The following is a 60,292-nucleotide window of genomic DNA, read 5'->3' as shown; positions in this document are numbered from 1 at the left end:
AATATGTTGGTACCCTATACTTTTCCGTTAAATATTATTATGGTCATCTACAAAACGTCAGTAACGTTTTGTATTTCTTCAATTAAAATAATATTTTTTTAACAAAACGTCAACGACGTTTTGTATTTTAGTAATTAAAATAATATTTTTAATTATAAAACGTTAGTGAAGTTTTGTTCTTTCATAATTAAAATTTTTTTTTATTACGACGTTTTGTACTATTACCACAACCATGTAGAATACTAAAATGATCAAATATTTTAGTATTTCACATTCAAATTATTCATATATACAAATTTTAGCCAAATTTGACTTTTTAAGTTTTTGATAAATATATTTATGACGAATTTTAAATACAAAATTTTTTTTATTTTTATAAATGGAGAACAATTTTATTCTTTTATCCATTTGTCTCTCACAAATAAAATGAAATTGATTGACATTATTTAAATGGTATTCAAGTGTTCGTCACGCTAAAATTTGTAAGATAAAAAAGTTTCCAAATGACGTCATTGTAAATGTTAGCCCTAATAAAATTACAACATACGTTTGCTTCAGAAAACTCAATTTAAATTTCATTAGAGCTAACATTCACAACGAAATCATTTTTGTGTTTGAACTTTTTTTGTCATACAAACTTTAGCCTCTTTTTAGCATAGTACCATAATGGACATTTGAACACTGTTACAACTCTGTCAACTAGTTCCGTTTGATTTGTGAGAGGCAAATGAATAGAAAGATGAAATTGTCTTCCGTTTATAAAAGTCTTAAATCTTTTTGTATTTAAATTTTGTCAGAGATGTATTTGTCAAAAATTTAAAATGTTAGAGATCTATCTATTTTTTCTTTTATTTAAATTAAAAATATATATTCTCTAACTTAATTCCGCTTATAGATGACAGCAGATCTCTATGGTTGCATTTGTTTCTATGGACATGATACAAAGACATGAACAATACATATGTAAAACATGTCTGGACAGAGAGACATAGACACTGGGGTCCAGTGTCTATGGGACACTTTTTTTTTTATTTTTGTGTCTACTTCTAAACAAAGGACACTGATGGATACGAAATTTTTAATAAAATTTTTTCTCTTTTTTGTCCATGGTTATTTTTCATTATTCCACTACTACCCCTTATATTATCTTGTGAAAAATCCTAACCTTAACTTTTTCTTCATCATCGTTTCCTGGTACTCTCTCTTTTTCTTGCCCTCTCTTTTCATTCTTCATCTTCTTCTTGCTATTTCTGTTGTCGTCTTCTACTTCGATCTATTCTTCCTCTTCTTTCACTTCTTTCACAGTAATATCTTCTTCTTGCTCTCTGTTTTTGTCTCTCTTTCTCCTTCTTTTTTTTCCTGATTATTAATCTTCTTTTTTCTTTTTGATTCTTTTCTTGATTTTTTTTAGGGTTCTTTTCCCTTCTAATTTTGTATCTTCTTATCTTCTTTTGATTTGTTATTAGCTTTTTTTTGTGTAGCCAATTACTGCTTGTTCTTGTTACAATTTTTGAAAATTTGTTCTTCTCTTTATCAGTCACATAATTAGGTATTACTTTGCCTATCCTTTTATTGTTTCTTATTTTTGTTTTTATTTTTTTATTCAAAAGAATTTCGTTCTGCTTTGTCTTTATTTTTTTCATTTTAAATTTTTTATGATTTTTTAATCTAAAAATCATATAAGAAGAAGAGTTACATTCTTTTCTTCGACAAAATGTTAAATGTTTACAATGATAGTATGAATGAATGAATAAAAAAATAATTTTAAATTTTAATATGTTGATGTATTTGTTCATAATGAAAGAATGAATGAAAAATTTGTATTGGATTTATCTCTTGTTATTAGTTTGACTAAAAATTAAAATAATTAGTGAGTTATGTTGTTGTTGCTCTTATGGCTGCTGTGCTTATTGTTGCTGATAATTTTTAGTATGTGTTAATTATATAAGTTGTTTTTTATGTGTTGATTAGGAAAGAATGGAACCATGAGACCGCTCTAAGCAATTTAGGCGATTTTTTTAATGATTCAGGCTGAACTTGAAACTGTTACGATATTAGTTTTGATGTTTGCATTTTTGTATTTGAGAAATAGGAGAAGAGGATATTTGTTAATTAGGAATAGAAAAATTAATACTAATCCCTTAAGACGAAATGTATTAAACCGCATAATAGGAGGGGGCGATAGAAATTGCATTTGGGAATTAAGGATGAGCATAGATTGTGTGAGTTACTAAAAGTTCAAGGGGGATTAAGAGATGAATATCATGTAAGTATACCTGAGCAAGTGATTACGTTTTTAATAATACTAGCTCATCATAAGAAGAATCGCACACTTCAAGTTAGATTTTATAGGTCAGGAGAAACAATAAGTAGGTATTTCAACAATGTGTTATCCTCGGTCATACGTGTCCAAAGTCTATTATTTGCAAAAGTTGTTCCTGTTCCAGATGACTGCATAAATTCCAGATGGAAATGGTTCAAGATAAATGTAGTAAATAATTGAGGTAGTGGTTTTGTATAATCTATAATTTTGTATAGAATTAGTCTTGACATTTAATTTCTTTGATTTAGGGTTGTCTAGGACCATTAGATAGAATATATATAGATGTGATTGTCCCTGAAAAAGATAAATCAAGACACTGAACAAGAAAAGGTAAGATATCAACTAATGTCCTAGGTGTATGCAATCGAGATATGAATTTTGTGTACGTACTTAGCGGATGGAAAGGATCCGCTTCGGATTCAAGAATCCTTAGAAATGCCATTTCACGTCATAATAACCTCAAGATATCAATTGTTATGTAATTCTTAATTTTTAGGTAACAAAAACATTTCAATGTTTTTAGTTGATTCAAATTCCTTAGTCCTAGTAATGTATCTCTTTCGATTTATAGGGAATTATTATTTAGTAGATATGGGTTATACTAATTGCAAGGGATTTCTAGCACCATATATGCATACTCAATACCACGTACAAGAATAGGCTCATGGTAGAAATGCTTCTAGGAATTTTTTAGAATATTTTAACAAGAAGCACTCTTCGACTAGGAACATTATTGAGCACTGTTTTGGTTTATTGAATAAGAGATGGACAATTTTGAGGAGTCCTTGTTTTTACAAAATTAAGACACAAAATAGAATAATTATTGCTTGTTGTCTACTACAAAATTTTATTCGGCTTAATATGGAATTCGACCCTGAAGATGACACACTACTTGATGAGGAGCATGTGCTTATTGGAGAGGATCATGGTGGTAACGAAGATGGCGATGATGACATGATTGAGAGTGTAGAGGACAGTAATGACATGAGTGAGTTTATAATGCAGAATTTTGATGCAGAAATTAGTTTGTTAGTGCAGAAATCTAATTTTATGTTAAGGCAAAATTTGGGATAAAAAATTGGTTTAGTTAGAGCATAAATCTAATTATATGTTAGTGCAAAATTTTGACATATATTAATGCAGACTTGATGTAGAATTTGGCTTAAGAACAAGTTATTCATGTTATCTCCAAGTAGCCATTGGCAGCTGCTGCATAGTTCTCTAGCGCCATGTCTAAATTTACTTTTCAAACAAAAATGTACATATGTGGTTAGATGTGCCAAGAAGAGTGTCAAATCGCATATTAAAAAATCCGAATCAAAGAATTTCGACAGAATAAAAAAAGATGGTGTTTTAGGTTGAAACAGGTTCAAGCTGAATAAGAGAAGTACATAATTCACAAACGATGGCAACTAAATCCCATGAAAGAAAGTGTGAATGCAAGACATGAAACAAAAGAACCAATCACATTTCAAGAAAAGGCAGGGAAACAAGAAATTTCAAAACGAAGAATAGAAGAATAAACGATTCATAAGATCACGCGGCACGAACTAAGTGCATTCGTCAATTGAAACCAATCGAAGAAGAATATCTAATGTTTTCAAACCCTGTAATTCGCATAACCTATCACTCATAAGGCTAACAGAATACCATGAAATATGCACGGTAGACTAATAGAATTAAATCAGTAGACAGTCATGTGCATAAGGCTATAACTCTTGTCATTTAGCCAAGACCTACAACATGATAGATGCTCAGAGTATGCAATTGAAGTATAGTAGTTAACTAATTCTTCATGCTCTACAGAAAAGACTGTTTTGATGCCATAATGTAATACCCTCATCACCAGAATGTCACGCTTCTGACTGCGCCACTCTAATAACGATGATATCACGATGAATTCTATATACAATATTAAGTAGGAGCCTTTACCAGAATATCCTTATTGACTTTCCTTAAAAAAATCGGATATATTTTTTTTATACGTACAAACACACACACACACACACATATATACACACACACAAATACATCTCATCATACTTTACATTCACAAGAACAGGTAAGATACAAATATTACATACATATATAATTACAACTCTATCCCTCTTTACAAGATATAGCAAAAATAACGAGAAAAAATATCTAAGATATTAAAATAGATAAAGTAAAACCAGATACTCAGTAAAAATTTTATAAGCTTCCTTGTTCATTTTTTGAAAAAGATAATGTTGTAGCCTGTAGGGAATGATAACCTAACAACACGGTCTCAATTGAAGGGTTTCAAAATTATTATAAAAGTATATAATAAAAGCAAATTCGTTTAACAGCATTAATAATTGCTCATCCTATGAATCCTTTCTTTGACCATTTGTCTCATTCTTTACTCCATCTAGTTCTTTAATCATTAATTCACTAAACATCAATCTTTTTTCCAATAATATGTAACATACTAATCAAACATACGAACTAACAATATGCCACTTAATTATTATAAAAATTATGAGTTCTACTTAATTTTAAATTCAAAATCTCATAACTTTGATTTAATTTTTTTTAGTAAATAATTTTTTAAAAATAAAATCATAATTAAGTATAATAATTCACAAATAACTCAGAATTTTTTTCTAAAAATTCGGTGCCTTACAAAAACTAAACTAGATTGCCCAGTTCAACCAAAAAATTAGTGAATCGAATTCCAAACCTGTTTGGTTTGACTCTATAATCGTTCCCACTTGAAAATCGGTGAAAATTGATCGTATTCAATCTGCTCGAGTTATGCACTACGTGTTTCTGAAAAAATGGCAAAACTACTTAGATTTGCAGGTACTTATTCCATCCTTATTCGTTATCCTCTTTAGTGCAGGTTGAATTTTTAGTGGGATGGATATATAGTGTCCACTTCGATATATATAAAATATATATAAATATATAATTTTAATATTTAATATATATAATATATGTAAAATAATTAATAAAATTATTTTTTTTTTCATGAAGAATGAGAAGAAGGGAAAGTGTCAAGTTATATCGTGTTTTTGTGTCTTAACCCGGAAAATGGTTAGACACATTCTAACTACAAACGTGTAAAGGACTATGTATAATTTTTAATATAAATATAAATTTTATTAAATATATACAAATAAAAAAATCTAATATTTTATTAATTATAACATAATTCTTTTTAGAATATTTATTAATATTTTTTTAATAAATATATATGGTATATGATATGACTAGTACACGTCGGTTATATGATTATAGCTCGGTAATGTAATCGAAGATTTAAACACAGTATCATAATCAATCTTTGTTCCATAACGCCGGATAAATCATTAACTCCTCTTACAGACGTTATTATTCGGCTATTCCCATTCTCCAGACTATAAAGAACAGACCAGAAAGGTCTACGAGATATGTGTACTTTTTCTTAAAACTTAACCTCACTAGAATACTCATTGACTTGGACGTTGGAATGTCTTTTGCAGGTCCCCAGTCCGCCGTTCTGCTTATCACCGACGTATATCACATTCCAGCTAAGAAGCTCGACGACGCTCATCAGGAGACGAGTTATACATTAGAACATCCAGACAAGAACATTTGACACCCACCATGGGGCCTGAGGATTTTTTGAACAGAGGACAATTTCTTTTCAAATTCGGACAGAGCTGTCTCCTTTCTTTCTAGTTGTCCCTTTAGGCCAATCTCTTTGTCGTTTTTAATAATAGTTTTTTGTGCCTTTTTTCTTGACAACGGCCTATGCTAGCAAGACGAAAACCTAAAACCTACAATTGCATTTTCATATAAACAATAAGTAATTTTGATCAATTATATTGTATGTATGGAAATAAAATGTGTCAAAACTAACCTGTAAAAACTGATCAATTCCTACATTCCCAACTTCTTCAATTCATGATATGTCCGACGCAGCTTGGACAACCTCGTCAGCAACGACATTGAATGGAAATTTTTTGTCCCAAATTGACGACCCATCTCCATCATCATCAAAACTGTGCAATCTCTCCTGCTTACTAGTGAAACTCACTAGCTCCCCAAGCTGAATACCCTTTTCTTCTTCGTCCAAGTTAATCATATCTGATTTCTTCTTTTTGAAAACAATTCCCTTCTTCCTAGGTGGTGGTTGGTTAACCTCATCCCCACCCTCCATCTTGTCAGGCAATGTAACCGAAGATTTAAACACAATATCATAACCGACATTTGTTCTATAACGCCGGATAAGCCATTAACTCCTGTTGCAGACATTATTATTCGGCTATTCCCATTCTCCAGACTATAAAGAACATACCAGAAAGGTCTACGAGGTATGTGTAATTTTCTTAAAACTTAACCTCACTAGAATATTCACCGACTTAGGCGTTGGAGTGCTTTTTGCATGTTCCCACTCCGCTATTTTGCTTATCATCAACGACTCTCATCAGGAGACGAGTTATACATCGAAACATCCAGACAAAAACAGTATATAATAATATAATAAATATAAATTAGTTAATTAGTTATTAATTTAAAATTTTATTATAAAAAATAAAATTTTATGTAATTATTTAATAATAATTAGATTAATCGATTTAATTAATGATTTAACAGTTAAACTAATAATTTAGTAACACAATATTTTAACCGGATCAACTACCACTTCGATTTTGATAAGTATGACTATTACTATGGAAAATTTTGCATGCTTTTAGAAAATATTATTATTATTTGTGTAGACAACCATTATTTTAAAAATAAATTAATGATATATTTTAAACACGTTTTAAGTTTATAGTTTTCCTTTCCCTTAAATGAGGTCGGAAGTACCCTTCTTTTGTCAATCTGACTTTATGTTATGTCAGAGCACAGGACACGGAAAATCGGGGCTAATAGATTTAGTGGATCATGAAATCTTTGGTGAGCCATCATTGCCATTTGCCAATTATTTCCATTTCATAATGGACCTCAAGTTGGAAATAATTTCATTTTAAATAGGTTGCCAAAATAATTGGGGTTAATTCTAGTTTTCTATCAATTCTAAATCAACCTAAATTTCAACTCATATATGAAATAAAATAGTCAATTTAATCTTTAAAAATTGACTTGTAACTTAATTTGGTATGTTGAAATTTTATCTGACCTAATTTAGTTTTTATTTAATTTTTCTATTATTAACGAACTTTTCATTTAGATTGACGAGTGTTATACTAGATTCATAAAAATGATATTGTTTTCGTTTTCGTTTTGGTAGTGAATAATGCTAAAAATGACATATGAGACAACCTATTTATACACAATATTAAATTTAAAAAATTAAATTGGATAAAAAGTAACTGAATAGTAAAAATGAAATCTTTGCTCCATACATTCTTGCTTTAAATGCATTATCTGTTCCCTTATTGAAAGGGCATTCATAAATCCTCTATAAATAATATTCAATGAAACCTCAATACTTATTGTTTAGAATTCTAAGAATTAATAATGGGTTAATAGTTAAATTAGTCCCTGAAAGATAAAACATTTTTAAATTCAACTCTCAAAGATTTTTTTAATCAAATTGGTCCTTCAAAGATTGCGAATTAATCATATTTGTCCTCTAGTCACTCCATTAACAATTTTCTTCAAAGATTGATGTTGTAAATTATTAATTGATAACATATATAATACTTGATCTGTCTAATTGGATATTGACGAAATATATTTATGAAAATTTATTAATATAGTCATTTTTTTCCATTACAAAAAGCTTATTCCTAATATAACCTAATGACTAATTTGAAAAATGCTTTATCTTTCAGAGACTAATTTGACTATTAACCCAATTAATAGGATAATTTTGATTTATCCTCTGATCAATTACAGTAGGTAAATCCCTTCTTGGTTAAAAAAATTAAATTACTTGTCTTAAACTTAAATATTTTTTTTGTTCTTAGAAGAAATTTTCAAAAAACAAAAAATATTCCGAAATTTTTAGTTGATAAGAAGAAAAAGAATATAAAGTGTATATATATTGCCTAAGTTTAGCATTGAACATTCTCGCATAATAATTAGGTAAGATAATCATTAGCAATTCAATATCCAAATAATAAGCGAAAGTCACATGAAAATTAAAATTATAGCAATTGCATGTAATCTAAAGTTATATTAAGAGTCAAATTTATTAAAAAAAATAAACAAGAGGTAAAGGAAGAGGCGAACAACATTGATGAATGGATTAAAGATTTCCTCAGAGCATATTGGTCTTGTCTCTTGGACCAAACCTTATTCAAATTAATTTAAAATTTTATTGAAAAATTAATCTTGAATCATAATATCTTTTTGTAACCATTTTACTAAGTCAGGTCACAAACCAAATTCATTGAACTTTTTTCACTTAATAGAATACCTAACTTTGAAGAAGTCACAAACTCAATCAACAACTACTTGGATGTCTTCATCTTCTCAACTTGCTAGTTTCTCTGCTAAAGTCTTGTTTTCTTCCTTCTCCTTAGAAGTTTAAAAGTTAAAAATTCATTCAAAATTTAACTGAAATTAAATTGAATATAATAAAATAATAAGCAAAGGCTCAGCACCACAAAACACCATGAAATAAAATTTCCAAACTAGGATCATTAAAGTGCATCCTAGCTAATTGATAATAATAATAATATATAGAGGAAACCCTGTCAAAAATAATAATAACAATGATAATATATAGAGAGAAGAGGGGAAGAACATGTAACATTCTTCATAACAGAAAAAAATAATTTACATTTTACAATCATGATGATGAAAGCTAAGTTACTATACTACCAGTAGTAGTGGTCGTAGTGGTGGTGGTCTCGGTCGTGATGGCGGCAGAAGCTAATTGACTCTTATGGTTTGATGAGGCAAAAGTGACACCAAGAGGAAGCATCAATATTGCATAATGCAAATTTGATATGTCAAACTCGGATCCGTTTGACATCGCTTTCCGGAACACTCATGTCGAGCCTATCCCCCCTGACTAAGCCAGAGGTTTGTCCCGAGACCTGCCAAATCATATAAGCCAACAAAACTAATCAGCATTTGCAATCTTTACATGAAATGCATACCTCTTATATCCTCAACCCTAAAGTTGCGTTTGTTTACAGGACACGACACTGAGACAGAGACACAGAGATACAAAATCGTATTTGACAAAAGAGACATAGACATTGTGTAAGAGGCATTGAATTAGTGTATTTTGTAACCATCCTGACAGGAAGAACATAGAAACACTAACAAAGGACAACTTATTTTTTATTTTTTCTTTTATTATTCTTCTTATTTTTTATAATTATATTTTTTATTATTATATTTTTCTTCTCAAATTTTTTGAATGAAAAAAAATAAGAATAAATTGGATTTTCATAATTTGTTCTAATTTTTCACCAAACAAGAATACAAGAACACAATATTGTATCTCTGGCCATTATGTCTTGTTTTCCATGTCTTGTCTTGTTCTTAGAAACAAACGCAGCCTAAGGGTCTATTTCGTTTTAAAAAATCTCTGTTTTCATTTTCAACCTTTTCTATTTTCAAATTTTCATGAAGAAAAGTGAAACAGTAAACACTATACCAAACAGAAAATAAAAGCATAAACCAAACAGACCCTAAACTTCTTAGAACACAGACAGTTCTCACATGACGAAACATTTTTTCTATATTTTCATTTAATAATTTCTAGATTCCTTAGTCTATAAAGAAAAGATTTGAAGTATTTCCAAACATATTTTGCGTCAACCTTTAGTCCTTCAATGAAGTATTAACAAATCATGTGGTTATTGCCATAGCAAATATACTTACATTTTCATCGGGAACAACCGCATATCTCTCGGATAGCGATGCAAAATGTTTCCCTGTTTATGGGAAACACGAAAACATAAACCATCAGCCATGATGCCAAAAGTATAAACAAAATAGCAAAAGAATAAAACTTAAATATACGACTCTAAGTTACTCTATTGAATTGCATAATATCAACACCAGCTCGAAAACAAAGGAGAATATCACTGATACACAGAATAAAGCACCTGATAGTGGATCGGTATTCGAGGATGCAATATTCTGCCCAGAAGATCCCTCAACACTCAATGCCTCAATAATCTTCGGAGAATTCCTGCATGTACCAAAAATTGAATGATGAACCAAAGACTAATAACTAGATTCAACCATTACTTAAAGAGATAAATCAATAACATAAAAGTGAATGTCTCCTAAACAGTCTGAACGAAATTTATTCAGGATGAAACATGCAATTACCGGTCAACGGTTTCCCCGTGACCAAGTTGGCCATTTGTGCCTCGTCCCCAAGAATATACGTTTTGTCTTTCAGTAACAGCAATTGTGTGTCTCCACCCACATGAGATCTGAATTACTTTCTGTCAAATCAAATAAACACATGCAGAACGAAGAGTAAATTAACAACATTGGTCATCCTTTGAAGAATACTTGGATATAGTCGAAAAGTTCCACACGCACACAAAAAGTCATTGTGTTGCACTTCAAATTACCTGATCTTCGGGGAACTTCACTTGCACAGGAGAGCAGCGATCAGCGTTATCCCCAACTCCAACTTGTCCAAACTGCCATTGATAGAGAAATAGGTAAAAGTTTTCCAAACAAGCGGCATACAATTGAACAACTTGTAATGGTATCGATAATGAATAGAAGTCTTGCATTAAATCATTTCTTTGAAAACTAATGCATAGTTAGTTCTCGGCACAAGTTCATGTGCATTCTTTATCGATCAGATTGTTATCATCTGTTGTTCACAAGTCAACATGTATTTCATGTTGATATTATACAAACCTTATTCCAGCCCCATCCGTAAAGTATTCCACTACAGGTGAGTGCCATGCTATGCCTCCAACCACCTGAAACCTGAAAGAAGTCAAAGCAAAGTTCAGGGAGACATTCAACCATAGTCAAAATGCCACTCTTTGCTGACCTAAATTGGCATTGAGTCATAGATGCAGCACCCCAATCGGTGTTGGTTTGCTTAGTGTTGTTGGCATGCATCGTGTTAAAATTAAAAGTCAACAGAAGCAGACAGATGAGAATCTTCACAAAGATGCAAACTTAAATGGTCCCCAGATCAGAAAGATCCAAACTTGTAACTTCAATTTGCATTTGGATAGGCGAAAAAGCTGAAAATCTGATGCATAGACCTTATCATAGAGATATAAACTTAGCATAAAATTGAAGGACCACCTGACAAATTGTCATGTCACTCATGGATTGAAGCTTGTGAGGCACAAGATGATCCTCGTTGTCTCCATGTCCAAGCTGGCCATATTTGCTCCACCCGTATGTGTATAATCCACCAGAGGATGCAACACATATAGTATGCCGCCAGCCGCAAGCAACCATGATCATCTTTTCGGATTGCAACTTTAAACAAGCAAGCATCCGGCAACAGAGGCCATGATAGAGAAAATATCTCATCATTAGTATGGATGCACAACAATGACTTAAAATATCTTAATGAAGTGTATGGATGTTGACAGTTATGACACACAGAAATCAGAAGTTAATAATACCTTGAAATGGCTTCCATTAAAGTAAGTGTTTTGCTTACGGGGCAAGTTAAAGATACCAAAAGGAGTAAACTTTCAAGCTTATACTTTATTCAATGCATTAAAAGTTCAAATATTTTGAATCTCCAAGATAACCCTTCTTTTAAATCCTTAACCAATGCCCAAGGGGCACTGGATAGTTAAAGACTTAATGTAACAAGAAAATCAAACTTTCTAGTAAATCAGGCAACAAAGAGGTTGCATGTCTTTCAAATTCAATTGATATAGTCACTGTCTAATCTGTAAAAGTAAGAAGAAAACAGTTTGAGACTTACATCAGCATCAGAAACTTTTTCAGGGATCAGGCGATCATTTCTGTCCCCCAATCCCAAATTTCCATATCGGCCCCAACCCCAACCATATAGTTCTCCATCTTCAGTAATGGCTACACTATGTTCTGCCCCAGCAGCAACCATTTTGATAGGTACTCCCTACAACAATAAAATATTACGAGTGCATGAATAATTAATGTAATAATTATTTTGATACATACTATGAATTTATGTTCAGTGTCCAATTAATGGAATAATATATTTACCAGTTATGTGATGGTCAATACCAATGAGGATTGATCAATGAAATCTATCTTCTTTTCTTTCATAGCAAATTGAAAGTAAATGAAATTGAAAGAGCTCAACTACCAAGCTAAATTATTGAATCCATCATATGCTATTGCAAAACTCTGCATTTTATTTTAGACAAAACCCACCTCTTTTTTCTTCTAAATCTACATGGACACACCATACTAGGTAATTTTGTAATTTTTTTATCAGTGTTAAAATAAGAGAGAATATTACACAGGTGAGAGAGAATTTCAAATATAACATTTAATGTAGATCAAATAAGGTATGTAATATTCTCACTTTCTTTCGCTACTAAATAAAAACAAGGACGGAGGAGAGGGGAATGGATTTTTGTCCTAAAAATTGTTGAGATTGATAATGTAAATGGTAAAAGTAACTTTCATCCTGTATTCAGATTCAATCAAGTATTATTTATCATAGAAAACTTCGATGAATGCTAAAAGAATACCTGAAATGTTTGAATCTTTTGTGGCACAAGAGAGTCTTCTGTGGTGCCAAGTCCAAGTTGACCATTTTGATTCCGTCCCCAACTTCAATGAGAAGAAATAGAGGAGAAAATGTACAAAGGACAAATTCAGATAAATTTCAAATGAAACAACTAACATACAGGAGTAACACTTCCATCAAGGAGTATGTTAACAAACAATAAATGAAGGGCCCCTTGACCCTTACAGTAAAAAAAGGAGGCAGCCCGATGCAATGCATCCAGCATTATGCAAGGTCCGGAGAAGGGCCGTGCTCAAAGAATATAATGCAAATAGCCTAACCTGTTACATGCATCAGTGGCTGATTCTACGATTTGAATCTATAACCTTGAAGTCACACAGAACAATCCAACCGTTTCTCCAAGGCTCTCCTTCTCTTCCATTATTTATTTTTTGAGTAAAGCGTCAAAATTCGTCCTTGAAAGATCACCCATTCTTCAAATTGATCATCAAAAAAAATTAATAAAATTTGTCCTTGAAATATTTTAAGTTGGTCACATTAGTCCTTCCATCACTTCCGCAGCTCATGGCGACAAAGTTTGCTGATATAATACATTAAGTGACACCATAATACACACCTAACAGTTCTAATTGGCTGCTAAATTTATGAAACTAAATCAAATCAATCCAAATTGAGAGATTTCAATGCCTTAAAGTCCCCCTCAACTTGGGGTTGATTTAATCTAATTGCATAAACTTATCATGTTAGCCGCCAATTAGGACTGCCAAGTGTGTGCTGTGGTCAGTGTGGTGCCACTTAACGTGCCACATCCGCAAATTTTGACGCTGTTAGCAATGGAATGACTAATGTGACTAACTTAAAATCTTTGAAAGACGAATTTGATTAAAAAAAATCTTTCGGGGACCAATTTAGAGAAGTAGTGATCTTTCAGGGACGAATTTGACCATTTACTCTTTATTTTTTTAATAATAATAAAGCAATAACAATTTCTATATACATTGATACCTTTAAAATTGAGTGTCCATTGCAAATTGAAGTTTAGGTTGTAAGAGTGTTGAAAGAAAACTAGACACAAGAACAATGGCCAAGGTAGTAAAACTAATTAAAAAATGGAGTATTGAGTTTTTTTAACAAAATCATTATAAGATAATGTCCAGTGAAGACAAGTGATCTAAATCAAAGCAATCTCCTTCCCTTCCAGTGTCAAAGATCCACTTCAACTCTTCTTTTGGCAAACAAAGAAAAGGAGATGAAATATTGACATTAAAATATCAGGTCCAAGAATTAGTTTAGTTTACAAATCTCCAAGATTACATTATCAGTTTCTACTTTCTATAATATTAAGTCAATTTAGCATCTCAATCTTTAACGATGCAAGAACAGTAATTCGTTAGAGGAAGTTTAGAAAAGTCAGAATAGTGAATGCTTAGGAACTACAAACCTCTGCACCTCCCCTTCCATAGTAACTGCCAAACAATGGCTATCGCCACAAGCAATTTGCTTTATCTTGTGACCTCGTAATGCTGTAATCGGATGAGGAATAAACAAGTCACTGGAATTACCATGACCTAACCTTCCAAAGTCACCCCTGAAAAAACAGAACTTAAATCACTTTTTTATATGTGAATGAAGATGTTTCAGGAAAAGCATGGCGATAAAAAATCTGCATGATTAGTTACACACAATCCAACATAAGACGTCCAGTATCTACTGCCACATAAATCAAACCCGAACTTGCCATTCATACGTACAATAGAAAAAGTGTTCGTTAATCAGAAGACAAAGAAAATGACAAATGCTAGTCCTAAACATCTAGATAGATAAGGACGAGAGCTGAGATAGCCAAAGAAAGAACACTGATAGTTAATCCTGATATCCTCCTCTTCAAAAACCCCGACATATTAGTTAGAACTAAGTGTCTAGATGTAATATAGAAAGTTCTCAAGCAACAAAACTCGTGCTTGGTAATTGTCTTAGAACAAAAATAAGACATTGAAAGACAGAAACTTGTTTGGAGAAGAGGACATATAAATGTTAGTCTTTTGACAAAGTCTAACCCATTTCCACCCATTCAAGAATTAGAGACAGTGGAGAAATGAATAAAAACGCAAATTATCTTTATTGGCTCTATTCAGTGTCTCTATCTTTTGTCCTGAAACACCTTTTGTAATGAACTGAAACTCCTATAATGGCTAATGATAAGTACCATCAAATCACCTAATTGAACCCAAATTTAACACTACATTAGTATACAGATAAACTTGCTCGGTCCGGCTTCAAATTGCCAAGTACAAGAGTGTCAAATATACCAAAAAACATTAAGGGGGGAGTTAACTTTCAACAAAAATAAATAAATAAATAAAAGCTTAGAGATTTAGAACAAACCATCCCCAACTATACACTTCCCCTTGAGACTTTGAATATGCAATAGTATGATCAGCTCCACATATAATAGAGGTTATTTCTTGGCCATCCAATGCACTGAGCTGTGTAGGCCAAAGCCTATCCTCAGAGTCACCATGTCCTAATTGCCCATCCTCTCCTCTTCCCCAAGAGCAAACAACATTCTCAGCTATGGAAAAAAAAAAAGTAAATTATATTTTAAAAAAAAAGGTCAACAGCAGCATCAGATCAGAATCAATCAACCAACCGCAACACACCAAAAAAAAAAAGACAATTTAACAAAAGGGCAGAGAAGAGTGGCGTTAAAAAACATTTGCCATATTAATGGGGTCTCCAGTACTTTTTCAATATTTTATGAGATTATATTAGGAAAGAACTGATTACTTTTTTATTATTTTTTAACTTCTTTCAGTCTTTGAAGGATGTTTAAGAATGATTCTAAAATCATGTGCTTTACAAGAAATGATTTTCCCTCTTAATTAATTAATCACTCCATAAGTCTCTTACTTAAATAGGAAATATTACTAATTTCAAAAACATTAATTATATCAGCCTCTTCCTTTGTACATATCATTACTCTTGCTAGTTGCTACTATGTTAAGGGGTGTCAAGTTTTTTCACCAAAGATGCAAACTTGATTACATTTCATAGTACCCAAAAGAAAGATTGTTGAGAAACAGAAGAGAGTGAAGTGATCTTACAGAGAAGAGCAACGGTGTGGCTGGCACCAGCGGAAATGAGAAGAACACGGTGCGGTGAAGGTGCAGGTGCAGGTTCACCTGAGCCTTCTATATCCATTGTTTGAGAAATCACAAAACGAATGGAAGAGAATTAAAAAGAGTGTGAGTGAGAGAGAGTGAGTGAGTGAGATATCAGGAGCTCTGTTGATTAAGATGGGACAAGAGAAGTGAATGAATGAATCAGAGGTTTGAAGGACAACGAATGAATGAATTAGAGAGAGAAAAAAAATTTGGGAGAATTAGGGTGAAATTGGGAAAATGGGTTCAGAAAGAAAAGAAGAGCATTGAATGTGTGAGGGACCCAATCAAAGCTGTGAGACTAAAGGCTACCAACCATTTTTTTTTCCGTCTTCTCTCGCTCCTTCATCATCAATTCATCATCAACATCATCACCATGCTAATTGTAATTGCTATGAACCCTTTCTTTCTAATGTACTATGTGGTCACCACTCTATGACACTCTTCACCTACACTCACTTGTTTTTCTTCCAATCCAAATTGCTACCTTTTTTTTTTTTTCATTACATCCAAGTTAATTTACCGAACCATGCAAATTATGGAACAACCAAACCAAAGCAGTCTATCCGTAATTAAATTAAGATTTGGAAAAGTATTGGGTACCAACATATTATTTGACAACTTTTATTTATATTTGTGTTTCATGGAAGTGTGTTAGTAGATGTGTCTAATAATTAATATATTTTAAATACATATATAAAGAGACACATCCATAAAATATATCTATAAAGACACTTCTATTAAACACAATTATAAAAAAGACATTTTTATTAGACGCATCCACAAACACACTCCCATAAAACACAATTATAAATAAGAGTTGGCAGAAATTGACAGATATGCTGTTGGTAACATAGCAGAACCTTTAAGATTTTGAGCAAATACCACATCCGTACCCATCTTCACGAACGATAACTGGATCTCTTGTATTAAAGAGTAAAATTACTCAAATCAGGTTTCAAAAATTTCAAAAGCAGTTTATTTTCGTCTAAAAAAATTAATATATAAATTAATTTCTAATAATTTATTTACTAAACATAATAATTTTTAGTCTATTTTTATTTTACTAAAAATAAAAACACTCAAATCTGTAACGTTTCAAATAAAGGCTGATTTTGTTTGTGAAAAAATTTTTGGTATTTTTTTGAGAAATGAGATTATTTGGTATATAGTGGGTGAATTTTATATAAGAGAAGTCAACACGTAGAAAGCGTATTGCAATACGTGGGGACGTGTTAGACATATGGTAACATTCTAGCCAATATGTAAGAGCATGTGGCAACATATTGATTAATAGGCGTGTTGAATAATTTTTACAATACTGTACTATACTTTAAATATCAATATTCAATCAAAACATCATCTTTCTTTCTATATTAAAAATATTTTCTATTAAATAAATATAAAAATATTATGTCATTTAAATTATAAATTATTGATAATTTCTAATCCATTTTCCACGTGATACAGTAACAAAAAATGTTGAGTTTATTCATTCCTGACATGATTGACTAGCCACCGAGACTACCCCTAGCTAGTCTGCATGCTTTTTTCTGTCTCCTCCTCTTCTCCTATTCTTTTTTTTTTCCATTTTCCTTTCATAATTACATCCAACCACCACCAGTACCTCATTAAAAAAATACTATACTTCTCTAATCTTTTTTTCGTTAAATAATGTGATTTTTTCATCATCTATTAACTAATAATAAAAATTGTCTAGTTGATGCTTCACAGTGATGAGCTGACAGTCTCGTATTAAGTATTATGTTATCATTGTTAAATTAGAGACTAGCTAGCTAGACAATTTCTGTAACTAATTAATGAAAAAGACAATGAAAGATATGTATGTGTTGTCTCACAAAAACAAAGTTGGAATCAAAATAGTTTTTTTTTGAGATATTTTTCACTCCAAGTAATCTTGATATTTAAGTAATTTTAGGTCACGCACTTTTTTTCACATTTTTTTTTCTCACGCTCATTTACGCACAAAGCATCTTCTTCTTCTCACACTTATTTACGTACAGAATTTCTTTCTCGCCTTCTTCTTTGCGTTCCTCCTCCTCCTCATTCTCTTCTTTTTTTTTGCGTTCCTTTTTCTTTACAGTGTTTCATCGTCATTCTTTTATTGTTATTGTTTCTGTATTTTTTTGTCTTTTTCTCATTCTCTCTGGTAAAGAAGTAGTAGAAATAAGGAAGAAGAGTTTTGAATTATGCAGAACAGAAATAAACCGAACATGTTATTATAGTGAAACAATTGTATAGTACTAAATGATAGGACACTATCCATTATATAAATTCAATTTCGAACAGCTTTTTGCATAATGAACCGAACACGTACTCATGGTGAAACAATTGTATAGTACTGAATGAATGAAATATAATACATTATATAAAATCAAATTCAAATAATTTTCGACATAATGAACCGAATACGTTATTATGGTGAAATAATTGTATAGTACTGAGTGAACAAAACATAATATATTATATAAAATCAAATTCAAACAATTTTCTGCAGAATAAACTGAACACGTACTCGTCATGAGAAAACAATTGTATAGTATTGAGTGAACGAAACATAATACATTATATAAAATCAAATTCAAATAGCTTTCTACAGAATGAACTGAACATGTACTCATTATAGTGAAACAATTGTATAGTATTGAATGAACGAAATATAATCCATTATATAAAACCAAATTCAAACATCTTTCTGCAAAATAAACCGAACACGTACTCATGGTAAAACACAATTGTATAGTACTGAGTGAACGAAACATAATACATTATATAAAATCAAATTTAAAATACCTCTGTTTTAATTTACAAATTATTAATTCAATTTAATTCAATTTAGATTCAGAACACCTATATTCATTCAAATCAATTCAGCAATTGCATTCCTTCAATTCGATTGAAAAAATAATCTATTAACAAAATGTTGGTGTTGTTGATGGTGACGATAACGAAAGAAGAGGAGAAGAATCTACATGCGCGAAGAAGAAGGAGGCGGAGGAGAAGGAGGTATATGTGAATTTAAAAGAAGAAGAAGATGACGTATGCATATATTTAAAAGAAGAAGAAGCGTGGTGAGGAGAAGAAGATAAATCACGTGTAATAACGTTTTTTTAATGAGAATGATTTTTGTTGGTATTGGACCAACTTAAATAAAACTTAGAATAAAAAAAATACTTAGATGTGTAGCATAACTTTTTTTTTTATTAGTAAGCAATTGCATTGTATATTGTGATAAGAGGAGTGTTAGTGGGCAGTATTTTTTGTGTCTTATAACCATCAATTAGCTATCAATAGTATAATAGTGTGAAATTATATCTAATAATAGAAGATCACTCACTTTTTTTTTGATAGTTAAATATTTACTATAAAATATAAAAGTTGCTGGCTTTAAACTTTTTCTTGTGATAATAGACAGAAGTCAAATTGGATCTTTATTCTAAGATTTTGATGAATACCATTCTTAAAATTATTTGCACTTAAAGTTTTAAATTTCTTTTAATAAATATATTAAAAAATATTGGACAACTCTTTTTAAGCAATAAGTCCTATAATTTTGGATCAATTTGAACTAGCATTTGGTTAATGTTTACACGGAGCTTATAGTTATACAAAAACACTAATAAAACTCTATATGCATCTGCTCATGTACAGTACTTTTGTCTCAAACCAAAAAAATTAACGGTGCATTTAGTTTATGATTTTATTTTTTATTTTTATTTTCAACATTTTATACTTTTAGGATTTTATGAAATAAAAGTAATAAAAATAATAAAATTATATTTTTTATTGTTCTCTTATTTTTCTTTTTTTTTTACAAAAATTTTAAAACAAAAAATATAAAAATAAAAATATAATATAAAAACGCAAATAAAAAAATGTACCATAAACGTTTTTTTCTAACTCTTTCAAAAAATATTAGTTGAATCTTAAACATTCCTCGTTTTGTGTCATTGTTAACCTCTTTTTTTTTCTTACATTTTTTCATATTCCTCTTTATCAGAACATTAGTATTAAGTATTAAAAGAAAAAAACAACGAGTTTTCGTTTTCTTTACTTAATTGTGGATTGAAGAACTTCTCCATTATCGACAGAAGAATTTAGTTAATATACGTAACAAGTAACATCTTTTTCAGTGTCCCATCCTACATGAACTCCAAAATTTGGATTCGTATTCATACCTCGTCGAAACTTCTAGAGCGAGATCTGATGTTGAGATTCCAATAAGACAGCAATATAAAATATAAATGTTTGATAATACATGACTTAAATATATATTATCATAATTCATGACATGATCTTGATATTGTTACATGTCAAAATGTTGGTATCCACCGGGGATTGTGATTTTTCGTAACACAGGAATAATATGAACCAGTCAACATATATTTATGCTTAGCTTAATTAATCTATTCCGAAATTACTTATAAGGAAGGACAAGAACACATAAAATAAATAAGTCAAATTAATTGAGAAAGGGAAAGGACAACTACAGAATTTGTAATAGCATCCTTGAGTATGATGCCACTAATAAGTAATAATATTAAGGCACACTGCACATCTGCACTACTACAGTCATATTATATTAATTAATAAATCTATATTAAGACAAGAGAACAATGAATTAGATAGCTTTGCATGATTTAACATAGTATTACTACTCAATTAATGCATAAGAAAGAACAATTTTGGAAGAGGTTAAATTTGAATAAACAATAGAAAGATCAATTATAATATGAATTTTGAATTTATATTTTAAAAAACCGACATCATATAGTCGATTAAGTTTTTGTTTTTTTTTTTTTTGGAAAAAAGAATAAGTTACTAAATTTCTTTACTAAATGTAAAGTAAGATTTTTTTTAGTAACTGAAAATAACTAACAAAAAAAACACAAGGAACAGTTTAATTAGCAGGACAGTCTCGTTAAATACTATTTTTAAAATTTTTTTAAAGCAATAAAACTTCTATTTGATGAGTATAAGTCTTCATTGCGTCTTTATCGTAATGTTCACTACTGTATTTACATCTCTTAAGATTAATCAGAGATTTATATACTATTTTTAAGTTATGATGTCTCAAATTTTTAGCACTAAAAGATCAACAAATCCAAAACTAACCTGAGAATTATTGACAAAATTAAAGGTCTTTAGACATTCTGTTCTTACAAATAATATTTCTTTACCCCAAGTCCCAGACTAAAAAAAATCATCTCCAAATAGCAAATAATTCTCCTCTTGCAGAATATTATTACTCTAAAATCTCAATTGTTTCCAAACAATCTCTTTGTCAACTTCCATTCCAATCTCTCTGACACAAGCAAAATCAACATGATTATCAGTGTCAAGATAATTAATATCACAATTAATCTTAAAGGTACCCACCAAATGGGGATCTAAGAGCTACTAATGATAGTAGAAATAGACACTCGTTGCAACTAAAAAACATTCCAAAATTCCTTTGCTAGGGCTAAAGCCATACAAGTCACTTTATTCGGAGGCCAAGGCTTGAGGGGATTAAAGATCGCATTATTTCTTGATTGCCAAATTCACGAGAGATTAGAAAAGAATTTAAATGAGTACTATTTGCTATGAAGTAAGAACCAATTCATTAAATCCAGAGGCTGAGAGAAAATTTTCAAAAGCCAAACTAGTTGAGCTTTTGGACAATTCTAAATGCAATGTAAAATCTCTAATTAACTTTTTTTTTTAATTAAAGGAGCTCAACACACAAGTGGAGCAAGGAACAAAGAAATAAAAAGAAACCAAAATAAAAATAGCCACCTAAGAATTTGTCGAGCAAAACAAATTCCCTTGTCATCTTCGCTTGGCACTGCCATCAATAACAAAAGGGGTCCTCCCTCCTCCACCCTTGATAACTAATACGAGACAAGTTAACAATTTTTTCGACCTCTTTGCCTTTATTCTGAAATATCCTCCGATTTCTTTCGATCTAGGCGTTCCAGACTATCATAAAGAAATATATATACTATTTGTTGCGGTTTTTCTTTCTACAAGTCGCACCTGTCCAGTTTTAAAAATGGTTCCTTAAAGTACCCGGATCAACGCCTGTCAAGAAGAGATAATCAAACGCATCACACCTGCCAAGTAAATTCACATGTAAGAAATAAATGATGGACATATTCTACATCCTTATTACATAATACACATATTATTCTCATTATTAGCTATCCCAAACCGACATAATCTCTCTTTTGTATTCACCCTACCTACTAAGGCAAACCAAACAAAGAGTTCCATTATTGAAGGAACTAAGCCTTTTCAGATAGTTTTGGTGAAGCTATAATTTATTACATTCGTCGAAAACATTTCCTCCTGCAACACCAATAAATAAAGTATCTTTTTTTCAGGTGGCTATTTTTATTTTGTTTGAATAACTAGTGTTGTAAGATTATAGCAAACTTTTTCATTCAGAAGGCAAGTTATGAGAAATCATTTATCTTTTTTTCTGACAATTTATGCTCGACGAAGATGCTAGAATCAAGTAGAATTTTGGAGATAAAGTTGGCGTCCAATTTAGACAAATACTTTGGAGTCCTTTCACTGCATAATCGTACTAGAAAAGAAGATTTTCAATTTATTCTTAATAGAATGATATTTTGGTTTAGTACTTGAAAGACGCAAAACTTCTCTCTCGCGAACAAGATCACTTTGGCCCAATTAATTTTAGCAACTATTCATTTTTATTTCATGTAAACTATAAAACTGTCACCGAATGTGTGTGATGAGATTGAGTCTGCATAAATTTTGTGTGAGACAACAGTAAAATTGATAATAAGGTCTATTTGATTACTTGGAAAAAATTATGTTTGTTAAAAAAATTTGACGATTTAAAGTTCAAACATACCAGAATAATAAACAATGCTAATCTTATGAAATTTAATGCAAAATAAAAATATTTTTTGAGTCAAGATAATCAGAAAAAATATAAATGTGGGGAATTAAGGTGGCAAGTGCTCTCTGAAATTAATTAATTTAGTAAGGTATTGACATGGCAAGTTTTTTGATAAATTTGTGTTCATGTTCTTGAATATATTTGTGTCTTATTTTATTACACTTCAAAATTTAAAAGTCCAGGTTGGATTAGGCATAAACGTATGATTAATTGATTATACGTCGGCAACTTTTTTTTTTTTCAAGGATAGGTTCTTTGTATATACAACACCTGAAAAATTAATCAAGTACATCATACCGTCTACACTAGCCCACTTCTTACTGCGTACATCTTAGGCCCAAGCATTTTTGTCTTATAAATATGCCTAACAAGGAAAACAAAAACAACAATGACTTCACTCTTTCATTTTAACAAATTAACCTATTTCATCAAAATTAATTCATTTTTTGAAATACAATGTTAGTTTTTTATATATAATTTTATCCATATTCTAAATGTTTATAGATATAAATAATAGTTTACTTAAATAAAATTACTATCTTCTACTCTTTTGCATATTCAATTATATTAGATATATTTACTATTTTATAAACGAGTTTAACTTTAAAGTAGTCTTTTAAATTACACTCAAATTTTATAGTAATTTGTGAACTGAGTTTGAGGATGTAACTTCGGGAATAAATATAAATAAATATTAAGTTCAAGACCTACTAAGATTCAAGTGTAACTTCAAGAACCACTTTGAGATTTAGCTCCTCGTAAACAGGGGCAGAGCTTAGTTCAGACAATGGAGGACCATGGCCTCATAACTTTTATTAAAAAAATTAGTAATACTTCTTCAAAAAATAAAAAATATTTCAGTTGGTTCAAATATTTTACTATGACTTAAAATACCAAAGTTCAATCTTCATCTCCTGCTTTTATTACACAATAATTTTTAGTTTTAAACATTCAAAACATGTTAGATTTGGACTGAACTGAGTGTATTCGCATTTCGTAACTCTCTATTCAATAAGAAACACTCAAATATAAAAAAATTAGGTATTTTTTGTTTATGTAATTTGATATTATTTTATATTTTACTATTTAATTTAATTTAATTTTTTATATGATAAAAAATATTATAATATTCAATAAATATTGATATTATTGTATTTGTATAAATTGATAAAAAAAATTCAACAAATATTATAAATTTTAATATATTTGTCCTTCTAACTTCTTTTTTACATATTTTACAGGATATATATTCAAATTTTATATAAAATAATCATAAAAAAATAAAAAATTGATGCATTTTTTAAGAGGAAGGCTAATATTCAAAAAGGAGAACATATAACTTTTATAATATTAACACCTGTAAATAGTTCTTCTACTTTAATAAATAACGAAAAAAAGTGAGATACAACATTCAAAAGTTTAAAGAGTTGCATCTGATGAGTTTGATTTTAATTTTTTGGAACAGAAAACAGCTTTAAATTTAGCAATATCACCTAGAGAGATGAAGTTAGACAAACTTATCTTAAATAGATCCATATCAAAAACATCTTGACAATTATCTTCTATCTATTCCAAAATTTTGTTTCAAAGTTCCGCCGCTACTCGTAAACACTATAGTATACACGAACTAACTATTGGAAAAATGCTTTGTATATCCCTTACCATGTAAGTAGTAGTTCAAGCTAAGGGTATCAATCATGTATTGGTCTAATTAAAAAAATAAATAAATGATAAACAGTTAACAGTTGACCCTCCAAGTCAATGAATTGGGTGCATATATAAGCCACTTACGCATTCTCATTCCCATTCACATTTACATTCACGTAATAAATTGTTCAATTCCTTCAACCCTTTAGAAATTGAAAACCAAGCTTGAAAACATTTCTTCGTTTTAGTGTTTTACACACCATATATACAAATACCATGGTTCGCGACGAAGCTTCATCGTAATTACTCACTCTTTTTCACACATTTATTAAAATTATTAATATAACTAATCATTACCTAAAACTTTTAGTTAATTATCAATCAATCATCTTATGCTTTAATTTAATTTCATGAATTGAATAATTTCTTGCCATGTCAGGTTTGAAACCAGCGAGGATCTGGCCACGTGTCTCACAACGAGTCCGATAATATCGGAGTCATGGAGGCTGTGCAGCGTGGCCAACGCCACGGCTGCACGGAGTTTCGTGGCAGAAAATGGCGGCGGCGACGGAGAAGTGGTGTACGTGGCTTTATCGGGGGTTCAGATGGCGGAGGGGACGGAATCTAGCTGGAGAAGGTTGGTGGCGTTAGAGAGCATCGGAGGAGAATCGCTGTTCAGTATGCATCGGAAAAGGGAGGAGGAGGAGGTTGTTATGGTGCACGCCGCCATCTTCGATCTCTTTTCCTCTTTCTTCGTCTCTTTCCGCAACCAGGTTAGTTTATTTTCTTCTTGATTCTAATTTTTTATTTTTTTTTTAATTTTTGAGTTAATATTAACTAATTTATTATTTTGTTTTATTGAAAATATTGGTTTGTTCGTCTCTTTCATGTTTATTATTATTATTTCTTCGGAGATATTTTGGTCTAATTTTGTGGTGGATGGGTGCAGTTGTTGATGGAACAAGTTTTTTGAGTTATTTGTATGCTGAGTCTTAATTTAATTTTTGGTTTCAATTGCCTTCTTTTAATTTTTAAATTTTGTAAATATATTTTACATTGGTGTTTAGAATAATTTTTAATACAAAAATATTAATAGAATACTGATATGAAGTTATGAAGTTATGAACAATTAGATGTTATCTTAAAACTCGTAATAAATATAATTTTAATTTTGATATTTAAATAACAAAAAATAATAATATTCTATTAATATCTATAATTTTAAAATTATTTTAAGAACTAACTTAATTTATATTTATAAAATTTAAAAATTAATAAAATTAATTAAAATTTTAGAGACTAAGTTAAAATTCAATTATAAATTTAGGTACCTATAGCAATAAGATAAATTGAGTTTGCAAAATAATCGTGTAAGAAGAACTCAACAGAGATTCACTCTTTTTGTTGATAAGTTCAAGGATTTTTATTGAATTCTTAATAAAAAGAAGATTTTTAATTTTATAAATGATTTAATAGATAATTTTTTTTTAACGTTTCAAAAAAATTTATTTCAATTTTTTTAATGTTTTCTAAAAATAAACTTTTTTTTTATTAAAAAAATGTTTTTCAAAAAAAATTCTTTTAATTTAAGTTGAAAAAAAAATTATTTGATTTACTTTTTTGAGATATTGCAATAGAAATAATATAAATTCTGTTTAATTCTATTGTAATATATTATTATCTCCAAGTTTTCGATAAAAGTGTCTTATTATTTGATGGATTAATGCAACTTTTTGCCAAACTTAGCTAGTGGCAGAGCTAATTATTTGATAGAATAATATGTTGATTGATATTTTAAATTTGATTAGTTAATCTATGGTCTATCCGGGGTTTAAGTGGAAAAGGAAAAAGGTTAAAGCGAAATAATAAAAGAGATAAGTTAACATCTGAACAGTTACACTTTATCACTTATTCTTTCTTATTTTCTTTTCACAAGAATTTCGTGGTGTTGTGGCCTGTGGGTGCATTTGTCACTGTGAAAAGGTGATGGCAAAAGAATGAAAAGAGAGAGTACCTATTACCTAATACAGGAGCAGGAAAAATACAAATATATATATATATATATATATATATATATATTAATATTAGTCAATATTTTAAATTAATATTTTATTTTTATATTATTAAAATCTAAGATTTGGGATATTAAATTTAAAATTTAGTATAAAAAAATTTACCAGCTAAATATTAACAAAAATAGATCAATTTTATTGGTTATATAATATTGTTCATTTGTATTTATTTGCTGAACGAGTAAATTTTATGTAGATGTTTAAATATATACGATGTCGTCGATATTATTTATATAGAACTATACACTAATATAAAGGAGATTGCTATTTTTGGTGTTCAATTCTTATTTTTCTATTTCTTTTTCAACTTTTATCCTTGTGCACAATTGCCTAAATGACTAATATTTACTAAGAGGGTAAATGTGTAAATTGAAGTTGCAATGTTAACTACCAAATTGAACGGATTTCATCTCTTTCTCTTTATCTGTGCTGTTCCTACTATTTAATTATGTATATATACATTTTTTTAACATAGCAAAGAAATAAAATGAACAATTAATTTAGAATGAAAAGAATATTATTTAAACAAGTTTAATCGTTACTAAGCAAGTTCTTTCCCATGATTCAATGGATAAAAGAAAATCGTCCCCATTCAAAAGTAGATTATTACTGAAAAAAATATATATGTAAATTTTCTTTTGGTATTTACACCAAAAGTAAATTCGGCATTATATTTTCACATCTCCATTTTCTTTTATTTCTACTTTTTCATGTTTTCTTTCTCTTTCCACTCTTTTATTTAATTTTTTTCTGCAATAAAATTAATTAAATTCATATTATACCTAATGTTATTGTAACTTTACAAGATTCATAAATGGTATGCAACTCCAACTCAACCAAAGCCTCTACCATAGCTAATAAATGTCACCAATCATACTTTGTTCTCTTTTGAAATCAATCAAGTTTGTAAAGAGAAGGAGGATTTTTTTTTTTTAATTGAAGAAAAGGAATTTGAATTGGAGTTGAGCACCTCAAAAGTTGCTTTTTCATTATTGTGTTTAACTGTTTTATTAAAGAAATTCTCAACTTTTTCTAGGTCGTTATTAATTATTATATTCAATGTATGCTACAAAATAACAAAATAATAATGATAAAAGGCACAAAAAGATAGAACTTTGCCTTATGTCCCATTCTAGTAGATGATAAAAGCCGAAAATAATTGAAGTCCTATTTATGGATTTTTCCCGCGATATAAAGACAGAAGCAGAAGCTATCATTTTCAAAAAGGTTCACCAAACAAACCACTTAATTTCACTGAGTTCCTAAATTGCGTAGTTAATTGTGTAACTCTTTTTTTTTTTTGAGTCCTAATTGTGTAACTTAGTTCGTTTACGGTTTACCAAGTGGTGTACGTTGATTCCTCAATGTTGCTAATGGAGAGTGTTTTCTAGCTCGTTGTGTAATCTATCTATCTATTTTTACAAAATGTGAATACTTTTCTTACAAGTGATCATTATTATTAACATACATTTATGCTTGTTGTTTTTATTTAAAGTCATATTAGATTCTAAAGTTTTGATGATTGTTTAGTGTAGAATTTAGTATATTTTAATTTATTATGAATTTTATAAGAAATTTAGCTACGTATAATGATACATAATAACTTTTTTAAAATATTTAATTAGATACAATTATATTAAAATAAAATTCGTTAACCTACTAACGCAATTAATATATTGTATAATTTTTAATTTAAATAATTATAGATTGATACAATTTACAAATAATATAACTAAAATAGACTTTATATTAATTTTTAAAATATTATTTGCTCAATTATTTTATGAAAAATTTATACAACTAAAATCTCGAACGTCACATGAATATAAGTCTACTTATTTAATCATCGCAATGATGAATATTTAGTAAATGATCAAATTTATCTTTAAAAGATCACTTGTTTTTTAAATTAGTTCGTAAATTTTTTTTCTTTAATCAAAATCATCCTTCAAATATTTTATATTAGTCATATTGATTCTTCTATCACTTTCATTGCTAACAATGTCAAAATTTGCTAATGTAATATATTAAGAGACACATCACACGAACCACAATATACACTTGATCGTCTTAGTTAGTTGTTAACATGATAATTTAATTTATGCAATTAGATTAAATCAACTTTAAATTAAGGGCACCTTAAGATATTAAAATCTCTCAATTTAGGATTGATTTAATCTAATTTTATAAATTTATAATATTAGTAGTCAATTAAAACTATCACGTATATACTGTGATATCACTTAATGTACTATATCAGCAAACTTTGATGTTATGAGTAATGAAAACTACAAAAAGATTAATATAACTAATTAAAAATTTTTAAAGAATGAATTTAATTAAAAAATTACAGATCAATTTAAAAAACAAATAATTTTTTAAAAACGAATTTGACTATTTATTCGATGAATATCTTAAAAAAAAAAAGAAATTATTACTTCCAATTTGAAAAGGTGGACAAACACTTATATTTCCAAACAAATATTTGTCCCATCATCAAGTAGAAGATAATGTTACTTATAGCAAATTAGCAGTGACTGGTAGTGGAATCAATTTTCTGGGTCAAGCATAGAAAATTATGATACTTTTGGTTTGTATTTTTATTTTCAATTTTTTTAATTTTAAAATTTTGTAAAAATAAGAAAAAAAAATAAACTGTGAAAACAGAAAATAAGGACAAAAGGTGTGGTATATAGCCTTTATCAATAATTGTGTCATGTCCAAGTAGGGACAAGGACCTTTTAAGGTCTACACAATTACAAGTCATATTGGTCTTTGTTCAATGTTTCGATAGCAATACTCCAAATTAAACATTATTCGAATTAAATTATCAAAGATGTTAACACTTACCCCTGTGTGAAATGTGATCAAAGTCGTGCCGTATTGGTAAAATTATATCATGTCTGCCATTACCTACTTAACTTAGAGGAATGAAAAGCAAAGTAATATGAAACGTTTCTAAGTGTCAATTTTAGGAGAAACATCTTGACATTCATGAAAAGAATTGTTTCAATTACACAATTGGTTCTTCTTTAGTTGACTTCACACCATATGGAATTAAAATTATTTTTTCTTTAATTAATTTCATTATATTTGAACTTACTCTCATATAAAGAAGTGGGGACACGATAACTTTCATTTGGTCGCAATTTATTTATAATTTTTATCCTTATTATATTTTTAAGAATACCAATAAAAATTAAGTTAGGAATTAGGATAATCTTTTTCCAGTAAACAGAAGTTAAAGGAGATTAAAAAAAGTTAAAACACCGTCAAAATCTATTTATCTATTTTTATTATATAAAAATTAATGTGAAAGTCTTTGTATATTAGATTTAAGCTATCTTTATTTTTCTTAATAATGTCAAGTCAATATATTTATTTATTTATTTGACAAAATTTAAAAATCAATCAATTAAATTTTAAAAAATTAAAAAAATCCATAACTCCTACAATTAATTAATTAAATACAATAAACATCTACATTAAAAATATTAAAATAATATTATCACAATGAATATTAAGTTACAAACTATTCAAATTCTATACTATTTGACATATAGATTCTTATCGCTATTATTTCATTCCACAATTCATGGTTCACCTACGAAAAATATTTACACCAACAAATGAAAAGGTGCCTATTTATTTAAAAATGATTCTTTTAAATGATTAGATACAAAATAAAAATATTTATTGTATTTTTAAAACAAATTTATGTGAAAAAATACTCTTATTACTTTTACTATTTATATTTTTTATTATTTTTTAATACTTTACATATAATTATATTTTAATGTCTTTATAATTATACTTATTTAAATATACTATTTAAATAAAAAAATTAATTTTAATAATTTTCTAGTATTATTTTGAGTTTGTATCACTTAAGACATTATTTGACAGAATGAGTTACAAAAAATATTAATAGATATTTTTATTTTATGCTATTTAAATTATTTTTATTAAAAGAATTTATTCAATATATATATATACACACACAAAAACTACATATTTTAAAAATTTTTAATTTTATTATTATAGATGTCATTGAAAAACTATATATATTAGGAGAAGAAGAATAAATAAATGTAAAAAAAATCCACAAAAAATACAAAAGATAAAGTTTTTGTGCTACAACAGAAATATTGTTAACATGTATTTTTACTTTATATTATTTAAAGTATTCTTATTAAAAATAGCTCATTCAATATATTATATATACACACACAATAAATATTCTAAAAATTTTTATTCTTACTATTATAAATGTTATTAAAAAATTGTATACACTAAGAGAAGAAGAATAAATAGATGTCAAAGAAAAATTCATAAAAAATATAAAAAATAATTTTTTCATGCTACAACATAAAAAAATTACAAATTCAAATTATAAAAAATTTCATCAAATTTTATCAAATTATACCTATCATAAAAAGTTCTATCAAATTATAAATTATTAACTCAATAATTATTATAGATTCAAAATTAAATTAAAAATTTAGATCAAATTGTTAAAATAATTTTTGTGCTATTTGATAGAGAAGCAAAAAAATTATTGGGTACAACTACCTTAACTCTAATTACACTTCAAGATAACAATGATACTCAAATACTATTCTAATTGAAAAATTTATACAACTTCACATTTATATTTAAAGTCAAAGTAAATGATTTTAACTATGCTCTAAACAATATACTATTACTAAAGATATTTGTCCCAACAAAAAATATTGAAACTCAACTCCTATTACAACAAATAAAACAGGTAATACAACAAAAATTCTCAAAATTTTATTTATTCAAAATATCATTTATATTCTTTATTGATTATAGGAACCAACTTCACTAACACTAATATCATCAAACCTAAATGACATAATAACCAAGAGATTAAAGAAAAAGAAAAATTAAACGAATCCAAGATACATTTTTAGATGAAGAGCATATATATATATATATATATATATATATATATATATATATATATATATATATAAAGATGAAACAAAAAAAAGACCAAAAAAGATATACAAATTAATGGTTTAGAAAAAATATGTCTCCGCAAAAACATATGATAAAAAAATAGAAACAATTCTAACAACAACTAAAAATTAAAAAAAATAACACCATATAAAAAATTAAGTCCGTCAATTAAAATAAATAAATAAATAAATAAAAATATAGCTCTATACAATTTTAATATAAAAATTTTTATATTATAAAATATTTTAAATAAAAATACATCAAATTTAATATTAATTTATATATTTTAATTAATTTTAAATAATATCATATTTTTTAAAATATACTATATATTATTATTAATTTATCATTCCAGACAACATGAATCTCACTCTAGTTTAATTAAATATATATCATAAATAATTATAATTTTTATATTTAACACTAGATGAAAAAAACATAGTGAATCGATAGACACATGTGTCCATCAACAAAGCAAATTAGCAAATGTTAATAGAAAAAAAAATAAAGCTTTTTCTTCTTTCTCTTTTTTTCTCTCTACATAAAATTCAACTATGCTACGAGCATAAAAAAATCAATGAATCATATAAAATATATATTAAAATATAAAATACACTTAAAATAAGTTTAATAATATATATATTTATACATATATAATAACTAATTTAGTAGTTGATTTTTAAGGTGCTCATAGTATTATTACATAAAATCTAAAGATACATAATATAATTCTTAAAAACTAATTTTTCGAGATAAATTTGTATCACTACCTATTTCTTGTAATATTATTATTATGTCAGTATATAGAAAATTTAGTTATTTATTTATTTATTTATTTTTACTGTTCCTTGAGTGTTCTATGTCTTTTCTTTAGCCAACTAAGAATTTAATGTTAATTTCAGATGTTGCCAATTATGAGAAACAGCAAAACCAAATCAATTGTTATTACAGGCCATTCCATAGGAGGAGCCATAGCTTCTCTATGCAGCCTTTGGCTTTTGGCATATCTCCAACACATATCTTCTTCTATCTCAGTTCTTTGCATAACTTTCGGTTCACCAATGCTTGGGAATCAGTCATTTTCCAATGCCATTCTCAAAGAAAGATGGGGTGCCAACTTCATTCACATGGTAACAAAGCATGACATCATGCCAAGGATTCTCTTTGCACCTACAATGCCTCACATTGCTCAACTCAATTCCTTGCTTCAATTTTGGCAATTTTCTATGGCTAATCCAAGCTCTCTTGGGAACCTTGCGATGCAAGTAACTGACAGGGACAAAGCTGAGTTGTTCAGCTTTGTCACGAGTTACTTGCATCATGCAGCTACCCAAGAGGGAGTCGAAGGGTTGTTTCGTCCCTTTGGGAGCTTCCTTTTTGTTTCGGACGAAGGAGCAGTGTGTGTGGAGAGTTCGGCCGCAGTTACAAAGATGATGCACTTGATGTTTGTAACAAGTTCTCCAGATTCTAGTATTGAAGATCATCTAAAGTATGGAGATTATGTCAATAAATTGTCATTGCAATTCTTGAACAAGAAAAGTTCAATGCAAGGGATTGTTCCTAATTGTAGCTATGAAGCAGGGCTTGAATTGGCACTCCACTCTTCAGGGATAACAAGACAGGTAAAAAACATTTTTTTTCTCCCATTGGTAGTTTACATTGGAAGTGTTAGAATATCAATTAGGATCAATTAGAATAAAGATGTAATCTCCTATAATAAATATTCAGATATACTAAATAATACTAATTGATTCTAATTATATTCTAACAGGAAGAAAGTGGTTTAACTGAACAATTACTTTTTTTCAACTGATAGCAACCGGCTTTCGAGCCGGCCAAGGAGTGCCTTAAGGAGGCTAGGAGAGCAGGTCCATCGCCGGCGCTGAAGGCTGCTCGGCTTGCAATTACCTTATCCAAATTTGTACCTTACAGGGCAGAAATAGAATGTTACAAAGCTTGGTGTGATCAACAGAGTGATCAAATGGGATACTATGATTTGTTCAAGAGGAGAGGCTCTTCAAAAAGGGAAATGAAGGTCAACATGAACCGTATCAAGCTTGCAAGGTTCTGGAACAATGTGGTTGACATGCTGGAGAGGAATGAGCTGCCTTATGACTTCGAGTTGCGAGCAAAATGGATCAACACTTCGCATTTTTATAAGCTGCTTGTAGAGCCATTGGACATTGCTGAGTATTATGGCAAAGGGAAGCAGAAAACAAATGGACATTACATAAAACATGGCAGGGAGAAGAGGTATGAGATTTTTGATAGGTGGTGGAAGGATAGTGTGGCTGCTAGGGAAGAAAATAGTGAGAGGAGCAAGTTTGCGAGTTTGACGCAAGATTCGTGCTTTTGGGCGAGGGTGGAGGAAGCCAGAGATTGCTTGGATAGTATTAGAAGTGAGAGTGATACAACCAAGCTTGCTTTGTTGTGGCAAAGCATTGACAAGTTTGAGAAATACTCAATGGAACTTATTGAAAATAAGGAAGTGTCTCTTGATGTTCTTGCTAAGAACTCAAGCTATAGTATATGGTTGGAAGACTTAAGAGAATTGAGAGAATTGAAAGCTAAGGAGAAGAAGTTTTCAAACCACTTCAACCCTTTTATGGATGGGGAAGTAATTCCTTAGTACTTTTTTCTTTTTAAGGGAATAAATGACTTTAGAATTTTGTAATATATGTCTTATAAATGGATTTGTCAAGTGGAACCAATCTTTCAGATACCATAAGACTATTTTATCTATCAGATACCAATCTTTACCTTTGATCTGCACAATTCTACATTGTTTAAGTAACATGGTAGTTTTCAACAATATTGTTGACCACAGAGTAAGTACAAGTCAAAGCAGCACATTGAGGAACCAAAAGATGAATGGTAAAATTCCATCTATTATAGTATTGTTCTTCAAACTTGTGAGGAATTACATTAAACCTTACCATTTTGCGTATCAATGTTCCTAACTGGTCCCTTAAACCATTTTCTTGCATCTACAACCCACCAAAGCATTATAAGGCCTAAAACTACACCCAAAGCAACTGGTGCATAATTGAAAGTATTCCAAGTTATAGGGTACAATGTTGGCAAAAGGAACACAGAACAAGTGTAACAAATCCACAGAAATGCAATCAAGCAAATTGGTCTTCCAGCTTTTCCTAAGTAAAAGGGTCCAGGCTTGAAGTTCTTTTCAGGCATAACCATTCTTGCAAATATTGGAACTGCATAGCCACCAACCCATCCGATTGTGCATATTGAAGTTATGGCAGTGAAGACTACATTGACCTTTAGGATTGGGAGGCCAAGAAGGATGCAGATTCCTGCACAGAGCCATACGGCGTTCGAGGGAACCTTGCGCTTTGGGTGTAGTTTTCGCCATAAGGACGAAAATGGAACTCCATTATCTCTAGACAGAGCATAAACCTGAAAAATTGTTTTGAGATACACCATAAATGGTTAGGACTATGAAGGGTTAAAGTACTTAATTTTTTTCCAGAACATTATGACTCAAATCTAAAGAAGAAAACAAAGAAGTTCTAATACTTGCTTCGCTTGGAATCCAAGAAATTGCTAACTAAAGGAGAAATTCCAAGATTCTTCTATAAAAAATACTATTTAAGATAAGAGTTTAAGTCAGTGGCGCGCTACATCTTAAATGTCATTCTCTTATTGATTGTGACCATATCCACATTTTCTTGTAAATTGATTTGTGCAAGCTTGTGATCCCATGCAGGTTTCCGAATCAAACAAACAAAAAGAGGAAGTGTCATACTTACAACTCTAGCAGCACTTGTAGTGATTGAAAGTCCACCAAAAAAGAATGAACCCCAAATGATAAATAGTAGAATGATTGCACCAATAGAATTGTGATATCTTCCATGGAATGCATCATAGAGTATTTGTGCTGGCACAAATGCTCCAGCAGTCTCATTGTTTGTATCATAAAGGTAACTGAAATTCTGAAGAGAATAGAAAAGTTGCTGTTACTATCATCCTTTGTATTAAATCCTGTATGGTTTATTCTAAATCAACAAGAGATAAGACAACTTAAATTACTATCAAGTCCCTCACACAACAGGCATAACAAAATAAAGGAAGAAAGAAAAAAAAAAAAAAAGAACAAAAGCAGTGTCTCTCTCTATCAGGAAATCTTTTGAATTTGGTCAAAGAAGTACATGTAAATAGGTCAACTAAATTATATTTCATGATGTTTGTTACTACTAGATTGAAGTTCTGTATATATAGATAGATATACCTGAATGCTGAATGTAAGTGCAAGAATATAAGCCCAACCAAAGACTGAAATCATGCCAATGCTGCCAAGTATGGCAATAGGTCCATTCTTGTCAGCACCTTTGGTTTCTTCAGTTAAATGCGCGGCAGCATCATATCCAAAGAGGGAATACTGGCTCACAAGAAATGCAAGAATCACAGCATATGGTTTGCTTGTAATTCCAGTTGATTCAGGTGCCAACTCCAAGTGTGTGAATACATATGAAGCAGATTGTGTACTAAGTGATACCAGAGGTAGCATTATCACAATCACTATTCCCCCAATAAGCTGATACCATAAATAAAATAAATGAGTGATTTTACTCCTAACATACCAAGAAAATCTGTAACTTTAATTTGTAGTACATGAAGCTTCATTTGTTTATAAAATGCAAATCTAGAAGTAGATTTAGGCTTTAATCAAATTGAGAGTGTGTGTACAACTTTTTTTTAAAAGTAGTTGTTAAGTTTTAGAACAATACTTAGATGCAAAACAATAAGTATTAATAGAATTAGCTCCTTATTTGTTCATTAAAACAGAGGCACAAAAATTATTAAAAGCTTTAGTTTTGAGAATATGGGCTTTAGACAGAAAAAACTAAAAAGAGACAACTAGAGAGAGAGAGTGAATAATATTACGAAGAATCATATTACGTATACAGTAAAAATCAGTCTCCAAATCAGTTATCGGTATAAAGAATACATGTATTTATATACAAATATATAATGACTGATTTTGGTAACTGATTTTTTTTGTGTACATAATATTTTTGTACAATGAAATAGTATAATAGAAAATCCCTAATCCTATCCAGATGAGGAAACATTCATAAATGGTAAAAAAAAAATGTTTAAAATATAACAAACATGCTTAAAGTACCTGCCACCATATTGAAATCATATCTATCAAGGCAATCACTTCCAATGCAAATGTGTTGAGAGCTGCCCATATGACAGTTAAGCCAATATACATACACAAGAATAACCATTTTGGAGCAAAGTACCCTCCACCTTTATTTGTTCCTGTTGAGAGTAAGATTATACTCTGCAATGTTTGTGATCCTGCATATGCCTGTTTTTCAACCATGAAAACATTCAGTTACAAATGTAAAACATTCTGTAATATTATATTTATATAGTCTTTGAGTAGAAACTTCAAATTTCTTCAACCAAAGTGCAATTAAATACCTGAGTTCCAATCCCAGCAATAAGTCCTATGGTCTCAAGCCAAGCACAGCACCATGAAGAAAATGGTCCCCATTTCGGACCGGCTAAATGCGCAGCCCAAAAGTACAAAGAGCCAGTTGTCTGTTGTATTGCATTTAAAATGAAAGTTAGTTTTTGTGAACTAATTCGCAATGACAGATGCAGAAAATTTTAGAAATGAAGGCAAATATAATGCATACACTCTTGATTTCATTACAAAACATATTTAATTTGTTCAAACATAATTGATCAAGTCCCAAATTTGAAATTGGGAAAAGCATGATCTTTAAGCCAATGATACCGGTAGAAACCAGATTTTATCAATCTCAAACCAACCTTAACAAACTGAGAAATTATGTATCTTCCTAATAGTTTCTCTTAAGCATATTTCTTAACACTAAATGAAGAAGAAAAAATTGTCACTATTTAACATTTCAAGAAGTTGAAAGTATCTATTTTTTACTTCATTATAGGATTGTGGAATATCCAAGATGCTATATCATTCATTACAAGACAGAAATAATACCAAATTGAAGAATGAAATTACAAACCGGGAAAGATGAACAAATCTCAGCCATTGCAATCCCAACAAACCAAGTGAAGAAAGAAACCACCACCCATCCCCATACAAGAGATGCAGGTCCTGCATATTGAAGGCTGGAACCATATAGAGGAGTGATTCCTGTGAATAGGGTCATTGTTGAAAATGATATTGCTAGTGTTTTGAACATAGTCTGCACCATAAATTGGACAACATTCAACACACTTGTTAACCTTTTTCTCTAAATCATTGAGAGTTATTATTACAATAATAAAACATCAAATGAAAAAGGAGTTCACAAATAGGGAAAATACTAAAATAGAAAAAGAAAAAACACTGTTAGATATATAATAATTTCTGTATCTCAAACTAGTTAAATTTTTGTGATAAGATCATGTCATAATATTAAAAATTCTATCACAAAAAGTCCTTGTTACCTCAGAATTTCATCATAAGGGCAAAAAACGAAAATTACAAATAAAAACATCTACACATAATTTAAGCTTCTCCGAAATCTATTTTGAAAAAAGAAAGTAGGATCAAGAATATTCAAGAAGATGAAATAACTAACCATTTCTCTTCTAAGTTCTTGCTTGTAACCAAGCTCATTGAGCCTCTTCTCTGCTGCATCCATAGTTGTGTCTCCTGTGAATTCAGACCCCATTGAACCCAGGTTTCTGTATGTTGGGGGGGTTTCCTTTCTGAACTCAATAAGAACAAAAACAAAGGCAAAATGATCTTGCAACAGAGTTCATAAATATAAAGAATAAAAGAATAATAAAAAGAATGAAATGGGTTAGTAAATGAGGTTTGACTAGTCCCTCCACTGTTGTAGCTGAAAGTTTCAAACTTCTTTATCTTTGCTTTAAGAATTTCAAACGAAACAAACTATAGTAGTAGTTGCAATGTTTGAATTTTATCCGATATTTTCTCATCATTAGTCTCTACTCATGCATCACCGTTTACTCTCATTACACAAACACTCAGTTAATAATAAGAGAAAAAAAATCCTTTGAAACTCATGATTTTTTTTTTTAGTTGATTTCAATTGGTGGGTTATTGCAACTTGCATGTGAATGCATCTGCTTAGAGCCTCAATAAATAAGGCAACTTATTATAATCGTTTTCTGTTTGAAATAGCCAACTCAGTTTCCAGTAACTTGTCGCTTTGTAACTTGACTCGTTGACTTTTCCTTTGTTGACAATTATTAATTATATGATGATGAAAATATAGAAATAGAATCCATGATTCTTACTCTGGCGTTTAAGCTAACGGGGATCCAACACGCATATTACTTCATTGTAGCCAAAAAATGAATAGAACCTCATTATGATACATTTTATTTATCTAAAATAGTATTTGTATATCAAAATTAATCATTAAAATCAGCTACTAATATACATAAATATATATGATTTAATTTATTTATATTGTAACATATATTTTATACTGATGACTTATTTTTTTTAAATAAGAGAACTCAACACAAAATGGAACAAGAACAACAATAAACAAATATAAAAGTTAAAAAAAAAAACAAAAAAAAAAGTAGTTCATCAACCATTTATTGCGCTCTTCTTTTTATAATGTATTCCTGATTTTATACTCTTAATTACTTATTTTGATGACTAATTTTAGTATATATGTAACATAGTTATTTATTTATTTATTACATATAAATTTATATCAAAATTATTTATTAATATATACTAAAATATATATTAAAACTAAATTAAACTATATATAAAATATATAAAAATTGATTTACTAATTATTTTTAGTGTAAATATATATATATATATATGTATGTATAATTAACAAGCGATAATATTAGGCCAATAAACTATATTTCAAATGACAAAAAACAAACGATAATTTAAAAAACAAATTTTATTTTATTTTATTTTATATTTATTAATTTTAAATAATTAATGAAAATTAAAGAAAATAAATTTTAATTATTTTTTGGTTTTTTATGGTTATCAAATATTTGCGGTTAACAAAATGGCATGAATGCTAGCTAGGATTTGGAGATAGTAGCTGCAAAATGGAAATAGTTTAATCACAAGAAGAAACAAAATCGTTTACTTTTCTCCACGTGTGATTTTATTTGCCAGGTTTTATGTGTGAACTTAAACGTGTTTAGTAAAACTACGCCTGGAAAATTGAGCAGTTTGGAGTATCCAAATATAATATAATAACAATAATATCCAACTAGCTAAGGTGAGAGAATTCATTGACTAATTTTAATAAATATCAATTAAATTATTTAAAATAATGAATTTAAGAAGTTGTTATTATTGCCACGTTAAAAGAAATTTATACTATTATTACATTAAAAAATAATATTCTTCGATTAATATTTCTTCCATCAATATACCGAAAGAGTAGAGATTTATGAACACTTTTAAGATATAACGTTGGTAACTATCTTTTCAGAAAAAATATCCCAAAAGAAAAAAGGCCGAAAATAATATCTATCTGCGTGGAGAATCACAATGGCTATGTAATGGGAAAGATATATATATATATATATATATATATATATATATATATATATATATATATATATATATATATATATATATATATATATATATATATATATATATATATATATATATATATATATATATATAAACTTGTAAGTCTTGCTAATATATATTCTAAATATATATTTTAAAATACTATAAAAAATATTTTATTAAAAATTACTAAAAATATGATTCTTTATATGTCAAAGTATATGAAAACCTTTTAAAAAATTATTATATATTTTTAAGAAATAAAATAAATAAATCCTAAACTTATAAACCAATGAATGGACATCATGTTTAATTAATATAAATGAATAACAATATTTTTTTTGGATTAAATTTTTAAAGCAGTCTCTCGAATTCATGACTTTTACAATTTTAGTATTTTAAATGATTATTAATAAATGATATTATTTATCTATATGTCTAATATGATAAGTGTACTAGTTTTATATTTTGTTTATTGAATAAAAAAATCCAAAAGCCAATATAGTACTTAAAATTAAATTTAAAAATTAGTATAATAAATTTTGAATATAAAAATTAAATAATAAAAAAAATTTTAAGAATAATATTAAAGACTTAATCAATTTTTTTCTGTTACCTCGTATAAAGTAATCATAAAAGAATCCTCGAAACTATTGACACTCTAAAAGATAAGATTTATATGAATAAACGAAAAATAAAGAATACTTGGAGTTACAAGCAATACCGTTTAAAATGAGCTTAATTTAATGATTTGACCCATTTAGTTATTTTAAATGAGTGTGAGTGTGTATAAGTTTTTTATTGTAAAAATAAGTCTATAAAAATAAGATGTTTAATGAATTTGGTTAATATATGAATTAAATAAATTGTCCTACAAAATAAATAAATTGGTCCATTTAATTTGTTTAACTCTTTCTTTTATCATTCTCGTTTAATTTATTTTTAATGCTTTTGATAATTTTTTTAATAACCTAACTTAAATATGTCAAGTTTTAATTAAAATATCTCAAATATTTAACCCAAAGTTGATAAGTATCCAAAAATTTATTATTTTATTTGCTATTTAGTTAAAAATTGTCTATTAAAAAATAAAAAAAGACCTTCTAACTGGATAAATTTTTCTTAAGCAAGTCCATTTTCTATTTGAAAGACCTATATATACTTAGATATATAATTAACTTCCATTGAACAATCTATCTGACATCTTTAGTGGAAGATCTTATACTAATAATCAATTCCTTTTAACAACAATCAAAGTAGAGTACAAGGTAATTAATAATAACAGAAAAAAGTTACAAACAAAATATTTTAGAGTAAATATTCAATTTATTCTCCAAAGATTTTTAGATTTAACACATTATTTTTATAATTTTTTAATTTCTATAAATTTTTGAAAATTATTTTGCAATACAGATTAATTTATCTATTATTTTAAAAAATAATTAATTATTTATTTTATTTTATAATAATATTTTTTAGATTTAACCTTTTTAAATAAAATTTGTTAAGATATATATTATATATATCTGTGTGTGTGTGTGATAAATTCTTATTGAAAGTGTTTGAAACTTGAAAGACTAATCTATTTGACAGAATATATTTTAGAAGACTTTTAACAAATAAAATTTTATAGTAAATTAAAGTATCCAATTTAAAATTCGTTAGAAGATTAATTTAAAAATTTATTAAAAAACAAATAATTTCTATTTCACAAGTTCTTTTAACTGTATGTTCGTTTAATTGGTGTGTTTTAAACTAATGATTATTAAATCAATCTATATAGATGATTTTTTTATTTGAGCAGTATTCTTTTTTATTTAGCAAATTCATTCTCACAAAATTTGTCTGATCAATTAAAACTCAAATTATGGAGCTATTCCGTATAAAAAAAATTTAAATAGTATAATTAGAATAAGTAATAAAATTTAAACTTTAAAAAGATTAAAATAACTAATTAAATATTTTTATAATTAGTAGGAACTAACTAAACAGTAAACAATTAAGAGAAGGATGGCGAATCGGTTATTGAAGATTTTTTTAAAATAAATAATTTAATTATGTTATTTATTAAAATAAGTAATTTGTACTATATTTATTATTTTACATCGTAAAAGTTTTTTTTCATTTTTTAAAATTTAAATAATCTAATTTATTCTATAATTTAATTTAAAATTTTATATGCACGCTTTTTGAGTATTAATTATTTAAATATATCCTTCGTTTTAATCTCTTTCACTAAACTTTTTAACTACTAATTGATATTATTTTAATCGTAATTTGTTTTATAATAATACAGTGTCTTTCAAACTTTAAATATCTGGTTTGTAAACAAAATACATTCACAAATAAAATACGTTATGTCATAAATACTTTTTTTTGGGAGTTTCATATGATGTAGCTTCAATTGGATAAATAATTTAATTAAATTTAAAAAAAATAATTTAAATAATAAATATTTATATTAAAATTTTTTATAAATAAGTTATTTTGTATTTGGTTTTTTAATTTTAAAAATATTTATTTAAAAAAATATAATAAAAAAATTTTATTAAGAGAGAAGTCATTTTTTTAAACTTCTCTACAAATATTTAAATAATTTTTAAAAAATTGTAATTTAATTTTAAAAATTATACTAAACATTAATATTGATATTTTTTATAAATTAAAAGCTTAAACAAATAATTTTTGAAGCTTCTCAAGTGAACCATATTCATGTAGATAAACTTTCTCTTCTTCATATGACTAACAATTTATACTTGAATTTGGTTTTAACATCATTTTCTAAAGGGTCCATCTAGTGTAAAGATGGATATGTACAGATTTTTGTCTTTTTGTGGCTGAAAAAGCGTGTCATTAAAAGTGTTATTTAAAGAAAAAGTGTTACCCTTAATCGTTAACTTTGGCTCTGATACCAATTTTTAAAAATCGATCGATTTTTCCTGTAATTTCTTTTTCGAAATTTCTATTAACTCTTCGTACTTTGCTTCGAATAAGTTTGTAGTTTGTATAGATTCGGTTGGTGGTGCCTAATAATTTGCAATTTCATAATCGAAAGTATTGACCATTTCTACTATTACTAATTCTGATTTAATCTTGTTTTAGTTTATAATATTCTTTTTTGCATGGATTATTGTATATAAAATCTTTTATCTGTTTGTCTTTTTCTTTAATATAATTTTTCAAATCCTCAAAAACTTCTTTTATTTCTACACTTTCTGTTGTTTCTAAATATCTTTTTAATTTTTCAACTTCATTCTCCATTTTTTCTTTCAACAGCTTTAATTCTTTTAAGTCATAGTATGGTTTTCCAGGCATTTATAAAATTTTTTAAGTTTAGCTCCAACTTGTTTATATTTGTTCTTATTTCTATCCTTTTTATTATAAGGTCATTAATTTCGAACCGAAGATTATTTAATTCCCTTTTATATTCCTTTATTTTACTTTTTAATTTTTTCGCCCTTTTTCTTTTTATTTTGTTTTCTGGTCTTTCAATCTTTGTATGCTTCATTATTTATCTTAGAATTTCTGCAAATTCTATCATCGATTCATCACTATTTTCTAGAGATTCTATTAATTTTTCTAGCTCTTCAACTTCTCTTTTTAACTTGTCATAAATTATTTTTAGAGCTTCAAATGCTCTTTGATTTATTTCAGAAAACTGTAAATAATTCAACCGATTTTCTCTTTCAAAGAGCTCTTGTTTCTTGTCTTGATAAGTTACATATATTTTTTCTTTATTTATTGTCATAATTTAATATTTAGGGTTTCATTTAATTTTTCGACCTTTTTTGTTAATTCTTTTATTTCAGAATTTTCTTCCTTAATCTTTAACTTGGATAAACTTAAAGGGCTATTAATTTTAGATTCTCTTATTAGAAAATTCGATGAAACTAATTTTTCTGATGGTTCTTTTAATAATAGAACTGGGTTTTCAATAGCTTTAAATTTTGGTATTTCTGTTTTTACAATTTTCTGAAATAATTCATCAACATAAATTCTTTCTTTGTTTTTAAATATTATACTATGATGGCTGTTTGTTAAAGCATAATTTATTGCATATGTAATTGAAAAAGGTTCATCGTCTTGTTCCATTAGATTCTTTCTATGAAATTTATAAGCCAAACTTATAGATCTTCCAAGGTTTTCAGTTGATAAAGGTATAGCATATCCAAGATGGGCATTGAATTTAACATTTACATTTGCCAAGTTTCCATGAACAATTTCAATTATTTGGTCTATTGGGTCATCAGTAATTCTTTTGTCACAGATTGCTAAGCTTATTGGTGAATTAATTCCTTTCATATATGTAGATTTGATTAAGACTTGTATAGTACTAATATGAATCCATCCAATTTTAGATCTTTTTTGTTGATCCTTAATTTTCTCAATCTGTTTACTCAATTCTTCATCATTTATTAAAGCTATTTCAAGTTCTCCATTGGCGGATTTTATCTTTATAGGGGCTTCAAGTTGAATTTTTCCATAGTATATTATATTTTTTCTATTAAAAACTTCTTTTAAAAGATTTTGTTTATTAAAATTTTCATTTGATTTGAGATTTAATTCTGTTTTTAGAACAGCCTGTTTTTCATTATCTAATAAAGCAGTTAATCTATAATAATCAGATTCTTCTGTTAATTCTAAACTTTCTAAATAATTCATAACTAAGAGATTAGGATAAAGGCGTACCTTTCTGGAGAAAAACTTCCTTTATTTAGAATATTTTACATAAGATATTTTTATCTCCAGAGGGGAGATTGTAGATACTAACTCCAGAGGGGAGTTTAGAATTGGTTTTTCCTAAGGGAATTCTTCTTCAAACTATAGAATCGCCTCGGCAGCTTCCTCTTTGCTCTCCTAGCATATGAGTACTCTTAGCCTCCTGCTTTCTATGGTTTGATGCCTTCTACAATTGCCTAAGCAACCTATTTATAATGGTTGGGTCTGATGGACAATTCCCATCCTTACCCTTCTTATGACGTCATTGCTTACGTCATTGTTTATTATCTTGCACCAGCTACATTGTTGGTGCTCTATGACCTAAGCGCTTACGTCACTATGCAATAATGTTGAGAGATGCTTCAGATGTGCTGTCCTCCTCTTTCATCATGTGTCCTTCAGATGCGTTGTCTTCTTCCTTTATCATGTGGGTTGATTCCGTTTTATTATTGCTTTCTTCAGATAACTCTGAGACACATAGCTGGCACTTGTGGTCTTCTCTGTCTTTTATCAAATAGCAGAGATTCCTCTTTATCCCTTCGGGGAGCTTTTCTAAGAGTCCAGATAAGTTGTAGAATGCTGATTCAAATTCCACTAAGAGTCTCATCTCTCTTTCTTCAATTTCATTCCTTTTACTGGACACAAGCAAAGTATTTCTGCTTTTATAGTTGATTCTTGTGTGAGATTCCCTTGTTATCTTTTGAGTTCTTTCGAAGACCCTTGCTAGTGTACTGGCTAGTCTTCCTTCATGACTGTAGATTGTTAAATCTTGAACTTGATCAATTGGTTGAAAATTTTCTGGGAAGACGGACATGAAGATTACTTGATGTGCTGGAACCAAGCATTCTTCTTCTTCATTAAAAATAGGTTGACTATTCGTAAATTTTAGGGATATATCCCTTGGATTTACGTTGTCAATCATATTTTTAAATCTCTTTACTGCATCAATAAATCCTGCAGGAAACTCACTAATAATTTTCAAATCATTAAAAATTAAAATTGTATCAATTAATCCATACTGGAAAAACTGATAGGTGTCAGATGGGGAAGCCTCTGGAAATATAACCAGCTTTGTTAGCTGTTCTTTGGCAATAGGATAATATCCCAAGATTGCCCTTTTTTCTTCGGTCCAATTTAGGACTATGTTAAGGGTTTCTCTGAGATTTGATCTACAGACCTTTTTCTTTTCCTTAATTTCGGCCCTTGTAGGAATGTTTCTTATTATTCCTGTTCTCTGGGTTTGAATTGGAGCTTTATCTACTCTTTTTAGGGTTTGCTCTGGATGAAGAGCTTCATATTCCCTGAAAGATTCCTTTGCTTCTTCCAGTGTTAAAAACCCTCCTTTATGAATTATCCTTGATTGATGTGTAAATGGTGCTGCTTTTTCCCAGGCATCATATACTCCTTTCATGGGGCCATTATAAATTACATAATATTTTTTATCTTGGGTGGATTTTTTGATAATTTCAGCAATTGTTTTATTTTCTGGAATTTTTTCTTCACCTGATTTGTCCACCACGCTTAGCTGGCTGAACTCTGATGGTTTTGGTTGTTGTGTTGATTTCATTGCTTCGATGGCCTTTTTGAGGAATTGGATCTGTATCCTTATTTGCTAACAATGCTTGCATTTTTCAAGTTCTTCTTCGTATTTCTGAATTTCTTGATCTAATGCGTTGTAGACGAACTCCATTCTCTTGTTAATGTATCTGCAATAACATTTTTGTCACCTTTAATATATTCAATTTTTATTGGATATTGTAACAAAAATAATTGCCATCTTACCAATCGTCCATGATTATAATCAACTTTTAAATTATATCGTATGAAACCTGTTAGATAACTTGAATATGTCCTTAATGTAAATTCTCTGGGTAGTAAATCAATTTTCCATTTCTTAAGAGATTTAATCGCTGCTAGAGTTTCCTTTTCATGAGTGGTATATCTCCGTTCTGTTGGAGTAAAAGTCCCTGAAATATACCTGCAAAGTAATTCCTTTGGGAAATGTTTAGAATCTAGTGATTCTTTTTCTTGTTCCAAACTTTTTATAGCTTTCTTAGCTTTTAGACATCCTGACCAGGTTATGTCTGAAGCATCTGTTTCTACTATTAAGTAGTCATTTTCTTCTGGAATATAAAGTTCTGGAAGTTTTTCACATAATTGTTTAATCCTTTGAATTTGCATACTGTCTTTTTCATCCCATTTCCATTCTTTTTTAGTACTTATTTTTGGAAATAAGCTTTTAGTGTATTCTGTTATATTCTTTAAAAATCCTTGATCAGAAATATAATTTATACATCCTAAAAATTTTTGTAATTGTTTTCTATCTTCTATTTTATTAGGGAATAAATTTACCTTTTCTAGGACATTTGGCTGAAGTTTTAGCTTTCCTTGAGTGGATAGAATTAATCCAAGAAACTCTATTTCTTGTTTTGCTATTCTTGCTTTCTTTTTGCTAAGAACTAGTCTTTTTTCCTTGCATCTTTCTAAAACTATTAATAATTTTTGAAGATGATCTTCCTTATCCTGTTTTGTAAAAATTAGTATATCATCAATGTACACTAAAACAAATTCATTTAACTCTTTTAGATTTTCTTCCATAAATCTTTGATAAATACCTGGAGCTTGTTTTAATCCGAATGGTAATACATTCCATTCGTAGAGTAACACACTTGTTGATTCTTTTGTTGGGCAAGTAAAAGCAGTTAATTTCTTTGTTTATTCGTCTAAACGAAGTTGCCAATATCCTGATTTTGCATCAAGAGATGAAAACCAAGTCGCTCCTTTTATTTTTTCTAAAATAGAATCTTTTCTTGGAAGTTTATGAGCATCACCAATAGTTGCTTCATTCATCTTCTTATAGTTAATAACCATTCTTCGTTTTCCCCTTTTAATTTCATTATTGTTTTCGACATAAAAGGCTAGAGCTGCATGAGGACTTTTACTTAATCTTATAATTCCTTTTTCCAAAAGATCTCTACATTCTAAAGAGAACTCTTCTCTATCTCTTGCAGAATAAGGAATTTTATTTGGAACATTTATCTCTTTTATAGGATATTTTAATTTAATGCTTACTAATTCGTTATTTGTATTTTTAATATCTAACGGATTTTCAGCACAAATTTCATCCAAAAGTTCCTTTATCTTTATTTCAAGATTATTTTTTAGAATGTTTATCTGAAAGTATAAGTTTAAATAACATGTTTCTAATATAGAAAATATTTTAAATTTTAAGATCTTATCTATAGTAGTAGTTGGTATTTTTATACATTTTGATTTTTGATTTATTGAAGAATCATGTGGAGCTTTTAAAACTATATATGTTAATTCTTGAATGAATGGATGATATAGTTTTAAAAAGTTATTTTCCAGAATCTAACATATATATAGATGGAACAATGAACCTATAATTTTGAATAAAAATTTCAGTCATCTCTGTTTTTTGGTCAATTTTATGTATTGATTTGTCAGCTATTCTAACTCTTAATGGTTTCTTTAATTTTTTCCAATTAAGTTTTATGTTTGAACTAGCAAAGCATTGTGTTGCTCCAGAATCTATAAAAGCATTTATAAATTTTTCTGTTATTTTTATAGTAATAAATGTGGCACTATTACTCAGTCTCTGAGTCTGTTTCTGAGACATATTCAAAAATGTAGTCTAGGTTATCATCAGATTCCTCTAAAGGTTTCATAAAACAAGACTTAGCAATTTCTATTTGTTTAGTAAGATCTTTTTTATCCTTCTTTTTCGGACATTCATTTGCATAATGTCCTTCTTCTTGGCAATACCAGCACTTACAGTTTTCTTTTTTATTTGGGCAATAGTCACTTTTTTGCCTTTTGTTTTTATTGTTGTTTCTTGTTCTAAAATACCTATTTTTTCTCCAGTTTGGATAGTATTTTCTTTTTCTAAATTGATATTTTCTCTTTCTCTGAAAATTTTTATTAAGCCCATATTTTTGGGGTATCTCTTCATTATCCTGACAGCAGATTCTAATTATATTTGCAAATCTTTTTTGAGTTGCTTCTTGCATACAACGCTCTTTTATTTCCTCTCTTATTGCAGCGGTTGCTCCACCAAAATTATTTTCAATTGTCCCTCTATTTATTTCTCTTATAAATCTTCCCATTATAAATTCATTAGCAGGATATGGAAGTTTTGTTATATACATACTAAGATAATGATTTTTATCTTCTTCTTTTAATTTGTAATAATGTATTCTATATTCACATATATAAGATTCCACATTACATAGATCATATATCTGGATATTAGCTAAATGGTTTTTTGCTTCTTGATATTCTTTACTATAGACTTCTTGTTTATGATCTATAATATTTTTTCCAAAAAATTCTTTATATAGAATCATCATTATATATAATATCTTATCATAAGCTGTTATTTTTGTTGCTAAATCTTCTATTATTTGGTTTTCTATTGATGTCATATAATCTCTTATAGTTCCTTTAGTATGAAATCCTATGTAATTCCAAATATCTCTTCCAGACAATTCACTAAGCTTTGGATTAGTAAAAGCTTCTAATAAAAAGGAATTCAACCAATTTTCGAAAATTTCTTTTTCATTCTTTTTACAGTCTAAATCAAGCATTCTTTCTCCTTCTATTTCTTGGATTTTAGGAACGTACTTTGATGGTATTTTTGTATATTTTGAATCTTTATTTATAAACCCTTTTTTAAAAGCATAATTATCAAAACCTGTTTCCCATTTATATTGAGATTGGTTATCTTTAGATGTTCCAGCTTCATTTTTTACTTGTATTGGAATTGCTGGTTCTTCGTCACTTGAATAATCTAGGATGTGTTCTTCATTTTCTATATTTTCAGAATTTACTAATTCTTCTTCTATTTGAAATCCTTGTTCCATAATATTATTTTCTTGAGCCATTTTTAATTGTTTAAAAAGCATTGTAACTTCTTCTAACTTTTCTTCAATATTCATAATTTTAGTGGTGGTTTTACTTTTAGATCTGTTATGTTGATTATATTTTGAAATTTTTCTTCTTTGGGATTCTCTTTTTCTTTATTTCTTTGAAATTTTATGGATACTAATATTTCTTCAAGCATATCTACTGTAGAATTTAATTGTGGGTTAAAAGTATGATAAAGATGTGGGGAATCATTTCCATGATAACATTTCTTAGAAATTCCGTGTGAAAAATAAGTTTTTTCAGGTTTTTGAAGTCCTTCAATAAAACTTATAGTAAAATAAAGATTTTGAGAAAAATCATTTTGTATTGATTTTAAGAATTCGGTGTCATTACAGTTAACATTAGTTAAAATCATTAATTTTTGGTCTATTAATTTTGATAACTTGATTATTTCTTCTCTTAAATCTTCTAATTTACTTTTTTCCATTAGGTGACGCTTTTCTTTGTGAAGAGTTACGGTTTAAAATGTGGCTTTAGAAAGTATGGTGTAGACAAATCTTTAAATCTGTACCAACTTTGATCTGTATACTAAAATTCTCCTTTTCTAAAATGTTTGATCAATATGATTTATATGCTGATTATTTAAGTTCTTCAAAAAATAACCTAACATATATTATTTAATGTGACAGTTTAAGAAGCAACATTTTTATTAAAATTTAGTTATTATTTAATTATAAAAAATATATAATTTTATATTATTAAAAATATTAATAATAATTAATTGATAACTACAAATTTGAACCAAGTTTAGCGGTTTCAAAAAACAGCCGCTCTCTGCTGTTTAGCGGCGATTCCCGTGACAGATTGGAGAGAAGCCGCTCATCCATCACCGTCTCTGCACCTCCCGAAAGTTTCTACGCTCTGCTAGCTCCTCTGCTTCTTCTGCTCCCTCTGCTCTGCCAGATCAGCGTAGCGCTGTGCGCGGTTCGAATCTGCAGTAGCAACACGAGCATTCTCCACCACGCCCGCCGCATGTTCTTCTTCTCCTTCTTCCTTTATTTCTTTATTTGTATTGTGCTTTATTTTTCTTCTTTTTTTCTGCTACGTTTTCACCTGTTTACAAGAGGAGAAGTGCCCCTCACCCATAACAAAGGGGTTCTTCTGTCCTTCTGCTTTGCACCTTCACTTCTGGTTTTCTCTTCATGGTTTTTTTTTTGTTCTATTTTTTGCTCACTCTGCTCTTAGGTTTTTCTACTAATTAAATTGATTATTTTGATTTATCCAAGAAGAAGAGAAAGCTCAATAGAGAATCCTTTTAGTATATTCCATTCAATATCAGAATATCTAAACCAAGTTGTAAATTGCAGTGAGAATAATTTTTACAAATATTTCTATAAATTTGTCATAATCAAGTGATAATACCCTTTGAGTTTGGAAATGGGAGCTTAGAAGATAGGTCATGAATCTTGGTTGATATTGAGACTATTAAGCCTACTCATGTTTTTAATGTTGATGATTTTACCAGTGCATTTAATTTGAAGTGGTTTGAGGCTAACAAAACAGAATCTATTGGTGTTGATGTTGTTGGTGTGCTAACATTGGCAAATGCTTGCAAGGACCATAGCCTCCCCATGTGAATTATGCCTTTAGTGGCAATTTTAAACATACACCAAATTCTAATGTTTCTTTCTACTCTAAAACCCAAGTCAAGGCGAGTTCCAAAAAGTATACAATCTTGGTTAGATGATTAGATGTCCGATGTATTTGGTGCATCATAACTTGATTAATTTTTATAAGCAGTATATATTGCGAGTGAATTTGTCTTTGACCCTTTTAAAATTTTGTGTTAGGTTGAAGAGCTTCTAAAGGATTATGATTTATGAAAATGTATGAACCCTCTAAATTCAATTTCCAATATCCTCTGAACTTAGCAATTCACACACAACTTCATCACTAAGATGACAAGATCAGATAAAGTGTCTAAAGTATCATTATATTTTGTAAGTTATTTTATGGTCATTGTATTGTTTTTTTATTTATTATTATTTTTATGTTGACTCATATTATGCTTGTAATTGTAAATAGGTTCCATACATCCCAACTAAAAATCTGATATATTTGTATTTGCTTGAATATTCATCCAACAGGCCTATCAAAACAAAGAGGGTCACTAGAGTTGAGTTGAACAAGAGACTCCGGCACAAAGAACAACAGAAAAAAGAAGCTGAAGCTAAGAAGTTGGAGGAATTGTCGAAAGAAATTGACAGGTAGTATGATCATTTTTTATGTTTCCAAACACAACAAAGCGTGGTATTTGAGCTGTGTTGATTCTTCTGGTTACAGCATACCTGAAATTATGAAGGAAATCAAGCAAGAAGATGAGGAAAAGCAGAAGAAACACTCAGGCGCGAAGATGCTAAACAAGAGAGGTTAAAGGCACAGCCACCACGCTTAGGAAAGCACAAGTAAGTAGTCTTTTCTATTTATCTTAATTTGCTATCAAAATCTTAGTTATTCGAATGAGAGAACATGCTAAGGGTACTTCACTGCTTTTGACCTAACACATATTATTCCATACACATAATTCTTTGTGAGTGTATATTTATCACAATTTGTTAATAAGTTTGAGCCTGCTCCCGTTCAAGTTCTCCTAATCGACGAAATAAATGGATCCATCCAGAAGCTTAAGTAAGCTTGTAAAAATTCTCTTGCTTACTTTTTGTTATCCGTTTTCTGTTTTTTTTTTTAAAACATCCAAGTAACTTTTCAATTTCTATGACATATATGTAGGGTTGTTGTACCCTTATAAAGGATCGATATAAAAGTTTAGAGAAGAGAGGTTTGGTTGTTCCAACATCCAAAACATCCAAGAGGAAGTAGTTTACTGCTCTAACATTATATGAAACATGTCATCATCAAATCATTTTTGCATATAGTTCATACATCTATATTTTAACCGTTTGATATGACACATTTAAAATTTGTATGACATTGTGTTTGTGTTATGGCTTTGGTAGGAAGTAGAGTCCTCTTGATTGTTGGTTCCATTACCAAGCATTGACGCCATGGATGAAAGACCAATACAATTTTATCTAAATCAAGATTTTGTTTTCTTGTGTTTGTTTCATTTATACTCCTAGCTAGTCACAGTTAATGTGTTTCCATATCAATCTGCAATCCGATATTTTTACATATATTTGTAACCATATTTATAATTTCTCAGAGCTTGAATGAACTTTTTTTTTTGTTTTGCAACAGTGTTCAGTGAGCATTTCACACTCCTTTGTGCAATTTAGAAACAAAGGTAAACAAACTTCTCTTTTTATGGTCGCTCCACTTTAGTGTGTTGAACTTTTTTGTTAAAAAATTCTTTTTTTTTAATATCTGCTTAATTTCATTCTAAGACTAATTTGACATTTTCCATCTTCTCCTTTTCTTTGGCAGATCATTATCAGTATGAAATATCTCCTTAGCCCTCCACTTTTTGCATTCAATCTCAGCTGCTTTAATACGTAGGGAAGACCATTATCAAAATGACAAAATATGCATTTTACTTCTGGCATTTTGTTTCAGAGATATCATTGTCTTGAACTCTTGATTTGTTATTACTTTACTCTTGTGATATTTTAGCCATCTTTAGGTTGCTTTATTTTTGTGTTTGTTTGGATGTAGAAGCAATTGAGCAGCTTTGTAAGACCATCATGTTTTAAATTTAATTGTAAAAATTGTGGAGGTTATAAACCTCTGCAATATATATATTTTTAAAATTTGGTAAATATGATTTTCATGATAAATAAGAACAACAAAAGTGTTATTACAAAAGTAACTTATTCTCATTCATAAAAAAAAGGCAATAATAACATTAATAAAACAAAATTTTGTTACTGGCATCATGTAAATACAGCACACAAGTTAATTGGAGTAATTGTGTAAATACTTAACAAGCTAATTAGTATCAAATATTTTGTCTATAATCTAATTAATATCAAGTTCTTATACTAACTCTCAACTTCAATGACAACCAAATAAAATATGAAAAAGAAGTAATCATTAATAAAAGTATAAAATTAACTAAAAATTTTTATATATCTGTTTATTTAATACATTTGAAGCTAATAATCTTTTAAAAATATACATCTTTTTTACCAAAAGTCCCTTTGGCATAACCATCAAGACTTTTGATAAAATCTAGTTCACCGACCCTTTCGGCATTGCCATCAAGGCCAAAGAACTAAAAAATCAAATATTATTGATAAAAATGTTATGAATCACAATTACATCTATATTGATTTACAAAACTAGCTAACAATTAACTCGAACTAAATATGTGCAACTTAAATAGGGCAATTAGATATGTGCAACCATTTACATTTTCTTCCTCCTTTAAGCAAATCCTCCTCCATCCATTAAAAATCTTCGAATAAGGTACAATTTTTACATTGAAAAACAATTAAAATAGTGTAACTATCATGGATAATAACTTAAAAGAGTGTAAAATAGCCAATTAAATATTTTTTATATTAGTAGAAATTGAATTAAATTAATTAATTGAAAATAAAGAAATGACTTACGATGATCAAATTACATCAAAAATGCTTTTTCTTAACTTTTTTTCTTTAGCCAATTCTTCTTGATGTAAAAAATATTTCTGAGCATGACTGGAAATTTGACTAGAAGTTTTTGTTTTTACATAATATTCTGAAATTCTTTTCCAGTGTAAACCTTCTTTTTGGTATCCTCTAAGAAATAACCTACCAAAATAAGATTTTTGAAATAACTATTAACAAATTTTATACTAAAAATTTGTAAACAAAAACATAAACTATTTAATTAGTAACGATATTTTTAGATATCAAACAAATTTTTTTTTCTTTTTTGGTTTTCAGTCCAACCAGAAACCTTATTATGCCAACCACGGTCAAAACAAAAATAAATTTAGCAATCAACAAAAACTACTTTAGAACTCGCTCAAATTGCTAGTTATTGATATACAAAAACACTTGATATATGAAACCTTTAATTAACAAGAGAGCAGTAAAATCGATTTACAAAAAAGAGGTGCTAGACTTATATATTGTAGACAGCATACAATCATCATCGACAAGTTAGAGATATATTTAAATCAAGAGAAGTGCTCTTATATTTTGATACTAGTTGCTTCATTTTTTTTTTGTAAATACCAATATTCAACTAGATAATAAATAAATAAATAAATAAGAGGTAAAAAGAAGTAATATAATAACAAATACCTATGTTCATCTTCGGTCCAATGATATCCTGTCTTTGTTGGTGCTGCCTCCTCTTGTTCAGTTGGCACTACCTCCTCCTCTGCAGCTGGCACGAGCTCCTCCCTGCCATGATAATAAACAAAATATTAAAAAGTTCATTGTTTATTAGGTTTGTTCATAAAATTTATAAGAAAAAAGAAATATAGAATAAGTAAACAGAAATAAAGAGTACGAGAAATAAACCTTGCGAAATAAAAGGGGAATTATTAAACTACTCTTTTACTTTAGTCTATGACAACAATAAAGAAGTTTCGTAATCCACAAATTCAGCTCAATAGAATACATAAATTTAAATACAATTTTAGTCTATTAAACTATTCTTTCACCTTAATCTTTGATAATAATAAAGACGTCTAGTGGCTCACAAATTCAGCCCAACAAAATATATAAATTTAATTCTAATTTATTTTGTGATTTTAAATTAAAAAAATTGTAATTGAATTTATGTATTCTGTTGGGCTGAATTTGTGGGATACAAGACTTTTTTATTGTTGTCATGGATTAAGGTCGAAAAATAGTTTAATAAGAATGAAAATATTGAGAATACGGACCTGTGATGATGATGAGTCGAATAAGGGTGTGATGGTGGTGGTGGTGTTGTTGCATTGATAGGGATGGAGAGAGGGTTGTGTTCCATCATGATGGTCATTGTATTGATGTCGTTCATCAGCTTCTGAAAGCGTTCTTGCAGCTGTGTCGGGGTCCTGCCGGGGAGACGAGCAGCCACGGCCTCCCAGCGGTTCTGGATATCATCCTGAAAACAACTGGTAATAATTGACTCAAATGCTTTGTTCTCCTCCCAAGTCCAGACCGAAGCTTGAGGTTGAAGTGGTTGATGACCACCGACATCGGGAATCAGCTCTAACATGTTCCTACTGGTGTCCCACTGAGTCTGAGGCTGAGGCTGAGGTGGTGGATAACCACAGGTGTCAGCGAAAAACTCATCCGTCAGCGTCCTTACTATATCCGTCTGAGATTGAGACTGAAGTGGTTGATTACCACACACGTCAATGGCACGTGACTGAGACTGAGACTGAGACTGAAGTGGTTGAGAACCAGATAATGGGCTTCCCCAATAGTGCTCTGTCCTCTTCATAACTTCCGGGAAACACTCATCAATAACTGGCTGAGGTGGTTCATTACCACTCACGTCCATGGCACATGGCTGAGGCCGAGACTGAAGTGATAATGGGCTTCCCCAATAGTGCTCTGTCCTCTTCATAGCTTCTGGGAAACACTCATCAATAACCGGCTGAGGTGGTTGATTACCACTCACGTCCATGGCACACGGCTCACCTACATTGTTTTCGTCCCCATTCCAGACGGGCTCAGGCAGAGGCGGACACTCAAACTGAAACTGCGGTGCTTCATCGTCGGCATCAAAGTCTATCATATCGTACGGGTCTCTGATATCCCATGGATTCATCATTGCAGAATCTGATTGCTCTTCACTCCTTCTTCTTCTTCTTCTTCTCTTCTTCGTGTTCTCCTTGTTGTCGTTCCAAGAACGAGGTGGTTGATTATCCAACTGCTCTGTCATATTCCATTTATCTGAGTGCAGGTTGGACTGAGGTTGAGGTTGAAGTGGTTGATGACCACCCACGTCGCCGGCAATCAGCTCTAACATCTTCTCCATATCCCAATCAGGCTGGGGCTGAGGCGGCGGATTACCACCCACATTGTCGTCGTCGACAAAAAGCTCTGCCTCTATCATCCTCAACACATCTGAATTCTCTTGACTCATTCTTGCTTTTAAGTAGTCGCCTTCTTAGTTAGCTTCTTGCTTCGATTCCTTTTCTTCAACACAACATTTATATAAGCTCACTTGTTAGTTAGAGTATGTTAATTAGATTAGATTCTAGTTAAAAATAGAAATGATTTCATTTCAAAAATTTCATATTTAAATTAATTTTAAGGTTTTTTGTTTTCGTGTTATATGTAAATGTAGAAAGTTTTTTTTGGGACTAAATATAGAAAGTTTTAAATACATAAAAAAGATTCTCATGTATAGAACATAGAAAAAAGATTTAAATTTGTTTTCTAAACAATAAAACTAGTGTATTTTTTAAAATTTATTTTATTTGGCAATAATTATTATTAAAAAAGCATTGATCATATTATCCATTAATATAGTGTATAAAATAATTTTTTATTTTAAAATTAAGTCTAATTAATGAGATAAAATTTAAAATAATATTTTTTATTAATATTTAAATTTAAATTTAGAATTAATTAACAACTCACTTTTTTTTTAATTTCAATAACAAAAAATTAATTCGGTGAAAAATATTTAGCATTCAATGATTTTAATCATTTGACTTTTAATTACTAAAAATTGGATTAAAAGTTTTAGTCTGGTTGATTTTTATGATTTTCAACCAAGACGGAACATAAATCAATCGTCATATTTTGAAAACCAAAACTCAAGAGAGGAGAATAATATTTAATGTATAATTAGTCATAAGATAAAATTTATATTATATTATTACGTAAATAATATTTAATATATAATTTTTTTGATAGAGTTAATATACAATTTATGGAGAGTTGATTTATTATAATTTTTTTATAAATTTTGTAGAATATAAAAATAGTAATCTTATTTTTTTATTATTATTTAAAAAATTATTCATAATTTTAAATTATATAATTAACTTAATTAATAATATTTATTATTGCTTTCTAATCGAAATAGTGTATCCTTCTAAAATCATCTGCAATAATTTGCTTTGTAGGATATCTATAGAATGAAAATTTGGGTGAGACTTCAAACTTTTTCTGGCCAAGTAGCCAACAATCTGAACCTCTTTTCCTTCCTTGTACACATGTTTTAATTACAAGTTATCTATTTAGATAAGAAATTAACAAAAAAAAAATTAACACGTTTAGCATGGTAGATTTTCTTTTTTTTTTTTTTAAATAGATTAAACTTTTATTTTGAATATCCATATATATTTGATATATAATTAGTTCATCCATTTAAATTTATAGTAGATCTAAACGAACTGGACTAAATGAACCAATTTGTTTAACACTCCTATTTACACAGCTAACTATATCCAAAATTCAAACTATAATTTAACCAACAATATTTCTGAGCCAAAATATTTAGATTTCCGTTTTCAGTTATATAATTATAACGATGTATTTTTTTTCTCTTTCTTCATAAATAGCTTAAGGGAGGAAGGATCAGTAGAAAGGATTCTATGCTGTGAATTAAATCTAGTTGAGACCTTGCTTACTATAATCTTCTGAAAATAATTTGCTCATGCAATCAACATTTTTATCTTTGTTGAAAATAATTACACACCTCCTGCAACATTTTTCCTTTTAAAAAGATATAATGTTCAACTGTTTAAGTAATATGTAGCTATGTAAGTTAAACCATAGTGATATAAAATCTATACACTAGAATTTCAGTCTGGTTGATTTTTTATGACTTTCAACCAAGACTGAACATAAATCAATTGCCATATTTTAAGAACCAAAATTTAAAAGAGGGAGAATAATCAGAGAAGAAATGAGATTTTCATTCCAAAGTTTTAAGCTGCTGCATTAAAGGAATGGAGAACTTGATCTAAAATAATTTGTTTATGTGGCTCAAGAGGACTCTCTGGTTTATCAGAATGAACAATGTTAAGAAGATAGAGTTTCTTTAAATTCGAATTTTGAAGTTTGAAAGTATCAGAAGAAGGAAATGCATACCGCACAGATTAGTGATAGCATTTGAGATGGCCAAAGCAGTACATTCCCTCTCCCAGAACCTGACATGTGAACCAAGCAACAATTTTGCAAACCTTTTTCCTTCATCATTTCAGCATCTGCTCCAATTTGAAAGAAAATAAAGTAATTAAATTAACAAACCTACTAGCAATAATCATATATCATCCTAAATCATCTTCTAATAATTCTTCTGCTTCCTACTAAATAAGGTAAAAGTGAAATACATTTATTATCTTAAAAACAGAACAAACAGTCAAAAAAATTCCTTATTTGAAAATTGAAAGGTAGAAAAATGATTTAGGAGAATAAACTACAACTAAACCGACATAAAAAGGGATTATTAGATTCCAATGAATAATTAAACTGAAAAAAAATAAATAAATAAAAGCGTTGTCATCATCGTTATACTTTTGAAAATTCAAGCACATCAACCACTTTTATAGTTCTGATATCATTAAACAAGACAGATTTCTAAAATAACGAGAAACTGACCTGACACTTTTGAACCAATACTACTAAATTTTGTGTCATCCAAATGATGTTCTTGATGGAAACTGCAGCTTTCAGAATAGGCCATCCAAGAGGAGTAGCAGGTGGAGATGGAGAAGAAGACCCTTTTGCTGCTTTTGCTTCTTCATTTGATGAACATGAGGAACTTGAATTTGATCCACTGAAACTGCTTTCTCTTGACTCAGCAGTGGAATCAGTTAACGACTCTTTCTTAACCAACCCATCTCTCTTCTTCCGAAATTCTTCACTCTTCTTAGATAAAGCACTCATCTTTAACAGCTAATTACAAATTCTCTTTCACTTCCCACACACAACACAAGCTTATATATATGAAAAGGCAAAAGGGGTAGTCACCACTCACTTCACCAGGTCCCATAAACATAGGTTTGGACATGGAAGGAACAAAGGAAGAGGAGAAATGTGATACTATTATTATAGGGAGGGACCAAGTCTAAGGTTGTTTTGAAACGAAAAAAGACGATGAAATGATGAAGACGTGTGGCCTTTTCCGTAAAGTTTGTGTGTTTTGAGATGCTTCAAAAAAAGGAAGCACATTTCATACAGAGAGTGTTAGAAAGTTCGGAAATTTGATTTCAAGTTTGAAGCTTTGCAATTGGAAGTGGCACCTGCCATGTCCCAACGTCTCTCTCTGGCTTTCTGTCACAGAAAATTTTAGAAGGTTAGATTTAACAGTGTTTGTATAGTTTTCTGGAGCGTTTGAGAATACTCTAGATGGTTCCGGAACGTTCTAGAATGTTCTAGAAGGTTCCGGAATACTCTAGAAGGTTCTAGAAGACTCTGGAAGGTCATAGAGTATTCTAGAAGAGTATAGATGTATATAGAAGTATAAAGAGTGGTATGGAATAATCTAGAAACATTTAAAGAGTTGTGGTAGGATAGATA

General features: G+C 29.0%; 4 protein-coding genes and 1 long non-coding RNA gene across 7 annotated transcripts; 2 read left to right on the top strand and 3 right to left on the bottom strand.

Moving 5' to 3' along the window:
• Window positions 1-8,906: 8,906 nt before the first annotated feature.
• Window positions 8,907-16,692, bottom strand: LOC112707959 (ultraviolet-B receptor UVR8). The gene is made up of 12 exons (XM_025760022.3): window positions 16,031-16,692; window positions 15,312-15,498; window positions 14,368-14,514; window positions 12,928-13,009; window positions 12,171-12,326; window positions 11,531-11,710; window positions 11,129-11,200; window positions 10,831-10,902; window positions 10,580-10,698; window positions 10,351-10,436; window positions 10,124-10,176; window positions 8,907-9,327 (listed from the first exon to the last, which is right to left on the bottom strand). The coding sequence occupies exons 1-12, from the start codon at window positions 16,125-16,127 to the stop codon at window positions 9,241-9,243; spliced, it is 1,338 nt and encodes a 445-aa protein (XP_025615807.1). The 5' UTR covers window positions 16,128-16,692; the 3' UTR covers window positions 8,907-9,240.
• A 7,976-nt stretch (window positions 16,693-24,668) lies between these two features.
• Window positions 24,669-34,498, top strand: LOC112707957 (lipase-like PAD4). Its single transcript, XM_025760018.3, has 4 exons — window positions 24,669-24,964; window positions 25,105-25,438; window positions 32,626-33,345; window positions 33,540-34,498. The coding sequence occupies exons 1-4, from the start codon at window positions 24,942-24,944 to the stop codon at window positions 34,350-34,352; spliced, it is 1,890 nt and encodes a 629-aa protein (XP_025615803.1). The 5' UTR covers window positions 24,669-24,941; the 3' UTR covers window positions 34,353-34,498.
• A 93-nt stretch (window positions 34,499-34,591) lies between these two features.
• On the bottom strand, window positions 34,592-39,071 carry LOC112707958 (amino-acid permease BAT1 homolog). 2 transcript variants are annotated; one of them, XM_025760019.3, is made up of 7 exons: window positions 38,308-39,071; window positions 37,747-37,929; window positions 37,178-37,297; window positions 36,870-37,061; window positions 35,973-36,278; window positions 35,494-35,676; window positions 34,592-35,140 (listed from the first exon to the last, which is right to left on the bottom strand). In XM_025760019.3, the coding sequence occupies exons 1-7, from the start codon at window positions 38,398-38,400 to the stop codon at window positions 34,649-34,651; spliced, it is 1,569 nt and encodes a 522-aa protein (XP_025615804.1). In that variant the 5' UTR covers window positions 38,401-39,071; the 3' UTR covers window positions 34,592-34,648. The 2 variants fall into 2 exon arrangements, with proteins under 2 accessions (XP_025615804.1, XP_025615806.1); XM_025760021.3 differs by lacking the exon at window positions 35,973-36,278 and having other exon boundaries at window positions 38,308-39,068.
• An 11,633-nt stretch (window positions 39,072-50,704) lies between these two features.
• LOC112707956 (uncharacterized) lies at window positions 50,705-53,644 on the top strand. Its single transcript, XR_003811492.2, has 6 exons — window positions 50,705-50,902; window positions 51,719-51,868; window positions 52,016-52,135; window positions 52,212-52,333; window positions 53,127-53,172; window positions 53,313-53,644. It is a non-coding gene; the product is annotated as an uncharacterized lncRNA (long non-coding RNA).
• On the bottom strand, window positions 51,969-59,970 carry LOC112707955 (uncharacterized). 2 transcript variants are annotated; one of them, XM_072201548.1, is made up of 5 exons: window positions 59,372-59,970; window positions 58,862-58,977; window positions 55,708-56,948; window positions 55,118-55,219; window positions 51,969-52,216 (listed from the first exon to the last, which is right to left on the bottom strand). In XM_072201548.1, the coding sequence occupies exons 3-5, from the start codon at window positions 56,898-56,900 to the stop codon at window positions 52,099-52,101; spliced, it is 1,413 nt and encodes a 470-aa protein (XP_072057649.1). In that variant the 5' UTR covers window positions 56,901-56,948; window positions 58,862-58,977; window positions 59,372-59,970; the 3' UTR covers window positions 51,969-52,098. The 2 variants fall into 2 exon arrangements, with proteins under 2 accessions (XP_072057649.1, XP_025615802.1); XM_025760017.3 differs by lacking the exon at window positions 51,969-52,216 and having other exon boundaries at window positions 54,774-55,219.
• Window positions 59,971-60,292: the final 322 nt, after the last annotated feature.

This window comes from Arachis hypogaea, chromosome 8 (assembly GCF_003086295.3).
Source record: "Arachis hypogaea cultivar Tifrunner chromosome 8, arahy.Tifrunner.gnm2.J5K5, whole genome shotgun sequence".
NCBI classification, from domain to species: domain Eukaryota; kingdom Viridiplantae; phylum Streptophyta; class Magnoliopsida; order Fabales; family Fabaceae; genus Arachis; species Arachis hypogaea.
The sequence above is the reverse complement of the archived record's forward strand: the minus strand, read 5'-3'. Positions and strand labels throughout refer to the sequence as shown.

What these genes read in the sequence shown, in the direction of transcription:
- LOC112707959 (XM_025760022.3), bottom strand. Translation starts at nt 16,127, where the DNA reads ATGGATATAGAAGGCTCAGGTGAACCTGCACCTGCACCTTCACCGCAC. An exon ending in CCACACCGTTGCTCTTCTCT is followed by an intron (nt 15,499 to 16,030) that starts GTAAGATCACTT and finishes TTTTTTCCATAG; the next exon opens with CTGAGAATGTTGTTTGCTCT. An exon ending in GTGACATGACAATTTGTCAG is followed by an intron (nt 11,201 to 11,530) that starts GTGGTCCTTCAA and finishes GACTTCTTTCAG; the next exon opens with GTTTCAGGTGGTTGGAGGCA.
- LOC112707957 (XM_025760018.3), top strand. Translation starts at nt 24,942, where the DNA reads ATGGTTCGCGACGAAGCTTCATC. An exon ending in TCGTCTCTTTCCGCAACCAG is followed by an intron (nt 25,439 to 32,625) that starts GTTAGTTTATTT and finishes TGTTAATTTCAG; the next exon opens with ATGTTGCCAATTATGAGAAA. An exon ending in CTTCAGGGATAACAAGACAG is followed by an intron (nt 33,346 to 33,539) that starts GTAAAAAACATT and finishes TTCAACTGATAG; the next exon opens with CAACCGGCTTTCGAGCCGGC.
- LOC112707958 (XM_025760019.3), bottom strand. Translation starts at nt 38,400, where the DNA reads ATGGGGTCTGAATTCACAGGAGACACAACTATGGATGCAGCAGAGAAG. An exon ending in AAGAACTTAGAAGAGAAATG is followed by an intron (nt 37,930 to 38,307) that starts GTTAGTTATTTC and finishes TTTATGGTGCAG; the next exon opens with ACTATGTTCAAAACACTAGC. An exon ending in TTGCTGGGATTGGAACTCAG is followed by an intron (nt 37,062 to 37,177) that starts GTATTTAATTGC and finishes GTTGAAAAACAG; the next exon opens with GCATATGCAGGATCACAAAC.
- LOC112707955 (XM_072201548.1), bottom strand. Translation starts at nt 56,900, where the DNA reads ATGAGTCAAGAGAATTCAGATGTGTTGAGGATGATAGAGGCAGAGCTT. An exon ending in TCGACTCATCATCATCACAG is followed by an intron (nt 55,220 to 55,707) that starts GTCCGTATTCTC and finishes TTATCATGGCAG; the next exon opens with GGAGGAGCTCGTGCCAGCTG. An exon ending in TGGACCGAAGATGAACATAG is followed by an intron (nt 52,217 to 55,117) that starts GTATTTGTTATT and finishes TCATAATTTCAG; the next exon opens with GTATGCTGTAACCAGAAGAA.